Raw genomic sequence first — 71426 nt, 5'->3', positions numbered from 1 at the left:
CTAAAGATTTTGATGTTTGCATTGCTACTATTTCCGACCTTAGAACTAAGAATGATATATTGCATGCTAAGGTTGTAGAATTAAAATCTTGCAAAACCTCTACATCTACCGTTGAGCACACTTCCATTTGTACTAGATGTAGAGATGTTGATGTTAATGCTATTCATGATCACATGGCTTTAATTAAACAACAAAATGATCATATAGCAAAGCTAGATGCTAAAATTGCCGAGCATAACTTAGAGAATGAAAAATTTAAATTTGCTCGTAGTATGCTTTATAATGGGAGACGCCCTGGCATCAAGGATGGCATTGGCTTCCAAAGGGGAGACAATGCCAAACTTAATGCCCCTCCAAAGAAATTGTCCAACTTTGTTAAGGGCAAGGCTCCCATGCCTCAGGATAACGAGGGTTACATTTTATACCATGCAGGTTATCCCGAGAGCAAAATTAGGAGAATTCATTCTAGGAAGTCTCACTCTGGCCCAAATCATGCTTTTATGTATAAGGGTGAGACGTCCAGTTCTAGGCAACCAACTCGTGCTAAGTTGCCTAAAAGGAGAACTCCTAATGCATCAAAAGATCATGACATTTCATTCAAAACTTTTGATGCATCATATGTTTTAACTAACAAATCCGGCAAGGTAGTTGCCAAGTTTGTTGGGGGCAAACACAAGGGCTCCAAGACTTGTGTTTGGGTACCCAAAGTTCTTGTTTCTAATGCCAAAGGACCCAAAACCGTTTGGGTACCTAAAGTCAAGAACTAAATCTGTTTTGTAGGTTTATGCATCCGGGGCTCAAGTTGGATCATCGATAGCGGGTGCACAAACCACATGACTGGGGAGAAGAAAATGTTCTCCTCCTACGAGAAAAACCAAGATCCCCAACGAGCTATCACATTCGGGGATGGAAATCAAGGTTTGGTCAAAGGTTTGGGTAAAATAGCTATATCCCCTGACCATTCCATTTCCAATGTTTTTCTTGTTGATTCATTAGATTACAATTTGCTTTTTGTATCTCAATTATGCAAAATGGGTTACAACTGTCTTTTCACTGATGTAGGTGTCACTGTCTTTAGAAGAAGTGATGATTCAATAGCATTTAAAGGTGTGTTAGAGGGTCAGCTATACTTAGTAGATTTTGATAGAGCGGAACTCGACACATGCTTAATTGCTAAGACTAACATGGGTTGGCTCTGGCACCGCCGACTAGCCCATGTTGGGATGAAGAATCTTCATAAGCTTCTAAAGGGAGAGCACAGTTTAGGACTAACCAATGTTCATTTTGAGAAAGACAGGGTTTGTAGCGCATGCCAAGCAGGAAAGCAAGTTGGTGTCCATCATCCACACAAGAACATCATGACCACCGACAGGCCGCTTGAGCTACTCCACATGGATCTATTCGGCCCGATTGCTTACATAAGCATCGGCGGGAGTAAGTATTGTCTTGTAATAGTGGATGATTATTCTCGCTTCACTTGGGTGTTCTTTTTGCAGGAAAAATCTCAAACCCAAGAAACCTTAAAAGGATTCTTGAGACGGGCTCAAAATGAGTTCGGCTTAAGGATCAAGAAAATAAGAAGCGACAACGGGACGGAGTTCAAGAACTCTCAAATTGAAGGCTTCCTTGAGGAGGAGGGCATCAAGCATGAGTTCTCTTCTCCCTACACGCCACAACAAAATGGTGTAGTGGAGAGGAAGAATCGAACTCTATTGGACATGGCAAGGACCATGCTTGATGAGTACAAGACTTCGGATCGATTTTGGGCCGAGGCGGTCAACACCGCCTGCTACGCCATCAACCGGTTATATCTACACCGAATCCTCAAGAAGACATCGTATGAACTCCTAACCGGTAAAAAGCCCAATATTTCATACTTTAGAGTCTTTGGTAGCAAATGTTTTATTCTTGTTAAAAAAGGTAGAAAATCTAAATTTGCTCCTAAGACTGTAGAAGGCTTTTTACTAGGATATGATTCAAACACAAGGGCATATAGAGTCTTTAACAAGTCCACTGGACAAGTTGAAGTTTCTTATGACGTTGTGTTTGATGAGACTAACGGCTCTCAAGTAGAGCAAGTCGATCTTGATGAGATAGGTAATGAAGAGGCTCCATGCATCGCGCTTAGGAACATGTCCATTGGAGATGTGTGTCCTAAGGAATCCGAAGAGCCTCCAAATGCACAAGATCAACCATCCCCCTCCACGCAAGCATCTCCACCAACTCAAAATGAGGATGAAGCTCAAGTTGATGAAGTAGAAGATCAAGCAAATGAGCCACCTCAAGATGACGGCAATGATCCAGGGGGAGATGCAAATGATCAAGACAAGGAGGATGAAGAGCAAAGGCCGCCACACCCAAGAGTCCACCAAGCAATCCAACGAGATCACCCCGTCGACACCATCCTCGGCGATATTCATAAGGGGGTAACTACTAGATCTCGTGTTGCACATTTCTGTGAGCATTACTCTTTTGTTTCCTCTATTGAGCCACACAGGGTAGAAGAAGCACTTCAAGATTCGGATTGGGTGGTGGCGATGCAAGAGGAGCTCAACAACTTCACTAGGAATGAGGTATGGCATTTGGTTCCACGTCCTAATCAAAATGTTGTAGGAACCAAATGGGTCTTCCGCAACAAGCAAGATGAGCATGGTGTGGTGACAAGGAACAAAGCTCGACTTGTGGCCAAGGGATACTCTCAAGTCGAAGGTTTGGATTTCGGTGAAACCTATGCACCCGTAGCTAGGCTTGAGTCAATTCACATTTTATTGGCCTATGCTACTTACCATGGCTTTAAGCTTTATCAAATGGACGTGAAAAGTGCCTTCCTAAATGGACCAATCAAGGAAGAGGTCTATGTTGAGCAACCTCCCGGCTTTGAAGATAGTGAGTACCCTAACCATGTTTACAAACTCTCTAAGGCGCTTTATGGGCTCAAGCAAGCCCCAAGAGCATGGTATGAATGCCTTAGGGATTTTCTCATCACTAATGAATTCAAAGTCGGAAAGGCAGATCCTACTCTATTCACTAAAACTATTGAAAATGACTTGTTTGTATGCCAAGTTTATGTTGATGATATTATATTTGGGTCTACTAACGAGTCTACATGTGAAGAATTTAGTAGGATCATGACACAAAAGTTCGAGATGTCTATGATGGGGGAGTTGAAGTACTTCTTGGGATTTCAAGTGAAGCAACTCCAAGAGGGCACCTTCATTAACCAAACAAAGTATACTCAAGACATTCTAAACAAGTTTGGGATGAAGGATGCCAAGCCCATCAAGACACCCATGGGAACCAATGGGCATCTCGACCTCGACGAAGGAGGTAAGTCCGTGGATCAAAAGGTATACCGGTCGATGATAGGTTCTTTACTCTATTTATGTGCATCTCGACCGGATATTATGCTTTCCGTATGCATGTGTGCAAGATTCCAAGCCGACCCTAAGGAATCTCACCTTACGGCCGTAAAACGAATCTTGAGATATTTGGCTTACACTCCTAAGTTTGGGCTTTGGTATCCTAGGGGATCCACTTTTGATTTGATTGGTTATTCGGATGCCGATTGGGCGGGGTGTAAAATCAATAGGAAGAGCACATCGGGGACTTGCCAGTTCTTGGGAAGATCCTTGGTGTCTTGGGCTTCAAAGAAGCAAAATTCAGTCGCTCTTTCTACTGTCGAAGCCGAGTACATTGTCGCAGGCCATTGTTGCGCGCAATTGCTTTGGATGAGGCAAACCCTGCGGGACTACGGTTACAAATTAACCAAAGTCCCTTTGCTATGTGATAATGAGAGTGCAATCAAGATGGCGGATAATCCCGTCGAACATAGCCGCACTAAACACATAGCCATTCGGTATCATTTTCTTAGGGATCACCAACAAAAGAGAGATATCGAGATTTCCTACATCAATACTAAATATCAATTAGCCGATATCTTTACCAAGCCTCTTGATGAACAAACTTTTAACAGACTTAGGCATGAGCTAAATATTCTTGATTCTAGGAACTTCTTTTGTTAAATTGCACACATAGCTCTTTTATATACCTTTGATCATGTCTCTTTCATATGCTATGACTAATGTGTTTTCAAGTCTATTTCAAACCAAGTCATAGGTATATTAAAAGGGAATTGGAGTCTTCGGCGAAGACAAAGGCTTCCACTCCGCAACTCATTCTTCGCCATCACTCCGAGCAACTCTCCATCTTTGGGGAAGAAAGCATGAGCACCAAGCAAAAGGACTTCGTCTTTGGTATAATCTTAACTCATTTATTTATGATCAAAGGGGAAGAAAGTGCTTCGAGGGCTCTAATGATTCCGTTTTTGGCGATTTATGCCAAAGGGGGAGAAAGTATGAGCCCAAAGCAAAAGGACCGCACCACCACCAATTTCAAAAATTTTAGTTTTTCAAAGAGTATTTTCAATTGGTATCTTATTATGTTCAAAAGGGGGAGAAAGTAATATTTCAAAAATGATGTATCAAAACCCTCTTGAACACTAAGAGGAGGATCTCATTTAGGGGGAGTTTTGTTTAATCAAAGGAAAAGCATTTGAAACAGGGGGAGAAAATTTCAAATCTTGAAAAATGCTTTGCAAAATCTTATTCATTTACCTTTGACCTTTTGCAAAAGAACTTTGAAAAAGAATTTACAAAAAGTTTGCAAAAACAAAACATGTGGTGCAAGCATGGTCCAAAATGTTAAAAATAAAGAAACGATCCATGCATAACTTGTAAGTATTTATATTGGCTCAATTCCAAGCAACCTTTGCACTTACATTATGCGAACTAGTTCAATTATACACTTCTATATTTGCTTTGGTTTGTGTTGGCATCAATCACCAAAAAGGGGGAGATTGAAAGGGAATTAGGCTTACACCTAGTTCCTAAATAATTTTGGTGGTTGAATTGCCCAACACAAATAATTGGACTAACTAGTTTGCTCTAGTGTATAAGTTATATAGGTGTCAAAGGTTCACAACAAGCCAATTAAAAGACCATAGTTGGGTTCAAAATAGAGAGCTAAATGCATCCCGAAAGGCTCCCTGGTCTGGCGCACCGGACTGTCCGGTGGCGCACCGGACTGTCCGGTGCACCGGGGTACTTCACCCAGAACTCTTCAACCTCGGAATTTTCCTGGAGCCGGCGCGCTATAATTCACCGGACTGTCCGGTGTACACCGGACAGTGTCCGGTGCTCCAAGAGGACGCGGCTCTGGAACTTGGCAGTCTCGGGAAATCTCAGCGGTTGCTCCGCTATAATTCACCGGACATGTCCGGTGTACACCAGACTGTCCGGTGCAACTGCGGGGCAACGGCTACTCCACGCCAACGGTCGCCTGCAACAGCAATTAATGCGCGCCAGAGCGCGCAGGCGTCAGGCACGCCCATACTGGCGCACCGGACACTCTACAGTACATGTCCGGTGCGCCACCGAACATCCAGGCGGGCCCAAAAGTCAGAACTCCAACGGTCGGCATCCAACGGCTTTGGTGACGTGGCTGGCGCACCGGACATGTCCGGTGTGCACCGGACTGTCCGGTGCACCATTCGACAGACAGCCTCCACCAACAGTCATGTTTGGTGGTTGGGGCTATAAATACCCCAACCACCCCATCATTCATTGCATCCAAGTTTTCCAGCTTCCAACCACTATACAAGAGCTAGCATTCATTGCAAAGCACACCAAAAGAGATCAAATCCTCTCCCAACTCCACACAAAGCCTTAGTGACTAGAGAGAGTGATTTGTAGTGTCCATTTGAGCTCTTGCGCTTGGATCGCTTCTTTTCTTTGGCATTCTTTCTTGTGATCAAACACTCACTTGTAATTGAGGCAAGAGACACCAATTGTGTGGTGGTCCTTGCGGGAAGTTTGATTCCCAAGTGATTTGAGAAGAGAAGCTCACTCGGTCCGAGGGACCGTTTGAGAGAGGGAAGGGTTGAAAGAGACCCGGCCTTTGTGGCCTCCTCAACGGGGAGTAGGTTTGCGAGAACCGAACCTCGGTAAAACAAATCCGCGTGTCACACTCTTCATTTACTTGTGATTTGTTTTGCACCCTCTCTCGTGGACTCATTTTTTCTAACGCTAACCCGGCTTGTAGTTGTCTTTATATTTGTAAATTTCAGTTTCGCCCTATTCACCCCCCCTCTAGGCGACTATCAGTGATAATAAGGCATTTTCCAAATAAATCATGAACAACCCCTAATAATGTGATAATGGGCAACCAAAAATTAGCTAAGTCCATGATGAGATAAACTACCAGAGAAAAATGCAAACCCATGAATAAGAAGCAAACTCACACCTATTGCTAGTGATTTATGAGAAAAGCCACTTAATTCAAATAATGCATACCACCCCTTCCCTTAAGCAAAAAGATGCCAAACTTCAGAATGATTGCTCTTGCACAAAACAATAACTAAGAAAAATAAGAACTCTGTTGTTTGATGTTTTTCAAATATAGTGGTAGTAGAAAGCACCTATTTGGTTAGAAACTTGAGAAAACTATAGAAAAATAATTAAAAGGTATTAATGACTAGCAATTTGTATCAAGTCATGTTATAACACCTAAAAGCCAGCAAAAATGAGTTTTAGAGAATTACCCACTGTTAAATAATAGTGGTAGTTCAAAGCACCCCTTCTGCCCTAGAATTTAATAATTTTGTCCAGAGAAAACTATTCACTTTCTGACCCCCCCAAATTTTGAGACAGAGAAACATATACCAGTACCCAGCCACTGTAATTTTTGCAGAATTTTTAGAATTTTATAAAAGCAACTTGTAGTTCAAACCCACTCTAAAACATTAAAAGGAATAAAAGAAAAGGAAAGAAGAAATAAACGTCACCCCAATAAGTCTAACTTGAGAACTTATCAATTCTCCCTAAGACTTAAAAGGAATTCAGTGAAACCCCAAAAATAAACCTACTACTTACCTTAGATAAGTTTAAACCAATTTACCAAGTATACCACCCAAGGGACTTATATAAGCAAAGTTAACCTTGTTTAACTCAAGAAGATCATACACCTGTAAAGTTGTAATTTCTAAAAGCACATATCATATCATGCATATATCTTACGCATTGCATTCATTAGATTGCAATCTTGCCGACGGAGAGTACGTGCTCATCCCCGAACAAGGACCTGTCCAAGAGGAGGACCAGGAGCAGGCTTCAGAGGCTGCTATTGAGGATCTCCCCGCAGCCCCAACAATTCAAGGCAAGCCCCGGTTTTATGCATAATCTGTTATTTATGCTATTTTACTACACTTAATGCCTGTAGGATTGCAATGTGCACTTAAGTGTAGGAGTTGCTTGAAACCTCTAGTTGCATGAACTTAGGATTCCTTTTTGAGATGAATACTAGTATGCTAGGTCGAGTAGCTGCTTGCTAATCAGGATCTCGGTAGAAGTCGAGTGATTTTTCTAGCACTCGCGCGAGGTCAGGAATTGATTATATTCATCTTGATAACGGGATCTATGTTGGTCTATGGATTTAGATCCAGGGAGGATGCCTTGTCCATGAGACGGAAAAAATGAATTAAGGATTAATGTGTGGATACCTGAGTCAAGCTTTTGAACGTACTAAGCACATGCCGGGAAAAATGGTAACCGGTAAACCTAGTACCTGATTGAAGCCGGGCGCGGACTTTATCCCTCATGCGACCTGAGACTGGGTCTCCCATGCTAGCTATGGTGGGTACAAGTGCGGTCACTGCATGGCGGCAGCCGGGGTCAGTGGAGCATTGTATGCCAAGGCGGTGAGGCCTGGACGCGAACGGGGAATCGATGGGGACGGTTGTCATGTGTGGGGTCGGAGTACCCTGACATGTCGTGTGTTTAGGTTTACCTTGCAAGGTTAAAACTCGATTCGAATCGTCTGCTTCTCGCAGCTAATGAGACTGCTTGATTCCTTGTACTGCATCGAGTAAGAAGTGAAATGTGGTTACATGAGATAATTTGTTGATTGCACTAAATGATTGTTACCATGTATGCTTAGAAGGAGCAAATCTAGTTAAGTTAATGATGATAGAATTTGAAAAGCTAAAAATTGATTTTAGAAACAGCTAGTGCTTTTGGCAAACCAAACCCCTCAGCCAAACAGCTGCATAGTCTAGAGGTAGAGGAGTAGACTCCTCACACCGGTTAAGTCTAGCTGAGTATTAGTATACTCAGCCTTGCTTGTGGCACAATTTTTGCAGGTACCATTCAGGAAATGGTTGATGGTGTGACTTGGCCTACCACCCTGCCACCGGGTTGGACGGTCGAGTGGGGTGTTGCTCCGGCAGGAGAGGAGCACGAGGAGTAGTGGGCTAGGCCTTGCCCAATTCCTCGATACCGACGACATCGATTATCCGCTGCACTTTATTTTGTGAACTTTATTTACTACGCAAAAACTCCGATTTATGTAATAACTCAGTACTTAATTTGAGGTTTCCTGTTTTATTGTATTTCTTCTGTGACTCGCTTTCGAGTGAGATTGTGGAATTTGATCCTGGTTAAGTGGCTCTATCAGACTAGATCTGAAGGACTGACGGGTTATTCCGATTTAAGTGTGTTACGACCCCTGAGGCGTGACTTAGGCACTTAAGCTGGAATAATTCGGGTGGTTCTGCCACAGTTACTGTCTTTAGAAGAAGTGATGATTCAATAGCATTTAAGAGAGTGTTAGAGGGTCAGCTATACTTAGTAGATTTTGATAGAGCTGAACTTGACACTTGCTTAATTGCTAATACTAACATGGGCTGGCTCTGGCATTGCCGACTAGCACATGTTTGAATGAAGAATCTTCATAAGCTTCTAAAGGGAGAACACATTTTGGGACTAACAAATGTTCATTTTGAGAAAGACAGAATTTGTAGCGCATGTCAGGCAGGGAAGCAAGTTGGGACTCATCATCCACACAAGAACATTATGACGACTGACAGACCACTTGAGCTCCTACACATGGACCTATTCGGCCCGATAGCTTACATAAGCATCGGCGGGAGTAAGTACTGTCTAGTTATTGTGGATGATTATTCTCGCTTCACTTGGGTGTTCTTTTTGCAGAAAAAATCTCATACCCAAGAGACCTTAAAGGGATTCTTGAGACGGGCTCAAAATGAGTTCGGCTTGAGGATCAAGAAAATTAGAAGCGACAACGGGACGGAGTTCAAGAACTCTCAAATTGAAGGCTTCCTTGAGGAGGAGGGCATCAAGCATGAGTTCTCTTCTCCCTACACGCCACAACAAAATGGTGTAGTGGAGAGGAAGAATCGAACTCTATTGGACATGGCAAGAACCATGCTTGATGAGTACAAGACTTCGGATCGGTTTTGGGCCGAGGCGGTCAACACCGCCTGCTACGCCATCAACCGGTTATATCTACACCGAATCCTCAAGAAGACATCATATGAACTCCTAACTAGTAAAAAGCCCAATATTTCATATTTTAGAGTCTTTGGTAGCAAATGCTTTATTCTTGTTAAAAGAGGTAGAAAATCTAAATTTGCTCCTAATACCGTAGAAGGCTTTTTACTAGGATATGATTCAAACACAAGGGCATATAGAGTCTTTAACAAGTCCTTAGGACTATTTGAAGTTTCTTGTGACGTTGTGTTGATGAGACTAACAGCTCTCAAGTAGAACAAGTTGATCTTGATGAGATAGGTGATGAAGAGGCTCCGTGCGTCGCGCTAAGGAACATGTCTATTGGGGATGTGTGTCCTAAGGAATTCGAAGAGCCTCCAAATGCACAAGATCAACCATCCTCCTCCACGCAAGCATCTCCACCAACTCAAAATGAGAATGAGGTTCAAGTTGATGAAGGAGAAGATCAAAAAGATGAGCCACCTCAAGATGACGGCAATGATCAAGGGGGAGATGCAAATGATCAAGACAAGGAGGATGAAGAATCAAGGCCGCCACACCCAAGAGTCCACCAAGCAATCCAACGAGATCACACCGTCGACACCATCCTCGGCGACATTCATAAGGGGGTAATCACTAGATCTCGTGTTGCACATTTTTGTGAGCATTACTCTTTTGTTTCCTCTATTGAGCCACACAGGGTAGAGGAAGCACTTCAAGATTCGGATTGGGTGGTGGTGATGCAAGAGGAGCTCAACAATTTCACTAGAAACGAGGTATGTCATTTAGTTCCACGTCCTAATCAAAATGTTGTAGGAACCAAGTGGGTCTTCCGCAACAAGCAAGACGAGCATGGTGTGGTGACAAGGAACAAAGCCCGACTTGTGGCCAAGGGGTATTCACAAGTCGAAGGTTTGGATTTCGGTGAAACCTATGCACCCGTAGCTAGGCTTGAGTCAATTCGTATATTACTTGCCTATGCTACTTACCATGGCTTTAAGCTTTACCAAATGGACGTGAAAAGTGCCTTCCTCAATGGACCAATCAAGGAGGAGGTCTATGTTGAGCAACCTCCTGGCTTTGAAGATAGTGAGTACCCTAACTATGTATATAAACTCTCTAAGGCGCTTTATGGGCTCAAGCAAGCCCCAAGAGCATGGTATGAATGCCTTAGAGATTTCCTTATCACTAATGGCTTCAAAGTCGAAAAGGCCGATCCTACTTTATTCACTAAAACTCTTGACAATGATCTGTTTGTATGCCAAATTTATGTTGATGATATTATATTTGGGTCTACTAATGAATCTACATGTGAGGAATTTAGTAGGGTCATGACACAAAAATTCGAGATGTCTATGATGGGGGAGTTGAAGTACTTTTTGGGATTTCAAGTGAAGCAACTCCAAGAGGGCACCTTCATTAGCCAAATAAAGTATATTCAAGATATTCTAAGCAAGTTTGGGATGAAGGATGCCAAACCCATCAAGACACCCATGGGAACCAATGGGCATCTCGACCTCGACACGGGAGGTAAATCCGTTGATCAAAAGGTATACCGGTCGATGATAGGCTCTCTACTCTATTTATGTGCATCTCGACCGGACATAATGCTTTCCGTATGCATGTGTGCAAGATTCCAAGCCGACCCTAAGGAAGCTCACCTTACGGCCGTAAAACGAATCTTGAGATATTTAGTTTATACTCCTAAGTTTGGGCTTTGGTATCCTAGAGGATCCACTTTTGATTTAATTGGTTATTCGGATGCCGTTTGGGCGGGGTATAAAATTAATAGAAAGAGCACATCGGGGACTTGCCAGTTCTTGGGAAGATCCTTGGTGTCCTGGGCTTCAAAGAAGCAAAATTCCGTAGCTCTTTCTACCGCTGAAGCCGAGTATATTGCCGCAGGCCATTGTTGCGCGCAATTACTTTGGATGAGGCAAACCCTTAGGGACTACGGTTACAAATTAACCAAAGTTCCTCTTCTATGTGATAATGAGAGTGCAATCCGCATGGCGGATAATCCCGTTGAGCATAGCCACACTAAACACATAGCCATTTGGTATCATTTTCTAAGGGATCACCAACAAAAGGGAGATATCGAGATTGCATATATTAACACTAAAGATCAATTAGCCGATATCTTTACCAAGCCACTAGATGAACAAACCTTTAACAAACTTAGGCATGAGCTAAATATTCTTGATTCTAGGAATTTCTTTTGATGTTTTACATACATAGCTCATTCATATACCTTTGATTGTGTCTCTTTTATATGCTATGACTAATGTGTTTTCAAGTGAATTTCAAACCAAGTCATAGGTGTATAGAAAGGGAATTGGAGTCTTCGGCGAAGACAAAGGCTTCCACTCCACTCCATAACTCATCCTTCGCCGTCGCTCCAAGAAACTCTCTAACTTTGGTATAATCTTCACTCATATTTTATTCACCAAAGGGGGAGAAAGTAGTTTGAGCAAGGGCTTATATTTCACTCAAAGTATCCGTTTTTGGCGATTCATGCCAAAGGGGGAGAAAGTATTAGCCCAAAGCAAAAGGACCGCACCACCACCTAATTTTAAACTAATGATTTTCAAATTGGTATCTTATTGTGTTCAAAAGGGGGAGAAAGTAGTATTTTCAAAATTGATATCTTAAAACCCTCTTGAACACTAAGAGGAGGATTTTATTAAGGGGGAGTTTTGTTTTAGTCAAAGGAAAAGCATTTCAAACAGGGGGATAAAATTTCAAATCTTGAAAATGCTTCTCAAAATCTTATTCATTTACCTTTGACTATTTGCAAAAGGACTTTGAAAAGGATTTACAAAAGAATTTGCAAAAACAAAACATATGGTGCAAACGTGGTCCAAAATGTTAAAATTATAAAGAAACAATCTATGCATATCTTATGAATTTCTATTGGCTCAATTCAAAGTAATCTTTGCACTTACATTATGCAAACTAGTTCAATTATGCACTTCTATACTTGCTTTGGTTTGTGTTGGCATCAATCACCAAAAAGGGGAAGATTGAAAGGGAATTAGGCTTACACCTATATCCTAATTGATTTTGGTGGTTGAAATGCCCAACACAAATAATTGGACTAACTAGTTTGCTCTAGTCTATAAGTTCTACAGGTGCCAAAGTTTCACAATAAGCCAATAAAAAGACCAAGAAAAGTGTTCAAACAAGAGAGCAAATGATAACCCCAAAGGCACCCTGGTTTGGCGCACCGGACTGTCCGGTGCACCAGGGCACTTCAGCTCGAACTCGCTACCTTCGGGAAAATCAGAGGGCGCTCCGCTATAATTCACCGGACTGTCCGGTGAGTCACCGGATAGTGTCTGGTGCACACCGGACTGTCCGGTGTGCCAGCGGAGCAACGGCTACTTCGCGCGCAACGGTTGTCTGCAACTGCATTCAATGCGCTACAGTGCGCATTAGAGTCAGAGCATGCGCAGTTGGCGCACCGGACAGTCTACAGGATCTGTCCGGTGCACCACCGGACAGCCCAGAGGCCCCACCAGTCAGAGCTCCAACGGTCGAACCTCAATGGTCTGCTGACGTGGCTGGCGCACCGGACAGTGTCCGGTGGCGCACCAGACTGTCCGGTGCGCCATGCGACAGCACATTTCCAACGACCAACTTTTGGTGGTTGGGGCTATAAATACCCCAACCACCCCACATTCATTGGCATCCAAGTTTCTACACTTCTACACCTTACAAGAGCTACAACATTCAATACAAGACACACCAAAGAGATCAAATCCTCTCCCAACTCCACACAAAGCTTTAGTGATTAGAGAGAGTGATTTGTTGTGTTCATTTGAGCTCTTGCGCTTGGATTGCTTCTTTTCTTTCTCATTCTTCTTGCGATCAACTCAATTGTAACCGAGGCAAGAGACACCAATTGTGTGGTGGTCCTTGCGGGAACTTAGTGTTCCGTTTGATTGAGAAGAGAAGCTCACTCGGTCCGTGGGACCGTTTGAGAGAGGGAAAGGGTTGAAAGAGACCCGGTCTTTGTGACCACCTCAACGGGGAGTAGGTTTGCAAGAACCGAACCTCGGTAAAACAAATTATCGTGTCTCGCTCTTTATTCGCTCACGATTTGTTTTGCGCCCTCTCTCTCGAACTCGTTTATATTTCTAATGCTAACCCGACTTGTAGTTGTGCTTAAGTTTATAAATTTCAGATTCGTCCTATTCACCCCCCTCTAGGCGACTTTCAGCCACCTTCGCATGCCTTGTTGACAATAGACTGCAAAAGGTCAGCAGCAAGAACAAAAAGAAGCGGGGACAGAGGGTCGCCTTGTCTGACTCCGCGTCGACAGTGAAATCTTTTCCTAGGGACTCCATTCAAAAGAACTTCAGAAGATCCAGAGCCAAGAATCATAGAGATCCAGTGGATCCATTTATTACTGAACCCCTTGTGCCTCAGGATCTCCAAGAGAGCAGCATGCTCCATTTTATTAAATGTCTTCTCAAAATCAAGCTTTAAAATGACCATTTCTTTTCTGGATTTGTGACAAAGGGAAATATATTCAAAAACCCAAGCTAAGCAATCCTGGATCGATCTATCCTTGATAAAACCATATTGATTTTGATGGACGAGCTTTGTGATCACCAGCTGCAAGCGATTGACTAAGATTTTTGTTAGAACTTTGACACTCGTGTTAAGGAGGGAGATGAGTCTATAGACACCAACTACTAGTAATTTTTATTGTCCACCATCAAGCCATTCCACATTGGTTGGTGTGGAATAATTCCTTTCGCTATGCAGTTTTTTATAGATAATATGACACGTGATGCTACTGTCAAATTTTTTATTATTTCTGCATGTTTGTTTTGATATAGATTTGATTTTAAATTGTCATGATGTCTCTTTTACTTTTGTTTATATGCACTAAATAAAGAGGATTTCGGCGACCAAAAGTGGTCCCATAAAAGGAACTAACAACAGCATAAAGCTTTGGAATTAGGAAAGGGAACTTGTAGAAGGCCACAACAATACAATATTCTTAATCTATCAAGTACCGACAGCTCTGAAGAGAGCAAACAATACCGACAGCTCTGAAGAGAGCAAACAACCGTATATAAAATTCTAGAGACCAAATCAGCACCCATAATCCTCTTTCGTTGCTCGCCAGCCTGCATCCTGAGACACTCCCAAATTCCCAATGTTCCACCGCGCCAGCTCGCGACTTTGATCCCGTTCCAGCCTCCGTTCCGTTCGGGTCCTGCTGGTCCATTACCCTTGTAACTAAAACCCCAAATCTGTCTCAAGTCCGAGCAATTTCAAAGCGTGAAGCTCTGCTCACGTCGTCGCCTCCGCGTCCGCCACCCACTCAACAACGCGGCGGCGAATCGCGGGCGGTTCGCCGCCGACCGCCGCCGCCTTTCCCTCGCCAGCCCCCCGCTCCTGAAGCAATGGTACTGGACCACGCCATCAGGGGCTCGGCGGCCCGCAGGGCTGAGACCCAAACCCTAGCGCCAGTGCTGCTCATGGGCCCGCCGCCTCCACCGCCGATCCCACCGACGACGGGGATGTACCTCCCGGGGCCCCCACCCCCCGGGACGCTCCTGCCGCACCCGATGCACATGGCGCTCCCGCGTGAGGTCATCATTTACATGGACGAGTGTCGGAGCCGCTCCCTCCTCAAGGTGAGCTCCGGAGCTTAAAGCTCGCACACACGGTTGTCCCTTATGGTGTAATTTCGTCTGACTCCGTGGTTGATTTTTGGAACTGACGTTTCACGTGGTCTAGTTCATTTCCGACGCGGGGATTGTGCCTTCGCTAGAGGACGAGCGGAGGAGGGAGCGGGTAGTACGCGAGCTCGGCAAGGTAATGGGGGTTAGGGTTTCGTATTTAAAAGGTTTCTGCTTGCGGTGCCGGTCCAAATTGATGATCTGATCTGGTGGCGACTTTGTTGCAGATAGTAATGGATTGGGCAAAGAGGGTGGCCTACGAGCAGGGCAACTGGCACTGGATCGCTTCAGCCACGGTGTTGACCTTCGGTTCCTATGCCCTGGGGGTAAGGAGGATGCCAAATTTGTCCACAATTTCTTAGAAACCTTTATGGTGATGTAACACCCAGTTTAGTTGTTCATGAAATTGATTTAGAATGGTCTGTAGTGTCTGTGTTGCTTTTACTTCATTTTCTATATGTTGTGTTCTCTTTAAACAAATTAATTGTTGCCGAAATTTATATCACCTCGTCTTTAATTGCCTGGATATTTTTCTGGCGAGGCATTACGTTTATCAGCTAGCCATGCAGTACTGTTATTTGTTACATTATTCATTCTAGTGCAAGTATGTGTTGTGTTGCAGTTGCATATGTAACATGGTCTGTTTAGTAAACAGTGTCTCTTGTTTTGACGAATCTGCCAATTATGATGACTTCGATAGTGTTTCAACAAAGCAATATGAGCAACGTATAGCTGCTCAATCTTTTAGTCATTTGTTTCCTGAGCTCGCTGAGTTAATGTTTCTGTTGGAATGATTTGTCTGATTGTATTGCTCCTGTACGTCAATGTAAGTTTAACGGGTGGTAGGTTAATCAAAACATGTGGTCATAACTTTAAGAAGAGAGTTACTGCTCATATGAGGGAGGTTCTCTCCAGTCAGAAAGAATCACTATTTTGTCCATCTACATGGTCTCTAAAACACTGTCAGCAAAATTGTTTTGTGATATGTATATAAAACATAGCAATGTCAAACATGCTGATAACAAGGTGCTAGGACGTCCATTACGGAGGCTGCCGATCAGGGTTCGAGCCCTACTACACACTTGAAAGAAGTTCTCTCGTTGGCAATCCACATAGTAATTTTGGACGCTGGCCTGGGTTATGGTGTGGCAGTACGGGTGAAGCCAGGGTTTGGGTCTTTTCTTGGGCTTGTGTGGTTGAGAGTCCTTCTAGTGATAATGCCTCAGGGAAGGCTATTCGTTGGGCTCAAGTTTGTTTCTTGATAATTTGATGATTTTTAGACAGTCTACTTGTACTGTTTTCAGAATATCAATGTAAAATGATAGCTGTCATGTGTCTAAAAAGTTTAACAGTGCACATCTAAAAACAACATAATCGTATGACTTTAAGGCATAGTCATTAAGGCGTCGCTAAAGCAGTAAGGCGAGGCTGGAGGGCAAGGCGTCGCCGTCGCCTTACTCGTCGGCATAAGGCCTTTGCCTAGAGCGTTGCCCTTTGGGGCGCAAGGCGTTGGTAAGGCACCGGATCGCAGACGCCTTAGCCTGGGTAGGGTTGGAGAAGAGGTGCAGATGGAGACAAGGACTGTGGGGCGGTAACTTTCCTGATGGCGGTCGCGCGGCCATCCTGCTCCGCCGCCAGTCCTCCCTTCCATGGCGGCTCTGCTCCGCTCTCCCTCCGCAGCGTTGCGGCTCCACCCTCCCTCCGCGGCGGCGCGAGCGTGCGTCCTCCTGGGTGGCGCGAGCGCGTGTCCTCCTGGGCGGCGGGCTGCGTGCAACTGTGTGCGGCTGTTAGGAATTAGGGTATAGTAGAAGTGGTGACTTGCCCGTGCCCGGTGGTCTACATGGGCTGGATGGGCCTTCAACTTATTTTCCTTTTCTTTTCTTTTCAATTTTAAAATAATAAGGAACAGAGAAGGTGATGTACTGAGGGACAGATTAGGAAAGGTGTGGAAAGTTATCAACAAATTATATACTATTTGATCTAAGTGATATACTAATTATTTTATTTTATTATATAATTAAGGCGTCGCCTCGCCGCTTTACCGCTTAAAAGGTAAAAAGGGGGTCGGGCGCCTTATGTCGCCTTACCGCCTTAATAACTATGCTTTAAGGAGCATGGGAGAATTTTTTAATTGAAGTCTGCTTCTATGGTTAATAGCATGCATGAGCTTGTATAGTCTATGTGCTCTTAAAGCCTTAACAGAAGTTTAATCCAGCAGATACTGAGGGAGTTAGAAAGAGCTTCTAAACATGAATTTGTATTGCTAAGTGCTAACTATATGCATGTTTTGATTAGCTTTTGATAGTTTAATTGCATGTAAAGCAGCTGGCTATGTAAGAATTATAATCTGAGTTTGCTTGTTTATATTTTGTATGATATTGCCTCTGTAGTTGCACCTTTGAATACTGTGATTTATCTTTTTATGACAAACCTCGACTAAAAGTTTTCTACTTTGAAGGCGTATGGACCTGAATCTGATATTGATGTCCTCTGTATTGGTCCTTGTATTGCATCGCTGCAAGTAAGTGTGAATTTTGTATTTTGTTTTTGCTGAAGTTTTTAAAAATTTACTCATAATGTGTTCATGTATTGACTGCAGCACCATTTTTTTGTTGTCCTGCGACAAATGCTCGAAGGGAGGCCAGAAGTATCAGAATTGCATTCAATTGAAGGAGCTAAGGTTCCATTGATGCGTTTTAAATTCAATGGGATTTTAGTTGACTTTCCTTATGTTCAACTCCCAGTGATCAATGCTGCAGAGGTAAGCATCCGGTCTTGAATTAGTGTTTGTTTACTACATATATAATAAACATGTTATATTTGTTGATTCATGGAATTTGTATTTCTACTCTCAGAATATCTTTTTTTGTCTGTACACCCTGTAACACTGTTTCATCTTGGTCATGCTGTACCTTGATAAGCTATTGCTTTCTAGTTCCTACAACTTTTGGTAGCATTCAGTGAGTGCCTAATTCTTAAGACCGAGAAATTTCAGTTCACCACCTTAATAAAATTGTACATTAGTACATTTATTTCAGCATGTTTGGGTCTTTCAAGTGATTGAGCAAAGCATGGTAACATCTGTGAGAAACTGTCTTTTATGTCCTTATGCATATACTACATGATAACTCTGCCCTCCCTTGTCCATCATGTGTTTTTTACCATTAGTTTGAATTTGTTTAACTCTTGTTTAGCTTGTATAATAGAGATGCTGTACATGATATCTTCTGCTTATTTTAAGTTCTCTTGGGCTGTACACTGTGCAGGCTATGCATGCATTTGATCCCCATGTTCTAGAAAATGTGGATGGGCCAAGTTGGAGATGTCTATCTGGAGTCCGTGCTAATAGACAAATCATTCAATTAGTTCCCAATATGAAGGTCCAACAACCACCTCACTAGATTTATTCATGTACTGCTATCTTCATTTTTTTTGTTTTACTCTTGTCTTTTTTGTATTTGAGTTTTGAAACCTAATGTTGTCTCCCATTGTATCACTTTTGTTCGTTATGTACATTTTATATTTCTCAGTTTGGTCCTGGTTAATGTGTTTTGTCATGTCAAATCATATGTCCTTTTTTGTTAGCACTGTTGAAGTCTGCTGCACTTTTTATGACTTCAAACCTTTCTTGCTACTGCTCTTCCTATTCTAATTTTCTCTTTTTTATGGAGTATGAATGCAGAAATTTCAATATTTGTTGCGGTGCCTCAAACTATGGGCAAGAAAAAGAGGACTTCATTGCCATGTAAGTGATTTCTCTACAGTTGAACATAATGTTGTCCTTTATTTTCTATAACTATGCTGTTAATGATTGCTTAATGGTATTTCAGCTACTTGGCTTCTTCGCTGGAATTCATTTGGCTATCCTTGCTGCATATGTTTGCCGCAGACATCCGAATGCTAGTATAAATACTCTGTTGTCTTTGTTCTTCGACATTTTTGTTCACTGGCCTTGGCCTCTTCCAGTGAGTTTGCTTGATCCGCCTGTTCCTTGTCGGGGTCCTGATGGGTGCTCCCTCATGCCCATAATGTTGCCATGTATTCCACCAGAATTTTGCTCCTCTAGTACAACAGAAAGTACTTTCAGCAAAATCAAAGAAGAACTTTGGCGTGGCTATGCTCTAAGCAAGGTATAGCTATTCTTGCTATGTCTCTACTATCACACCATGACACCATGCTGGAATTTATTATACAAATTGCTAGATGCGTATGTTGCAGAGCAGAGAGACATGAGCTGTCTTCAATACCTTCCTCCTATTCTCTTTTGCTGAATTGTCGCGTTGCATATTTGTCAATTGATATTGCAAGTTATTTCCTTTCCAAACAAGGCACTATAACCTTTCACCATTTATAACTACTCAGAAAACACTCCCTGCACCCACTATGGGACGCACCCAACTCCAACCCACCAAATTAACTATCTGGATCAGTTGCCGTGTTTATGGTTTAAATTTTTACTTGCTGGTAGTTTTCTAAATATGTTATGTGGTAAAGCCAGGTTAACCTCTCTAAAATGCTAAATATCAACAGTTCCATTTCACCCACCTCTATTATTGGTGCAACCGTGCAATGTAGGATTAAGGCTTGCACGTGTCCCTAAGTGCCAGGTTGATAATATTTCATCTGCTTCTTCCACAGGATACCAGAAGTACTGATTTTAACTGGAGTTGGCTCTTTGCACCTTTTCCATATGGTGCAAGATACAAATGCTTTCTCCGCATAGTTCTCTCTGCTCCGATGGGAGAAGAATTGCGTGACTGGGTTGGATGGGTGAAATCACGATTCCGCAACCTTCTTCTCAAGGTCATTTCATCTTTTCTTTGGGCATGCATGCTTTTCTTTTCCACATTTCTGGGTTGTGTTGATGTTGATCTTGAACTCTCCAATGATGTTCTGCAGCTGGAGAGTCTTGGTGTTTACTGTGACCCTGATCCCTCAGAACAAGTTGATCATACCATCACTGATCCAAATGTTGTATTCTTCTGGGGTCTCATCTATAGAAGGAATATTCAAATATGTATAAGTTCTCTCAAAGAAGATTTCATGAAAAGTGTCTGCAATAACATCTATGGAAAGGAAAAATGTGCCCATTCAGACATCACAATGTCCATTGTTGGGCCTCCCCAGCTGCCAAAAAGTGTCTTTGATCTCTCAGTTTACTCTGAAAAGCTGCCACAACATATGATGGGGCACCAACTAATGAAGCAGAACTACAATGCAGTCAGTTAGGCTCAGCTGTCATATTGCGTGCGAGCTTCATATGTCAATATCACAACAGCAAGAAGCTGCTGTTGAAGTCGTTTTCAACATCAGATTTGAATTTTTTTTTACTGCCCTTTTTAGATGTAGGGGCTTGTTCATGCCTCGGGAACAAGGAATATGGGAGATTTTTTCCTTGTGAAGCTGGATGTCGATAGCTGGATCTCTTCAAGCATCCAGCAAAATGAGATGGAAGCATCTCTTGAAGCATTCAAGCGACTTATTCCTGTTATGAGGTGTGTGTGCAGGTACATGCATATTCATGTACACATCATAGCAATTGGTATACAAGTGAGGAGGAGGTACGGTATAGCTGTATGTAAACTGTAGATGTAATGTTTGTACTCAGCAGCAGAAATGTGTAAATTGCTTCCTGTTAGCGCTGCTTCTGGGCACAGATGCTGAGGTTGATATGGAGGCCATGAATGGAAGCTATATATTCCAGGCCAGTATGCAAATGCAAGTGTTTTGGATCGATTCGACCCACTTTTGTTTTTTAGGCTGTAAAAAAACTGTGTCCTAGAATCCAAGGATTCTTATGGTAATGAGTATGACTTTGTGGAAGAAAAACGTTTACTCATGCGAAGCTTTTGATGTAATTGTGGTGAATATTCTTTCCGATCTCGCTTACAAAAACTTTGAGGGTGCAAGATTAGAATTCAGCCCTTTCGGTTTGTGGCTGAATCAACTTCGCCATAGTTTGGGCCTTTGTGGCTCATTTGGATAGATAGCAGAATTCTGTTAATGCAAATAGTTTGGGGCTCATGCATTACAGTACACTCCTTTTTTCTTTGTAAAGATCCGCATCGGCTTGTATTTACAACAATTGTTGGACAAAGGACAATCATAGACTAAACTGTAGGCAATTCAATTTTGGCACGGAAAGTTTATGCTCAGATGAAGAAGACCTGTTTCTGTATGCAGCAATTCTTACTACGCCACCTTGTTTCAGTATAAAAAGGCAGAAACTGAAAATTTCTATACGTTGTATTGTATTATATTTACTTTTAAACTTTTTTTGTTTGGTTTGTGAGGAGTAATTGGTTAATTCATCGCCGTCTCTTTTCTCATTACTTAATAATTAGTATAATAATTTAAGATTAAGTTATTTCACTAAATTTAAGAAATGGACTTATTAGGGTTTTTTTTAATGTAATAACGGGAGCTCTGCCTCGATTTGATCCAATTTTAAGAAAAATTGGACCCAAAATCTACACATGGTGCACAAGAAACCAAGACAACAACAACCCCCACACAAAATCATCCTGAGTCACTGTTGCTAAGCTCAACACAAGAGACGAGCAGTTTCGACTCCCCAAGATGAATAGCACATGACCAAAGTAAAAACGACGACTACAAACATCGATATAGAAGAAGGAAGACATTGATACGCTGTCCGCTGTCGTGCCAAGCCTTGAGACATCCTCTCGAGATAGCTCCGATTTTTCACCAATGATACTTCCAAATCTTGATCCTCTACCCCGCCCTCGTCATTCGCCAAACCATCACAGCAAACCAGCCAACAAGAGGGGGAGGGTTTGCCCCACGGCGTCGTTGCCGAGCCATATCATTTGACGTAGCAGCTTTAACTTTATGATGCAAACTCCCATCTCCACACGTAAACCGGACACCGAAAAATAAAAGTAACCACCAAAGACGATGACGTGTCCAAGACGAACTTCAAAAGCGATGTTTTTAGAAAAGGAGTGACGTCGGAGACGCTAGCGTCGTCCGTGGGAAATTGACTTATTAGATATGGGATATATGAAGTGCATGGTGTCCATAATTGACAATATAACTATTAGGACTGTTATTTCAATCCTAAGAGAATGTAAGGACAGACTTAAACTAGGCTAAGACGAAAATCAATCAATCAATATTTCAAACGAAGATTAAAGAGCAACATTTCAAGATCCTAGAAGACATGATTGTTTTTTTTTAAAAAAAAGACAAGTCGAGGCTAGACCGAAGTCGTGGACAGCGCTCGGTCCTCGGTTCACAAGTCACGCCGCATTGAGACGTCAGACGTGAGAATTGAGGCCTATCGCTGAGCGTGAGACCACGAGTCCACTCGATTGCCCCACTGACCACCGAGGACCCTGCCTCGTCGACAGGTGCGGCGCTGCGTCCCACGGACTCACGGAGCAACAATGGGAAGGGGAAGCGACTAGCGAGCGAATCGACTCAAATCCATCTCGCAGTACTAGCAGCGTATTGTAGGCTACAACTACAAGTAGCCGCTAGCACGTCGTAGTACGATCTGGCAACTCAGTCACGTCCGTGCGGCATCGCAGCCTGCCGTGCGAACGGCACGTCACTCGCTGTTCGGCGGACGCGGCTGCGGTTGCACTGCCTCCGGCTATGGCCGGCCGGTTGCCCCTGCACACCAACGACATCGACGACTGGCCGTCTGACACCGAGGGGACGAGACGAGGCGAGGCGGCAGCCGGGCAGGGGCATCATCACGCCTACCGGGTACCGCTTCCTTCCCGGCCCGCGGGGCGATGTCACTTCACTGGTTATACTGTTCTCAACTCCGACCAAAAAAGAAAACAAGTGTCGTTCTGCTTTTAAAACAGTTAAACTTTGTAAACTTCAACTAAATATAAATATGACAAAACATTATTACCTATAGTATATAATTAGGCCCTCTTTGGTTGGGCTCCACCTATGTTGGCTCCGATTGTGGCTCCAGAAATGGGCTTCACTGCTCCAGCAGTGGTTGCTTCTCTAAAATATTTGGCAAAACAGCTCTCTCTACAACTTCTTTTTATTCATTGGTTGGAGTCACAATAGGTTGGAGGAGCCGAAGAAGCTACGTTTTTGTGGCTCCTTGCTTCAATCTCAGCCCCCTCCTCTTTTTAAGGAGAAGCTTTTTAAGAAGCATCTCGTTTGGTTGAAAATTAGGAGAAGCCGATGAAGGAGCTACTTAAGGAGCCAAAACAAAGGGGCCTTAGTAATGTTAGATAATTTATTAAGTTTATTTTTGTAATAATTTATCTAGAGATATAAATACCACTAATATTTTTTTATAAATATAGTCAAACTCTAAAATTTTAATCAACACAAATACGATAGTGATATTTATTTTAGAATCAAAGAAGTATATTATTACTTATTAAATTTCTCTTTAGTCTATAAAATATTTGAATAAATCAATTCTTTGAGTTGTCTTAAATCAAACTTTTTAAGTTTCATCGAATTTACTAAAAAACACCATGACTTATGATATTAAATTAATACTATTAGATATATTGCAAACTATATTATAATATACTCATTTGGTTCATAAATATTTATGTTTTCTTAATATATTTACTAGTCAGTTGTCAGTGCTTTGCTGTAGTTTTTATATATCATATAAATAGAAATTAAAATATTTATTTGAATATAATTATTATTTATTTATAAACACTTAGGTACGTGTGTTTTGTTGGTTAGCCCCGAATTTCTGGAGCAAGAGGTGTGGGGTTAAGTGTTCACTTTGCACTATTTTTATATAATTATTGTTTATTTCTAAACACTATGTTACATGTGGTCTAGTGGTAGTTGCGTGGGCGGGATCGGGTGTTGGACAGACGCAGTAGCTACTTGCGCGAGCACTGGAGGTCCATAGGGCAGTAGCTGAGAGAGCGTTGCGCGGGCGCTGGACATGGGGCCCATAGTGCACGCGCCGAGGTGGGACGCGTGGAGCGGGCTAGAGTGTCAGTGCGGAAGGTGAAGCCGTGATAGCACCAAGTGCCCACATTAGATTCTTAATAGAGTAGTATGGATTTAAATATAAAAGTTTGCCTTACGATAATTTTAAAATTTGACTTATTTAGAGACAGAGTGGTTCCTAGAATAAATGTTTTTATCATCCCATCCCTCACAAAGCTAGTAATTGAAAGCACCTAGAGGGGGTGAATAGGTGATCCTACAAACTTAGCTTTCAACAACACGAACTTGGTTTATAAAATGTGTTAGTGAAAACTAAAACCAAGTTAGGATGAGAAAAAAGAATAAAATAGAACTCTTCACTTGATTGCTCCTTTAAGATGAGTATTAAACTTATGGGCAATATTGCAAGTGAGTATGAGAACCTAAGAAGACAGAATCATTCGGAATCAATCTAATAAAGAATCAACTCTCGAAATTAGAGAAAAAAAATTATAGAATGGAGCTATGTCAAACAGAACCTAAGCATCCGTCTGCCGGCTCTGCTATAGTGTCGTCGTAGTCGTGAAGCCAATAATATGAGGACATATAGATGGAAGCTCAATATGAAAATATGTAAAAGTACTCGCATTCATTGTCAATAATAAAGAAATTGAAGCCAATCTAAAGAAGATATATGCCACCATGAGGATAGATCTGTCAACCTCACATAAACAAGTACAAAAGCTAATTATATACCGACAACTCTAAGTAGATTTAAATCCCATATAGCATCTTCAATAGACTAGTCAAATGACTCATAAAGCCATTTTTTTACTATTCAATAACAAATTATTTGTGCATCAAAGTCGCTAAGCTATCAGATTCTTTAAATTGGTAGCCAAACTAGAGTGAGATGTTAATAATGAAGAGTCACTTGGAGATGCTCTAAGTAGTTAACGTTAGAGACGAAAACATGAAAATGAGACGGGAAACTCCATACCGTTCCGTTTCGAATATCGTTTTTTCTCGATCATTTTCGAATTGTTCAAAAACTGACCAGAAACGGTATGAAAAGGATTTAGCTAGTTTCCGACCATTTTTTATATTTTTTTCGAGTCGTGATAATACAACTTTTACCGTTTTTATATAATATGATATACATCTAGCGTATAATTTATTCAAGTTATAGGCTTTTGTCGTGTTCAAATGAATGAATAAGAGAAAAACAAAAGTTATAATTACTCTAAATAATATGAATGATGAAGAAGAGTTGTTTGTGTATTTTATTATCTTAAAAATTAGGTAATACATCACTTTATTATGTATCAGTTGTCGGGGACCATAATTAGGGGTACCCTCAAGGCTCCTAATTCTCAGCTGGTAACCCCCATCAGCACAAAGCTGCAAAGGCCTGATGGGTGCGACTAAGTCAGGGATCGGTCCATTCGAGGGACTCGATCACGCCTCGCCCGAGCCTAGCCTCGGACAAGGGCAGCCGACCCCGGAGGATCTTCGTCTCGCCCGAGGCCCCCCTCCAGTGACGAACATATTTCCGGCTCGCCCGAGGCCTTGTCTTCGCCAAGAAGCAACCCTGACCAAATCGCCGCGCCAACCGACCAAATCGCAGGAGCATTTAATGCAAAGGTGGCCTGACACCTTTATCCTGACGCGCGCCCTTCAGTCGGCAGAGCCGAAGTGACCACAGTCACTTCGCTGCTCCACTGATCGGCCTGACAGAAGGATAGCGCCGCCTGCGCCGTACCGACTGCAGTGCCACTTGACAGAGTGAGGCTGACAGGCAGTCAGGCCCGGCCTCAGGCACCATAGGAAGCTCCGCTTCGCCCGACCCAGGGCTCGGACTCGGGCTAAGCCCCGGAAGACGGCGAACTCCGCTCCGCCCGACCCAGGGCTCGGACTCGGGCTAAGCCCCGGAAGACGGCGAACTCCGCTTCGCCCGACCCAGGGCTCGGACTCGGGCTAAGCCCCGGAAGACGGCGAACTCCGCTCCGCCCGACCCAGGGCTCGGACTCGGGCTAAGCCCCGGAAGACGGCGAACTCCGCTCCGCCCGACCCAGGGCTCGGACTTGGGCTCAGCCCCTGAAGACGGCGAACTCCGCTCCGCCCGACCCAGGGCTCGGACTTGGGCTCAGCCCCAGAAGACGATGAACTCCGCTTCGCCCGACCCCAGGGCTCGGACTCAGCCCTGGCCTCAGCCGACAGCCTCCGCCTCGCCCGACCCAGAGGCTCGGACTCGACCACGGCCACGGAAGACAGACTCGACCTCGACTTCGGAGGAACCTCCACATCGCCCAACCTAGGGCGCGGGCCGGCCACGTCAACAGGAGGCGCCATCATTACCCTACCCCAAGCTGACTCAGGCTACGGGGAACAAGACCAGCGTCCCATCTGGCTCGCTCCGCCAGATAGGCAATGATGGCGCCCCACACACTCCCTGACGACGGCAGCTCTCCGTCCCCTTACGGAAGCAAGAGGACGTCAGCAAGGACTCGACAGCCCCGACAGTTGTCCTTCCGTCAGGCTCCGGCGCTCCTCCGACGACCACGACATCACACGAACCGGGTGCCAAAACCTCTCCGGCTGCCACGATGGCATGTACTTAGGGCGCTAGCTCCCCTCCGCTAGACACGTAGCACTCTGCTATACCCCCCATTGTACACATGGATCCTCTCCTTACGCCTATAAAAGGAAGGACCAGGGCCCTCTTACAGAGGGTTGGCCGCGCGGGGACGAGGACGAGACAGGCGCTCGCGTGAGGCCGCTCGCTCCCTCTCCCGCGTGGACGCTTGTAACCCCCTACTGCAAGCGCACCCGACTTGGGCGCGGGACGAACACGAAGGCCGCGGGATTTCCACCTCTCTCACGCCCGCCTCCGGCGACCTCACTTCCCCCCTTCGCGCTCGGCCTCGCGCCGACCCATCTAGGCTGGGGCACGCGGCGACATTTTACTCGTCGGCCCAGGGACCCCCCGGTCTCGAAACGCCGACAGTTGGCGCGCCAGGTAGGGGCCTGCTGCGTGTTGACGAACAGCTTCCCGTCAAGCTCCAGATGGGCAGTCTCCAGCAACCTCTCCGGCCCGGGACGGTGCTCCGTTTCGGGAGTCTTGAGTTCATGTCCCTCGACGGCAGCTACGACATGATACTCCTTCCACCGTCGTGCGACAGCGACAATGGCGGCCGACAGCCCGCCCGCCGGCGGTGGAATCGACGACGTCTTCCCCGCGTGGTGGAAGAACAACATTCGAGCTCACCCCGTCCTCTCCCCCGCCGACGGAGGAGGGGGCGGGGCAACCAAGGCCAAGAAGGAGGCAGCGCCTCGTCGGCTGTCGAGCGAGTCGACGGCGCCAGCGCCCCAACGGGGGGCGCGTCGGGCATCGACCTCGCGTTTGAGACGAAGACGAGCGCCGTCTCCCCGCGACACGCCAGTTCCGAGCAAACGGACGACGCCAGCACGCTCGCGAAAGGCTTGCTGGACGTCACCCTCGTACCTGAGACGACGGTGCAGTCAGTCCCCGACATGACTTCATCACCGCCCGTCGACCGAGAGGTACCGACCGATTCCCATCTCACGCCTTTCGGATTCAGCCTCGACCCGCCAAACGGCTTCGCTTTGGCGGACGCTCTCGCAGGGGCGAGTCCAAACCCTCTGGGGTATCGTATGCGGTCACCCTGGGACCAGCTGACGGACGTCTCGACCTACGGGCCCTCGGGGTCCGAGGAAGATGACGAGCCCGACTTCTGTTAGGATTTCTCTGGACTTGGCGACCCTAGTGCCATGTGGGACTTCATGACCGCATGCGACTACTGCCTTTCCGACTGTTCCGACGGTAGCCGCAGCCTCGGCGACGAGGACTGCGGCCCAAGCCGCGAATGTTTCCACGTCGATCTAGGGGGTCCCTCCGAAGGCAACCATCTCGGTATGCCGGAGGACGGTGATCTCCCTAGGTCGGTGCCTCGCGTTGACATCCCACAGGAGCTAGGTGTGGTCCCCGTTCAGGCGGGGGGCCATGACCCACAGCTCGAGCAAATCCGCGGGGTGCAGGCCAGACTCGACGAGGGAGCAGGAGCGCTTGAGCCGATCCGCCGGGACGTCGGGCAGGAATGGGCGGGCCAACCTCCGGCCGGAGAAATGCGTCATCTACCCAGGGCTTCCAGCACCGCATCACCGACGATGTCAGGGTCAGGCCGCCACCCGCATCTAGTGGGGTCGGCCAGAACCTTGCTGCAGCAGCAATGCTTCTCCGTGCGATGCCAGAGCCATCAACCGCCGAGGGGCGGCGAATCCAGGGAGAGCTCAAGAATCTCCTGGAAGGCACTGCGGTCCGACGGGCTGAGAGCTCCGCCTCCCGAAGGCAGGGGTACCCCTCGGAACATCATGTCGCGACTTCCCGATTCATGCAGGAAGCCTCGGTCCACACCGGACGCAAACGCAACACAGCGCCTGCGGCCCCAGGTCGCCTCGGCAATGAGCTCCATCACCGCGACCGTCGGTACCACCTCGACGAGAGGGTGCACCGAGGCTACCACCCCAGGCGCGGAGGACGCTACGACAGTGGGGAGGATCAGAGTCCCTCGCCCGAACCACCCGGTCCGCAGGCTTTCAGCCGGACCATACGATGGGCGCCGTTCCCGACCAGGTTCCGACCCCCGACTACTATCACAAAGTACTCGGGGGAGACGAGACCGGAGCTGTGGCTCGCGGACTACCGGCTGGCCTGCCAACTGGGTGGAACGGACGATGATAACCTCATCATCTGCAACCTCCCCCTGTTCCTCTCCGACACCGCTCGTGCCCGGTTGGAGCACCTGCCTCTGGGGCAGATCTCCAACTGGGACGACCTGGTCCAAGCCTTCGCCGGCAATTTCCAGGGCACGTACGTGCGCCCTGGGAATTCCTGGGACCTCCGAAGCTGCCGACAGCAGCCGGGAGAGTCTCTCCGGGACTACATCCGGCGATTCTCGAAGCAGCGCACCGAGCTGCCCAACATCACCGACTCGGATGTCATCGGCGCGTCCCTCGCCGGCACCACCTGCCGCGACCTGGTGAGCAAGCTGGGTCGCAAAACCCCCACCAGGGCGAGCGAGCTGATGGACATCGCCACCAAGTTCGCCTCTGGCCAGGAGGCGGTCGAGGCTATCTTCCGGAAGGACAAGCAGCCCCAGGGCCGCCCACCGGAAGATGCCCCCGAGGTGTCAACTCAGCGCGACGCCAAGAAGAAGGGCAAGAAGAAGTCGCAAGCGAAACACGACGCCGCCGACGCGGACCTTGTCGCCGCCGCCGAGTACAAGAACCCTCGGAAACCCCCCGGAGGTGCCAACCTCTTCGACAAGATGCTCAAGGAGCCGTGCCCCTATCACCAGGGGCCCGTTAAGCACACCCTTGAGGAGTGCGTCATGCTTCGGCGCCACTTCCACAGGGCCGAGCCACCCACGGAGGGTGGCAGGGCCCGCGACGATGACAAGAGGGAAGATCACCAGGCAGGAGAGTTCCCCGAGGTCCGCGACTGCTTCATGATCTATGGTGGGCAAGCGGCGAACGCCTCGACTCGACACCGTAAGCAAGAGCGTCGGAAGGTCTGTTCGGTGAAGGTGGCGGCGCCAGTCTACCTAGACTGGTCCGACAAGCCCATCACCTTCGACCAAGCCGACCACCCCGACCACGTGCCGAGCCTGGAAAAATACCCGCTCGTTGTCGACCCCGTCGTCGGCGACGTCAGGCTCACCAAGGTCCTCATGGACGGAGGCAGTAGCCTCAACATCATCTACGCCGAGACCCTCGGGCTCCTGCGTGTCGATCTGTCCTCGGTCCGGGCAGGCGCTGCGCCTTTCCATGGGATCATCCCCGGGAAGCGCGTCCAGCCCCTCGGGCAACTCGACCTTCCCGTCTGCTTCGGAATGCCCTCCAACTTCCGAAGGGAGACCCTGATGTTCGAGGTGGTCGGGTTCCGAGGAACCTACCACGCGGTACTAGGAAGGCCATGCTACGCGAAGTTAATGGCCGTCCCCAACTACACCTACCTCAAGCTCAAGATGATGGGCCCCAACGGGTCATCACCGTTGGCCCCACGTACAAACACGCGTTCGAATGCGACGTGGAGTGCGTGGAGTACGCCGAGGCCCTCGCCGAGTCCGAGGCCCTCATCGCCGACCTGGAGAGCCTCTCTAAGGAGGTGCCAGACGTGAAGCGTCATGCCGGCAACTTCGAGCCAGCGGAGACGGTTAAGTCCGTCCCCCTCGACCCCAACAGCGACGCCTCCAAGCAAGTATGGATCGGCTCTGAGCTCGATCCCAAATAGGAAGCAGTGCTCGTCGACTTCCTCCGCGCGAACGCCGACGTCTTCGCGTGGAGTCCCTCGGACATGCCCGGCATACCGAGGGATGTCGCCGAGCACTCGCTGGATATCCGAGCCGGAGCCCGACCCGTCAAGCAGCCTCTGCGCCGATTCGACGAGGAAAAGCGCAGAGCCATAGGCGAGGAGATCCACAAGCTAATGGCGGCAGGGTTCATCAAAGAGGTATTCCATCCCGAATGGCTTGCCAACCCTGTGCTTGTGAGAAAGAAAGGAGGGAAATGGTGGATGTGTGTAGACTACACTGGTCTAAACAAAGCATGTCCGAAGGTTCCCTACCCTCTGCCTCGCATCGATCAAATCGTGGATTCCATTGCTGGGTGCGAAACCCTGTCTTTCCTCGATGCCTACTCAGGGTATCACCAAATCAGGATGAAAGAGTCCGACCAGCTCGTGACTTCTTTCATCACACCCTTCGGCATGTACTGCTATGTCACCATGTCGTTCGGCTTGAGGAATGCGGGCGCGACGTACCAGCGGTGCATGAACCATGTGTTCGGCGAACACATTGGCCGGACGGTCGAGGCCTACGTCGATGACATCGTAGTCAAGACGAGGAAAGCCTCCGACCTCCTTTCCGACCTTGAAGTGACATTCTGATGTCTCAAGGCGAAAGGCGTGAAGCTCAATCCCGAAAAGTGTGTCTTCGGGGTACCCCGAGGCATGCTCTTGGGGTTCATCGTCTCCGAACGGGGCATCGAAGCCAACCCGGAGAAGATCGCAGCCATCACTAGCATGGGGCCCATCAAGGACTTGAAGGGCGTACAGAGGGTCATGGGATGTCTCGCGGCTCTGAGCCGCTTCATCTCACGCCTCGGCGAAAGAGGTCTGCCTCTGTACCGCCTCTTAAGGAAGGCCGAGTGCTTCACTTGGACCCCCGAGGCCGAGGAAGCCCTCGGGAACCTGAAGGCGCTCCTCACGAATGCGCCTATCTTGGTGCCCCCAACTGCCAGAGAAGCCCTCTTGATCTACGTCGCCGCGACCACCCAGGTGGTTAGCGCCGCGATTGTGGTTGAGAGGCAAGAAGAGGGGCATGCATTGCCCGTTTAGAGGCCAGTCTACTTCGTCAGCGAGGTACTGTCCGAAACCAAGATCCGCTACCCACAAGTTCAGAAGCTGTTGTACGCGGTGATCCTGACGCGGCGGAAGCTGCGACACTACTTCGAGTCCCATCCGGTAACTGTGGTGTCATCCTTCCCCCTGGGGGAGATCATCCAGTGCCGAGAGGCCTCGGGTAGAATCGCAAAGTGGGCGGTGGAAATCATGGGCGAAGCAATCTCGTTCGCCCCTCGGAAGGCCATCAAGTCCTAGGTCCTGGCGGACTTCGTGGCTGAATGGGTCGACACCCAACTCCCAACAGCTCCGATCCAATCGGAGCTCTGGACCATGTTCTTCGACGGGTCGTTGATGAAGACAGGAGCCGGCGCAGGCCTACTCTTCATCTCGCCCCTCGGGAAGCACCTACGCTACGTGCTGCACCTCCATTTTCCGGCGTCCAACAATGTGGCTGAGTACGAGGCTCTAGTCAACGGGTTGCGGATCGCCATCGAGCTAGGGGTCCGACGCCTCGACGCTCGCGGTGACTCGCAGCTCGTCATCGACCAAGTCATGAAGAACTCCCACTGCCGCGACCCGAAGATGGAGGCCTACTGCGATGAGGTTCGGCGCCTGGAAGACAAGTTCTACGGGCTCGAGCTCAACCACATCGCCCGGCGCTACAACGAGACTGCAGACGAGCTGGCTAAAATAGCCTCGGGGCGAACAACGGTTCCCCAGGACGTCTTCTCCCGAGACCTGCATCAACCCTCCATCAAGATCAACGACACGCCCGAGCCCGAGGCACCCTCGGCCCAGCCCGAGGTATCCTTGGCTCAGTCCGAGGCATCCTCGGCACGGCCCGAGGCACCCTCGGTTCAGCCCGAGGCACCCTCGGCCCCCGAGGGTGAGGCACTGCGCGTCGAGGAGGAGCGAAGCGGGGTCACGCCTAATCAAAATTGGCAGACCCCGTACCTGAAATATCTCCACCGAGGAGAGCTACCCCTCGACCGAGCCGAGGCTCGGCGGTTGGCGCGACGCGCCAAGTCGTTCGTCTTGCTGGGAGATGGGAAGGAGCTCTACCACCGCAGCCCCTCAGGCATCCTCCAGCGATGCATCTCCATCGCCGAAGGTCAGGAACTCCTACGAGAGATACACTCGGGGGCTTGCGGCCATCACGCAGCGCCTCGAGCCCTTGTCGGAAACGCTTTCTAGCAAGGTTTCTACTGGCCGACGGCGGTGGCCGACGCCACTAGAATTGTCCGCACCTGCGAAGGGTGTCAGTTCTACGCAAGGCAGACCCACCTGCCTGCTCAGGCTCTGCAGACCATACCCATCACCTAGCCTTTTGCCGTGTGGGGTCTGGACCTCGTTGGCCCCTTGCAGAAGGCACCCGGGGGCTACACGCACCTGTTGGTCGCCATCGACAAATTCTCCAAGTGGATCGAGGTCCGACCCCTAAACAGCATCAGGTCCGAGCAGGCGGTGGCGTTCTTCACCAACATCATCCATCATTTTGGGGTCCCGAACTCCATCATCACCGACAACGGCACCTAGTTCACCGGCAGAAAGTTCCTGGACTTCTGCGAGGATCACCACATCCGAGTGGACTGGGCCGCCGTGGCTCACCCCATGACGAATGGGCAAGTAGAGCGTGCCAACGACATGATTCTACAAGGACTCAAGCCTCAGATCTACAACGACCTCAACAAGTTCGGCAAGCGATGGATGAAGGAACTCCCCTCGGTGGTCTGGAGCCTGAGGACAACGCCGAGCCGAGCCACGGGCTTCACGCCGTTCTTTCTAGTCTATGGGGCCGAGGCCATCTTGCCCACTGACTTAGAATACGGTTCCCCGAGGACGAAGGCCTACGCCGACCAAAGCAACCAAGCTAGTCGAGAAGACTCGCTGGACCAGCTGGAAGAGGCTCGGGACAAGGCCCTACTACACTCGGCACCGTACCAGCAGTCCCTACGACGCTACCACGCCCGAGGGGTCCGGTCCCGAGACCTCCAGGTGGGGGACCTGGTGCTTCGGATGTGACAGGACACCCGAGGGTGGCACAAGCTCATGCCTCCCTGGGAAGGGCCGTTCGTCATCGCCAAAGTTCTGAAGCCCGGAACGTACAAGCTGGCCAGCAGCCAAGGTGAGGTCTACAGCAACGCTTGGAACATCCAACAGCTACGTCGCTTCTATCCTTAAGATGTTTTCAAGTTGTTCATATACCTCGCTCCTACGTAAAGTTTAGTCGTCAAGGAAGGGTCAGCCTTGCCTCGGCAAAGCCCGACCCTCCCTCGGGGGCTAAAAGGGGGGGAACCCCCTCTGCGTTGAATTTTTTCCTCGAAAAAAGATCCTTTCTGCCAGAATGTCTTTCGTGCTTTTCGACTACTTCGAAAGTGGATCCTGAAAACGACGGAGTACACGTAAGCAGCCAAGGCTGACCGAGCCGAGGGACTCCTACGCCTCCGGGATACGGATACCTCACTCATCGCCTTCTGCGATAAGTAACTCATGCTCGGATAAGTGATTCCGCGGACTGAACAAGTCTTCACGTTCGAAAGCTCCTCTGCCGAAGCGGTTCTTCGGGCCTTCTCGACTGCGTCGGTGACAGAACCCCATGGACAGGCAAGAGCGCTCGTAAGCGGCAAGGCCGACCGAGCCGAGGGATTCCTACGCCTCCGGGATACGGATACCTCACTCATCACCTTCCGTGAAAAGCAACTCTCGCTCGCACAGACAATTCTGTTATCGACGAAAAAGTCCAGATACTCGAAACAAGAGGAAAAGAAGCGCAACTTTACAACACGGCGAGGGTGTGTTTGGGCCTCAGCGGCCGCAGAAAACACACACTACAAGATAATCCGATCCTGCAGGCTCGGATCTGGACAGTTGAAGGGAGCCGCAGCACCCTCGGCGTCAACAACACCTTCGACGAGGTCCGACCTAGCCTCGGACGGCGACGCGGTCCGAGGATCTCCACTCTGAAGGACGACTTCATCATCACGCCCGGGCCATCGCCGCCCGGGTCTCCTCCGAAAGTCCAGCCCGAGCGGGCGGCTCGGCTGGTCACCCCGAGGCCTCTGCTAGCTGTCCTCCGAGGACATCAGCCCGACCCGAGGCCTCGGCAGATCAATTCTGGCGTCGGTCCCGCTAACGGACGACCCGGCCAGGCTCCGGCCGACCAAGTCTTCTTTTTCGAGCCAACTCTGCCTCTGTCCGTGCTGACACCGCTACCCCTGGCCTCGGCTCATCGAAGAGCGGCCGAGGGGTTCCTTTAACTAGGCAAGAGAAGCCTCGGACAACAAGGCTGACCGAGCCGAGGGACTCCTACGCCTCCGGGATACAGATACCTCACTCGTCACCTTTACACGGGGCGACTCACGCTTAGTGAAGCGGTTCAGACAACCAACATGCGAGTCTTAGTGCTCGAAAATGAGGAAAAAACACGGCTCCGTGCCAAAAATACATACGTGTTCAGGCCTCGACAGCCACAATGAACAAAAAGACCGGCATTCAAGGTGCCATTGCAAACAGAACTCCGGTTCCGTCCCCGCGGGTATGAACAACCTCCACACCGGGGAGCCTGCGGGGCGACGAGTTCCGGGTGACTCGCCAGCGACCTCTGCAGCAGCAGCCATGGTCCCAGGACGGACGCAGACACCGGAAGGCTCTCGTTCGCGTTCCCGCTCAAGGGACGCGAACCAGCCATCAAAGCAAAAGAGCGGGCCGCTCCAAAGCGCACCGGCAGGTCCTCGCTCCCGTCCTCGCCACGAAAGCGAGGAAGAGGGCGGAATGTTGCATCCTAGCTGGGCAGCAACAGTTCGCCCTCCCCGGCATGGCTGGAGGATGCCTCCTCCGCAGAGCCGGAGGATGGTTTCCACCACCAGAAGCTGGAAGAAGAGGTGGCCAGCCGGCACGCGAGGGAGGTAGAGCCCCGGCTCGCCTCGCTCTCCGCCCCAGCAAGGATGATGAACATCCTTGAAGCTGAGGGCGGGGCCAAGATCACAGCCCGGCTTGCCTCTCCCCATCCAGGGGCTGGTGGTCACCGTCTTGGGTGACCGCCGGCAGAGGGGTGCAACCGGGCTGCATGATGAAAATCCTTGAAGCCGAACGATGGCTGAAAGGTACCAACTCCCACGGAGTTGCGTTCCCCCAACGACAAGGCGGAAGGGCTGCAGGCATCCTCCATCCGGGGGCTTGGAAGGTGGAAAGACACGATGCATAAGGGAGCACGAAGACATGGTCGCCTTTCAAGGGGGTCACCCACCTTTTAAAGGCGACTCTCCCTACTTGCGTCCCCAGCCGTCGTGGGCTGAGTCTTCTCCAACACGCTCCAAGGTCCTCCCCCCTACGGCGCGGGGGCTGGGTCCCACACGTCACGCAAGCCGGCCCAGAGCAGAAGAAGCCAAACCGCCGCGCGCGGTGCATGCAACCGCCCAGCGGTTACAAGCGGCCCTCCACTTTTGCCCAGACCAGCGGGCGGAAGGGCGAGCACCCATGCAGGCGGCATGCAACCGCGCCAAGTGGGCGCACTTCTCCGACTTCCAACACGCCCAGCATGGAGGCCCAGGCCCACGCGTCATGCAACCGGCGCGCCAGATGCTGCGTGCGAGCAACTGCACCGCCACCTGCGCCACTGCCACGCCTCCTCGACTGCGGAACCAGTACCGCGACTCAAGGCAACCCTACGCACGACCCAGCAGCGCCAGCCTGGCGCGACGGTCAATGCGGCCAAAATGGGCCGGCAGTAATGGCGGTGGCAAGCGGGCAGGAGCAGCGGTCACGTCATCAGCCAGGCTTACGTCCCATCCGGGGGCAGCGAGAGAACCCTCTCTCACGGCGTGAAGACGACACGCCCGTGTTCCGTTCCTCGAACGGCTCGCGCACGCGCAACGGCCGCCCCGCGAACCGCACGCCCCGTCGCATTAACTCCGCGGCGGGAAAGGCGGCGCCTCTGGCAGGGGAAGCGAGCGACGTTTCGCCTTCACCATAATGACCGCGTCAAAAAAGGTACGCCACGTCGTTCAATTTCGTACCCTTTTCCTTTTCCTCTTTCTCTCTCTTACAACAGGGACCGGGAAAGGGGGATACCCCGAAAAGGATCCTTCCCCGTGAAGGAACCAGGCTCCGAGCCTCCCTACTGATCAGAGGTTCGAAGGCTGGCCCCTCGGAGGGGTTCAACAGCCGCCTCAGAGCGCGTGGGCTCCATGCCCACTACTGGTCAGAGGTTCGAAGGCCGGCCCCTCGGAAGGGTTCAACGACCGCCTCAGGCTACTCGGGCTCCGCGCCCACTACTGATCAGGGGTTCGAAGGCTGGCCCTCGAAGGGTTCACAGCCGCCTCAGACATAGAGCGAGGGATGACCATGGGTACGTTCGATACATAACCAAGGCTCGGGCTGCACTCCCGAGGTACCCTAGGACATTTCCGAGACCAGCGAGAACGATCTTGTAACGGAATCCCATCAGAGGGAGGCATCGAGCCCTCGGACCCCGTCGACAGGGGACCGGGTCCGGCAGATCACCCGCAAGTACTTTTGGGCGCGCCTCTGGGCCTCTAGCCGACCCCTAGCGAATGGGGCACGGACGTCCGCTCGGATTACCCGCCAGCAGCTCACCGGAGACACCATGTTCGACGCCCACCGAGGGCAACATGGCGCTTTCCCCCCTCCTCCTTGCGGAAAGGCGACGCAGGGGCGTATGTAAAAAAGTCGAGTCTGTCCCTGATCGTCCACTCGCCCTGTGCAGAGGCTCGGGGGCTGCTCTCGCAAACCCGGCTCCGGCCAAACCGTTGACAGCGTCAACATACCAGCCCGAGAACTTGGAACCCGACCGTGCACCCGGGCTACGGCCAGCTCGCATGAGGGAACGTCCAGACCAGCCAAAGCATTACGCGAGGCATTAAGACCTCGGAGGAGTCAAACCACTCCTCCGAGGCCTCGGGGGCTACACCCGGCGGGTGCGCTCGCGCGCACCCACTAGAACAAAACGCAATCGAGAAAGGCTGATCCCCTTGCAAAAAAGTGCGACAAAAGCCTCCAAGCGAGTGCTAACACTCCCTTTGAGGCTCGGGGGCTACTGTCGGGGACCATAATTAGGGGTACCCTCAAGGCTCCTAATTCTCAGCTGGTAATCCCCATCAGCACAAAGCTGCAAAGGCCTGATGGGTGCGACTAAGTCAGGGATCGGTCCATTCGAGGGACTCGATCACGTCTCGCCCGAGCCTAGCCTCGGACAAGGGCAGCCGACCCCGGAGGATCTCCGTCTCGCCCGAGGCCCCCCTCCAGCGACGAACATATTTCCGGCTCGCCCTAGGCCTTGTCTTCGCCAAGAAGCAACCATGACCAAATCGCCGCGCCAACCGACCAAATCGCAGGAGCATTTAATGCAAAGGTGGCCTGACACCTTTATTCTGACGCGCGCCCTTCAGTCGGCAGAGCCGAAGTGACCGCAGTCACTTCGCCGCTCCACTGACCGGCCTGACAGAAGGACAGCGCCGCCTGCGCCGTACCGACTGCAGTGCCACTTGACAGAGTGAGGCTGACAAGCAGTCAGGCCCGGCCTCAGGCACCATAGGAAGCTCCGCTTCGCCCAACCCAGGGCTCGGACTCGGGCTAAGCCCTGGAAGACGGCGAACTCCGCTTCGCCCGACCTAGGGCTCGGACTCGGGCTAAGCCCCGGAAGATGGCGAACTCCGCTTCGCCCGACCCAGGGCTCGGACTCGGGCTAAGCCCCGGAAGACGGCGAACTCCGCTCCGCCCGACCCAGGGCTCGAACTCGGGCTAAGCCCCGGAAGACGGCGAACTCCGCTCCGCCCGACCCAGGGCTCGGACTTGGGCTCAGCCCCTGAAGACGTCGAACTCCGCTCCGCCCGACCCAGGGCTCGGACTTGGGCTCAACCCCAGAAGACGACGAACTCTGCTCCGCCCGACCGAGGGCTCGGACTTGGGCTCAGCCCCAGAAGACGACGAACTCCGCTTCGCCCGACCCCAGGGCTCGGACTCAGCCCTGGCCTCAGCCGACAGCCTCCGCCTCGCCCGACCCAGAGGCTCGGACTCGACCACGACCACGGAAGATAGACTCGACCTCGACTTCGGAGGAACCTCCACATCGCCCAACCTAGGGCGCGGGCCGACCACGTCAACAGGAGGCGCCATCATTACCCTACCCCAAGCTGACTCAGGCTACGGGGAACAAGACCGGCGTCCCATCTGGCTCGCTCCGCTAGATAGGCAATGATGGCGCCCGCACACTCCCTGACGACGGCAGCTCTCCGCCCCCTTACGGAAGCAAGAAGACGTCAGCAAGGACTCGACAGCCCCGACAGTTGTCCTTCCGTTAGGCTCCGGCGCTCCTCCGACGGCCACGACATCACACGAACCGGGTGCCAAAACCTCTCCGGCTGCCACGATGGCATGTACTTAGGGCGCTAGCTCCCCTCCGCTAGACACGTAGCACTCTGCTATACCCCCCATTGTACACCTGGATCCTCTCCTTACGCCTATAAAAGGAAGGACCAGGGCCCTCTTACAGAGGGTTGACCGCGCGGGGACAAGGATGAGACAGGCGCTCGCGTGAGGCCGCTCGCTCCCTCTTCCGCGTGGACGCTTGTAACCCCCTACTGCAAGTGCACCCGACCTGGGCGCGGGACGAACATGAAGGCCGCGGGATTTTCACCTCTCTCACGCCCGCCTCCGGCGACCTCACTTCCCCCCTTCGCGCTCGGCCTCGCGCCGACCCATCTGGGCTGGGGCACGCGACGACATTTCACTCGTCGACCCAGGGACCCCCCGGTCTCGAAACACCGACATCAGTGGAAACTATAAAATATTTATTATTCTGACTAGAGATTATCGTTTTCGACCGTTTTCGAATAACGGACAATTTCGATCTCATATTCCGATTGTTGGTTTTTTGTTTTCGTTTTTGTTCCGATCAAAAATATATAAAACAAAAAATAATCTAGTTTTTTCGATCGTTTTTAACACTAGTTAACGTGATTTGATGTAGATGTCGTTTTTGGAAGTGTCATGAGTTCAAGTTGCTCAAAGGATCAAGCTTTTGTCGTGGCCGGAGCAAGGACATGGCCCTGGGCCAATGGGCTCTGAGAGCGATGGTCCTTAGTAGCTGAGGCCCTATAAAAATATATATGTCGAGATGTTTGAACGCGCTTTAGCAGCAATCAGCAATCAGGCAGATTGTTTGTTTGACTTTAATTTATAACGGTTTTTACTATTTACATAGTGTTGTGTTTCTATAGATCACATCTGCAGGTAGGGATGATAATGGATTATAATTCAAATATTTCTTCGAAAAATGTTAGGACCTTAAATAAAACTTACTTTAAAAATGAATAAAAATATGACTCGATTTTAAGCCGATCCGATTCTTAAATCTTATAGTCTAAAATTTAGAGTTTATTGTTAACTCTAGTTGCAGGAGTCCGAACAACTGGCTTTAATATGTAGCACCAACATGTAGAAGCATTACTCTTTCGTGGACACCATCAGACTTATACTAAATATTAGTTTTAGACTTCTAATTGCAAAAGAAAAAAATAATATAAAAACACATGTTTCAATCCCATGAGTCACACGCCGGTGAAATATGACATCCACATCTACGTGACACTATCCGAGTGCCAGCTCAAAGACACTACGTTGCATCCACACCCGAATCAACAAGCGTGGTTGTCGTCTTTCTCCATGTGAGTACCGTAAACACTAAACACTATAGAGGAGAAGCCGGAGTCTAGTTCGCTACTGGCTAATATTCATGGGTCATGTCCAATATTCTTGGATGACCGTGGTGATAAATAACAGCTGTAGGGATAAATATCCTATAATAATGCAATAACCTTTACTGGTAGGAAGCTGCAGTGAGTTAATATGTATAGTACGCAAAAAGCCATCGGGTCTTAGCTGTATGTTTGATGTCAGCTAACTTACTCCGTTCTAATTAACTGACCCCCTCCATTCGAAAATAAAAAGGTATTTCAATTTGTTAAAAGTCAAAGCATCTTGAATTTGACTAAAATTATAAAAACATAAAGATCTATAAATAAAACAAGTTACTAAAAATGTAGCTAATAAATAATATAATAATACTTATTGTTTTGTTAAATTTGATATGTTTTGACGGTCTAAAAATCTAGATATCTTACAATCTAGGACAAAGAGATTAGAACCAAGCTAGATATTCTCTCACGTGCTTTGCTAAAAGGTCTGACCAAGAAGAACGTTAGACTTAACCAACGAGAATAATGTTTGCATCTAAAAAAATAGACACCTGAAATATAGAAAAAAAGTACTTAACCAATAAAGCAAAACGAATATGGCTCTGGTGTACATTGAGTACTCCATGTTTTGCGAGACTAAGGGCCTGTTTGGTTTGATGACTAATTTGCCACACTTTGCCTAACTTTTTTGCCTAAAGTTAGTTATTCAATTCGAATGACTAACCTTAGGCAAAGTGTGGCAGGTTTAGCCACGAACCAAACAGCCCCTAAAATTTTTCGCAACAGCTTCCTTCGATTTTGAATTGTGAGTCTGTGACACACGCGCGCCTACCTTCTGAGTCTGACCATCTTTTTTAAACCGAAACCGCCGTAGCTGTTCGCCGCATTGCGAAGCCGCAGCCAAAACAGCACAGCACAGCAGTGCGGAAGACCCGGCCCCAGCGCTGGCGGAGACCACCCCCAGGCACAGCTTCGATAATTTTTGTCTGATTCCGGCGTTCCGCTTCCGCAGACGGCAGACATGAAGACCGGAGAAGAAGCGCGCCCGAAGCGCCTGACCTCCTGCCCCATCATTTTCATCCCACGCCTATAAGTATCCGGTCCTCCGTCCTCCCCTCCACCTCCTTTCCCCCGCCTCTCCGCCGCTTCTTCCGCGCGCGCCGCGCCGCGCCGCCCTCTTCCCCCGGCTCCTCGTGTTTGTTTCTCTTCTCTTCTTATCCGCCGAAGCCCGAAGGAGAAAAACACCCACCAGAAACCCAGGACGAGGAAGAGTCTGCGGCCGATCGTGGATGTCGCCACCGACGAACGGCGCCATCTCGCTCGCCTACGCGCCGTCCATGATGCTGGGGGCGGGCGCCCTGACGAACCCGCCGCTCCTCCCCTTCGACGGCTTCACGGATGAGGACTTCCTCGCCTCCGCCGACGCCGCTCTCCTTGGCGAGGCTGGTACCGACCAGACCCTCCTCCTGCTGCCCTCGTGCCCCGGGGCGAACTGCTGCGGCGGCAGTAGCTCCGACCAGGGTCTCGGAGCCCTAGCGTGTGAGGTCACAACCGCCGGATCCTTCTCGCTCTTGGGCCAGCCTGCGCCTGGGCAGGTTTCGTGGGAGGTGACGACTGCCGTCGCTGCGGACCGCAACACCTTCTCGCGCGCACGCGACCCTGCGCCCTCACCACCACCGTCCCCGGCGCTGCCGCTCGTGCAAACCACCTCCCAGTCCCAGAGGACCTCCATCTACCGCGGGGTGACCAGGTACCAGCATGCGTGCGCATGAGCGCATCGGTAGCAGGTGGACTAGCTAGTAGATGTTCTTAGTTAGAGTAAGCGTGGTTAGGAAGTGTAATTAACGGCTGTCACGTGATTAACACTGCTCCACACGTGTGGGTCAGGCACAGGTGGACGGGGCGGTACGAGGCGCACCTGTGGGACAACACGTGCCGTAAGGAAGGCCAGAAGCGCAAGGGGCGCCAAGGTAATTAACCCCGCCGTCAACCAATCCTGATTCCTGTATCTAATAATCCTCTCTGAATAGTATTTAATATTTATTATAAAGCAGCTTAAGGGCCTTTTTGTTTACCCCCAGATTATATAATCTAGATTAAATAATCCTAAGAGGCAAACAAACAGTCTAGCTTATTTGCCCAGATTATATAATCTAACCCCTCGGATTATGATAATCCATAAGCAAGTGAGGAGATACTTATTTCAGATTATTTTTTTCCACTTTCTCACTACCTTTTCAAGTTTCCTAGTAATTACCCACCATTGCCATTATAATCTACCGAATCGTTTTTGCGTCTATCGGATCGGAGAAGCCCGCCGCCCAACAGAAACACGCCAAATAATCTGAGTAAACAAACATGACTACTCAGATTATATAATCCAAATTATATAATCCAGATTATATAATCCTACAAAAATAATCCAGATTATATAATTCATTGGGGTAAACAAATATACCCTAAGAAGCGGGTTCAGTGAAATGTGTGCCGGGCCGGGACGGGACGGGCGGGATCTCTCTTGTTGCATCTTTTCTGTACGGGGACAAAGAGGGTCTTGATGGGGGGATCCCGTTTTTGATGGGACGCCGCCGTCTCAGGAAAGGACGTAGCGACCAGCATCCCTTGCAACCGCAAAGCTATGATGACCACAGGAGACCATACCACTCGCGCACAGTCCCCGGATTCTCTGCGGAACCGGGGCCTTCCCTTTTGAGGCTTTTGACCGTGCAGTGCAGGCGTCAGGCACGTAGACCGGTAGACGGTAGAGGGTAGACATGCCTCTTTTGCTTCTCTTGTTCGGGTTAAATCAGTTTTGTTGCGGGGTTTATAGTGAGTCTATCTGAAATGTTGGGCAGTAATCTCCTCGGCCTGGCGTCGGAATCAGCCTGCCGCGGGCGATCGAGCACGTACATGGCAGTTCAACTTGCCAGGGTTCTATAGACTCCAGGCTTTACACTTTACTCGATTTTGGTGCATGCATATTTCTTCGACGCCAAGGGTGCGTTTGATAGTGCCCAAAGTTACCTGTGTCAATGCATGGGCCGGCCAAACTTTGGCGTCTATTTTGGCTGACCAAGAATTAGCCAACTTTGGCAGGCCAAAATAACTAGAAAGCTAGGCACGTGACTTTACCAGGCCAATATTTGGAACCCATCCAAACATGTAAGTTACCAACGGTCAACATCTTTTTTTTGTTTTGAAGGTCAAAGGTAGCAATCCAAACATACCCCAAGTTTCTCGTTCTGTTTTGGCTGGACCGGCCGTACGTGGACAGTGTTTTGCATTTTTAAAATGGATTGCCTGGGCACTTTTGTAATGCTAGCTGGAGTGCTAATACCCCAAGTTTCTCACCTGCAGCGACGTGTTTTCCAGTTGACGTTCACGGAAGTCTTGTGTCTTTTGGATAGACTGATAGTGATAGGCACGCATAACAGTAAACATATTCTGTGCTCCGTGCTCATATGATCACTTTAAATCTAGTGTATACGTGAGTAATCTAGCTCTGATATCATCTCAGCCTTGATAGCACAGAGAGTAAATGAACACGGAATAAGATCCCGCATAACTACCTAGCCACAGACACTGCTGCTCCTGGCGAGTGGCGAACAAGGTTTCCCATCTTTTCGAGCTGCCATACATGGATTTTTTTTAAAAAAAATTGTATCGAAATTGAAGTTGGAAGTGTATACTGTCCCAGTCGCACAAAGAGTGTTCTTTCGACTTTTGAGAAGTCGAATATTTAATATTAACAAAATATATACAAGTAATTATTAATATTTGTAAATAATACTTCATCCATCCTAAAATAGGTTTGTTTAGCACTTAGTTTTTATGTTTATATTCAAATAGATGATGACGAATTTACAAATATATATCAAACATATGCATTAAGTATACATTAAGTCTAGTCAACAGAGAGAGTAAGTATTATTATAATATTTGCTAAATATTTTTTCATAATAAACATTTTTTAGATACAAAGGTTGATAATACGTTTTCTATAAATCTAGTCAAACTAAACAAAGTTTGACCTGAACATAACCCTAAGTGACACTTTTTTGGTGTAACGCTAGCTAGAGCACCAACAGCTTAGCAATGCTTGCAGTGACATGTTTTTATTTCATTTCTTTTCTTGTATCCCTGTTCATCTTCACCATTTGCACTTGTTGGATGATAGGCATTCAATGATGCAGATGTGCCTTGCTAGAACATCATGTACTAGTGCTATAACTGACTGCAGCAAAATTAGTGCTATAACTTCACAATGAATTGCTGCACCTGGTTGCTGAATTATTGTTGCAGCTGTTGTGTATGACAAGATGACAAGTAGAAGGTGAAGAATATTAAAAATTTTGTTGTTAAACTTCTGTGGGCTTACTACAAATGTTACACATGTTAGAAATAAGATACAAATTGTAAAGTACTCACACCGTTCTAAATTACAGTCAATATAGCTTTTCCCTCAGTCAACATATGTAAATTTGACCAATATTTTGAGAAAATACATTAATATTTATCATGCCAAATAAATGTTTTCTAAAAAAATCATAGTGGATTCAACGAAACTAATGCAATGTTGTAGGTGTTGGTGCATTATTCTATAAAACTTGGTCAAATTAAAGAAATTTGACTTAAGAGCTAGGACAAAAGATAAGGCGACCTATAAATTGGAATAGAGGCGAGTAGTTCATAGTATTCAACTTTGCAAAATGTGTATTTTCTGTTCTCTTTTCGTTCTAATTAACTAACTGTGGTTTCTCACGTCTACTCTTTTTGTATCCATTATCCTGCTGACTATATGCGGATGTTCTGCAGTCTATTTGGGTACGAGCAGTTATCTCATATCTTTTGTTTTTCAAGTCTTTTAGCATATTGTTAAGTAGAAGCTTAAAATACCTTTGGTTCAGGTGGCTACGACAAAGAAGATAAGGCTGCAAGGGCATATGACATTGCCGCTCTGAAGTATTGGGGTGATAATGCTACTACTAACTTCCCTGTAAGTGTTTTAAGTCTTCTCGTTTCTGAATATTGAACACATCAGTTTTTCCAGTGTCACTTAAGGTGAGCTGCGTATCAATAAACCACAAAGCAAGCATCGCAGTTCAGTTTGGATATTTCACATAATAAGGCATCCGGGTGCTATGTCAGAATATACAGGCCTGCATTGAACATCATCACACTTCACCTTTTCTTTTGCATAAAAAGAGCATACAATTTCTTGTTTCAACCTGCAGGTCATAAATTTCTTGTTTCCACTCTGAAAATCAACTCAGTAGCAACATCATGATTATATACCATCTAATTTACCAAAATCAGATTTAAACACCAATCCTTGAGTGTGAGGGTCTGTTTTAGCAACATTATGATTAACACGTTGAATTATGCCTGGAGAATGGCGGCTAGGCACCTAGTTGCCGCCTTAGCTGCCATTTAGTAGGGTCTGTTTTTTTCCTTTTCTGATAGGGTTGGGCTTCTGTCATTGCTCCTGTCTCTGTAATGCCTTAAAACTTCTTGTTATTCTTCTTATCAATAAAATCTGGCAGATCTCCTGCCTTTTGTTCAAAAAAAAAATGCTGGCTGTGAACTGGGCATATACACGTCATATGTTCATTTTCCATAATATAGCACAAACAGAACTTTATAGGTGTACTCACATCTTTGCTCATGACATATTGACTGAAAAATGGAGCATCTCTTTCCAGAGAGAGAACTACATCAGAGAGATACAGGATATGCAGAACATGAACAGGCGTGATGTTGTAGCATCACTGAGGAGGTATTTTTTATAACTTCATACTTCTGCAGCTACACGTCCATGGCTGCTTCCATGCATGCTTACAAATTCAACGTGTCAATCTTCAGGAAGAGCAGTGGCTTTTCTAGAGGAGCATCAATCTACAGAGGAGTAACAAAGTAAGTTTCAGTTACAGTAGGCCATCATGATCGATATCTTTTTTGGCAGTCATTTTCACTTGATTTGTTGTCAGGCACCACCAACATGGACGCTGGCAGGCAAGAATCGGCCGTGTTGCAGGGAACAAGGATCTGTATCTTGGAACTTTCGGTAAGGGCCTGTAATTTTGATTTCTCCTCATACTAAAGATCCTGAATGAATTTAGGCTGTTCTTTTTTAAACCGGAGCGTGGCATGGAAGTGGACTTGTGTACAGGAGAACTATGGTCATATTCTTAGTTTCCTTAAAAATAAATAGCGCATGTTTCATTATGCAAATGCAATGGTTATTTTTATGAGTGATTTGGTCTCACTCATGACTCATCTGCACTAATAACATAAACCCTGCTCCTTGCAGCAACCGAGCAAGAGGCTGCAGAGGCGTACGACATCGCGGCACTGAAGTTCAGGGGCGAGAATGCCGTGACCAACTTCGAGCCCAGCCGGTACAACCTGCTAGCGATCGCTCAACGAGACATCCCCATCCTGGGGAGGAAGCTGATTCAGAAGCCAGCTCCGGAGGCAGAAGACCAGGCCGCTCTGAGCGCTCGTTCGTTCTCCCAGTCCCAGCAGTCGAGCAACAGCTTGCCACCGTATTTCCTCACCAACCTCCTGCAGCCGCTGCCGTCGCAGCACTCACTAGCTCAGGCTCTGCCGAGCTACAACAACTTGGGGTTCGGGGAGCCCAGCTTGTACTGGCCCTGCCCCTGCGGTGACCCGGGGGAGCAGAAGGTGCAGCTTGGCAGCAAGCTGGAAATCGTGGACGGTCTCGTGCAGCTGGCCAACTCTGCTGCGAACTGACAGTGCTATCTGAAATGCTGGTTGTTTTGCTTGTGTGGCTCGGGGTCGGGGGTACGTTCATGGAACTGATAGCCTGAGCCCTGAAGATAGCGGGGTATAACATACATTGTGCCGTTTGTTTGTCGTATTTTGGTGTATCGTATTTTGGTGTACAAAGGCATCCAAGAGTCTAGTCAAGCTAACTAGATGATATTATCGGGTGTATGATCTCTCTACCGGAATGGCTTAAGGCATTCACCACAGACGAAGTGCTACATTGTTAATGAGAAACAACACTGGATGTGTGGTTAGTCTCTCCCGTAATGAGCATTCACCTCCGTTTAGATTTTAAATTGTGAGATGTTTTAGTTTTCTTAGATACGTAACTATAAAACATTTTGTTTTTTTAATTGTAAGACATTATGTTTTTTTTAAATATGTTACTCTTTAACGGCTTTAAAGCATTTGCCTCCTTTTAGATTTTAAATTATGAGCATTTGGCTTTTTTTTCCTTTTAGGTTTTAAATTATGAGACATTTTTTTACTTTCGATACGTTACTATAAGATATTTTGATTGTTTAATATGTTACTTTTACCTTTTATTTTTTTTATATAAGTATATATCTAGTGAAGTCTATGTATTCAGCAAAGCTGAAATGCCTAGAACGAAGTAAGATTGTTAATCGATGGATTCTTATCGAACACGAAGCATTATAGGCACATTGTTTTGATGTTCCGCTATCAGTGACCGAGGGGTATCGATGCAGATAATACTCGTAGTCGTAGTGGCAAGCGCACGTTTGCGCGACAGGTCGAAATACTATGCACATCGTCTGCATCGCAATTCGCAAGAAGATGAGATAGCGCCTGGTCTGTTCCCTTGATACCGTCAGTATTCCATTTGCCACCGAAGAACGCAGCTACAGGCTGCGGGACTAGCAAGTAGCAACCCGGTTCAGATCACAGCCGGCGTAACCCGTATACTGGGCGCTAATCATGGACAACGATTTTGTGGTGCGCCAGTTTATGCTACCCACCCACGGCTCTCACGGCCGTTGCACCACGGCCTGATTCACAAGCCAGCACCAGACAATGAACTCCAGCTAGCATCAAATATTTCGTCAACATCGATTATAACGTCAAAACAAACGATGTTCAGGGCATCGAGTATTTCATGGGCAACAAGTTTACTGTGCCGAATCACTAAGTTCAAATTCACACTTTGATGGTACTCACCAGAAATTTATTCTGCTCAGAGCAAGCGCATTGCTGGCAAATGACACAAGAAACCAGTCCCTACCCACCGCGGCAAAATGTGAAATGACGTTAGCCAGGAACAGCCATCCTTACGCCTTCACTTGAGGAGGAGCATCGCCTTGAAGAGCAGGATCAGATTTGACAGCATCTAGTGCCTTGAAGAACTCCTCAGGAAGAGCAACAGGCCGGTGCTGAGGAACATGCTTAGGAATTGGGGTGTCGTCTTCAATCACCTCACATTCGTAGTCATCGGGAACACCCCATGGATCCCATTCTGCCATTCACTCAGACACAGAATCACATTAAAACAAACTGAAAGCTTTGCATCAGCTATCAAATACACGCAGATATATATGCTGGAATTGAAAGCCTAGGACGTCAGTTTGCAGACAAGCAGCACCGCATTATAACATGACACATGTTGATAATCGAAATGAATAGATGAGAAGTAAACCGGTGTAAGTGTTGGCCACCCAGCGTAATAGTAAAAATAACTTGCAAGTAATAAGTTGAAGGTATCCTCAAACCCATGCACTCTCAACATAATTTCTGAAACTAAAAAGTCTGTTCGATTATCGCACTGATAGAAACTCTGCAGCTACATGTACATGGCAAAGCATATAATATATGAACATAATTACCAGCTTGATTTGCATTCTTGCTAATGCTAAAAAATTAAAGGCAGAACAAGAAATAAGATTAAAGGGCACGCAAAATATCTGGGATTTATTTCAGTTATACTCTGCGAACTCAGAGACACAGACTAACTAAACCCATTACAATTTTTTTCTCAAAAGATAAGAACATGGCAGACTGTCACCTTCATCAGAACTAACACAAAATAAGAAGTTAAATGTTGCACAATAAATGTAGTGGTATAGTACAAAGGATATAGTGTGATATATCAGATGATAAGGCATCGGTTTAATTCTCTGATTTAGTGCTCCTAATGGGAGGAAACAAGCAGTATAGGTGGCCATTTACACATGCAACATGGACAGTAGGAGTGTAGGACCAGAAGCACACAAGAATTAAACACTCCAGTCACCAGTAGTATTTTCAAGTGCTGATCACTGACCAGTCCACAAAAGCTTACCCTCATTTTGCTAGAGTCACAGATTAAATGAGAAATATTAAGGAGAGTTCTAGGGATAATAAGGTAACCTCACGCGAGTCTTCCATCTATCTACAATTACAACGACTGCAAAAAAAAATCTACCACCAACAATTATCAAAGTATCAAACTATAGGATTTGTTCTAGAAGAGCTAACCTATTAGGTCTATTGTATTATCAATGTCCCCAAATCAGTGAAGCCACCTATTACATAAACTTACACATCAATTGACCTAACAACGGGGGTGATCAGAAAACCATAAAAATGATTAGAATAACATACCAATCATTTTAGCGATGAGCTTGAGCTCGTCCTCGGCCTCCTCGATGAGCTCCTCGACCTGCCCGCATCCGATTCGGTCCTCGATGCGCTTCCAGTCCTCCTCCTCCTGGCAGATCTGGAGGCGGTGACCGGTGAAGGATTCAACGGCCTTGCGGTAACCCTCGTCTTCGGGGACGGCCTTGATCTCTTTGAGCGTGCGCTCGTAGAGCCCTACCAGAACCTCTCGCGCGTTAGGCACCACCTCAAGGCCCACGATCCCCGTCGTCTCCTTCACGGCGCGCGCCGCCCTCAGGGCCGCCAGGCCGCCCCCGCCGGTCAGGATCCTCCGCAGGAACATCTTACCTTCGTCGCGCTGAGGGGTGGGGGACCAGACTCGAGGGCTGCTGGATTGGGGAGAGTTGGTGTGGTTATGTGGGCTGGACTAGCGGTTGAGTGGGCTTTCATTCTATTTCTTCGTTCAGGTGACGTGGGCTTTCTTTCTTCAGGGCATGTTTATTTCCACTAGAGATTGTGAAAAACAGAATGTGGATTGTAAAACCTCTATTTTGAAATTCTTTGTTGACGAAAAAAATTGAAGAGTGAAACTGGATTTTTAGGTTGCACATAAGATTTAAAAAGATAATTAGAAGGTACAAAGATACATGGAATGATTTTACTCAAACGATCTTTAAATATTGTTATAGATAATAGAGTGGATTTAGGTTTGTTTTCTTCCAGGATTATATAATCTAACTTATGGATTATATAAGCACATGATGATCTACTTATAGATTATTATAATCTAGGTATCTATATTATATAGTCCACCTAATAATATGTGTTGTTTGTTTGTCACTTAAGTTATTTAAGCTGAATTATATAATTTAGAGGGTAAATAAATAAGGCCTTAGAATCTTAGATATATATTCTAATACTTTAGACGGTAAAAACTATTATTGGTCGGCATCATGAAGTGTATGATGACGGGATTGTTATCATTCACTATGCAATGTCTGGAGTATGGCAGGATTGTTATCATTCGCTATGCAATGTCTGGAGTATTCCCGTACTTGACTATTTATATGTGGTTATTTTATTCACTTTAGAGATTGCGAAAAGAAGATTGTGGATCGTAAAAAATTTGGATTGTAAGAGCAACTCGAGTTTTAGGAATAACAATCATGTAAATAGAACTGAAGTAACATTAAGAACAAACAATTTAGGAATAACAATCATGTAAATAGGTAGCATCTTTTCTGATTCACAAGAAAGTTATCAGATAGATCAGATTCGTCTTCTTAAGATGGGTGAGGTAGCATTTCAAATTTATCAGATGACCACCTTACAAACAAACAATAGAATTAAACAAAATAAAAGACAGTGTTTCATAAGACAAACTATGAAAGTATTACTTCTCTTTTACCATTCGTTTTAGAATTTGAATCACCAAAGAAAAAGGGCTCAGGTTAACCTTCGCACCAATCATAACAGATCTAGCAACTCCATATATCAGCGATGATCGAACTACTCTTGAAGTGACCATAAAGGATGAGCAGGCGAGGATAGAGGCCCTGGGATGCAGGGTCATCCAATGGAACGCCTATCGGGTCTCCGGCGTATTTGCTATGTCAAGATTGATTGGTATGTATATTGGTTCCTCAACTAGATTTTGGTTGAATGACTCTTTTTTCTGAGGGAATTCATAGTTATAGTAACATGAAAATGCTTATTTTGTTGCTATATGGCGTGCTCTCTAGATTCATGAACATAGATGCAATATTACAACTGTTATGAAATGGAGAATTAAATATGTCCCTTGTAATTTTGATCTCGGCACTTTGAGGTGCTGCCAAGTGTCCCTTGTAGTATCTTTTTTCTTTGAGCAACTGTATCTCTTGATCGACATTATGGTAGAGGGAAAATGTTTTTATTCCTAGGTGCAGGCTAATAACAAAATGTTCTTACTGCTTTCGAGGGGTGGCTGATGTACAATTGTGCCAAACTGGAGTATTATAGGGTTTTAGGGTCCGATGCCCGGGGACGTCTTAGGCGAGGCGCGGATCCGATGCCCGGAGACGTCTTAGGCGAGGCGCGGATCCGATGCCCGGAGACGTCTTAGGCGAGCGGGGCTGTCATAGTGAAGACATGCACCGTGGAGGATTTGGCGGCGGTGACGGTCACTGTGGTGTAGGCACGCTCTGGCGGGTGGGTAGGCGCTGAGGCTTGCGAGCTCGTCCATGGAGGATTTGGCGGTGGCAGAACCATCGTCGTTGGCGGCCTCGTCGCAGAGAAGGTTTGACGGGGCCGAGGCCAGGGCTGGGGAGGAAGACACGAGTGAGTGCGGGTGTGTTTCTGCGTGAGAGTGCGTGCGTTGAGATGATCCATTAAAGACTGGTCGTCCGATGTGTTTCAGCAAAAGAGACGTGGGGGACGTGTGTGTGTGACAGCGTGTGCGTTGAGGATGATCCAAAAAAGGTGGTCGTCCGGTGCGTTTCAGTAAGACTGAGTAGACAAAAGAAACGATTTGGAACGTTGGTATTTGACAGTGGGATTTGTTTGGAGTTAATAGGCTGGGTGTATTTAGCAGGGGCATGAGTGCTTGTGATGTTTTGTGTGGTGTACTTAGCTTAGTTTTAACTGATTTCATATAGAAGGTGCATGCAAAAGACAAGAATAATGGTATATTAGGTATAATCTGGTTAAAGTGATATGATTTTATGCTTAACCATATGTAGGTGATTGCCGAGCATCGTCTGTGGAGGAAGTAGCTTACATAAAGAAAATGTTTGTTAAGATGTGAACAAGAACACTAACATTCGAGGATTTCAAGGCCGGCTTCCACAAACTAGAAATCAAATACACGTACATTAACATTTTATCGAATAATTGTATATTGTTGCATAGTCTATCTTTAAGTTGGTTGCTACGTAAACTTTTAATTATATTTTTCGACGTGTTTTTATCATAGCTCGACTGACTCAGAGCTTGTGCTAATTTTGAATCCGCAACTGCCCTCAGCGATGTGGCCGACGACAGCGGAGCAGTGTGGCTGTGTGCGATGCTTCCCTAGCCGGAGCGCAGGGTGGAGCAGCGCTCCCCCGCGACGTTCACCCGCTACGGCTGACTTGGTCGGCGAAGGCGGCTGAGCAGAGGGCGACGGCGAGACTAGCGTGCGAGTCATTGTTCTTGACCAATTATATATATATATATATATATATATATATATATATATATATATATATATATATATATATGTGCACATGGTGCTAATTAACTGGGTACGGGTAGTATAAAAACACACGGAATATATGTAATAATGTAGTATGAAGCAAGAATTTCATGTTGGAACACAAGTACGGATAAATGAAACAACATATCCCATAAATCTTGAATGAACATAATTTTTGAAGCAAGAAATTGATCAAACAATTCGTATGAATAAATTGTTTTATAATTTATATATACTGGTACTAGTATATGTTCCTGTCGACGGACAAATCCTAAATCATGCATGGACACATGATCGAAGAGCAGACTTCATCTCGATCGCGTATAAGCGCAGGCGCGCGCGCGCGAACTCGTCATTCATCGGAGAGCTTGTCGAGCAGCATCCGCATGACCTGGACCTGCGCCTGCAAGTCCTCGATGTAGGTCGCCGTGTCCTGGAACAGCTCGCCGAGCCCGCATGGCTCACGGCACGCTGGCACCAGCCTCCGAAGCTCCCTCACCTGCTTCAGCAGTCTAGGGTCCTCCACCATGTCCCTCTCGCCGATCGCCGGTGGTGGCGGCGCCAGCGGCCGTGTGGCCTTACTCCTATCTCCTCTCATCCTCTCGATCGTCGTCCACCACCTGCCGATCGACAGCGGCGGCCGGAAGGGAGCTGGTGGTCGTCGAGGCAGAGGGGGAGAGCGCTCTTCTTCGACGACGACGACGGAACAAGCTAGAGGCACGTCGCGTCACCACCCGGGCAAAGGCAATGAGTGCGCGCGCATATATAGGCGCAATCTTTGCTGTTTACACCATGGAATGGATGGATGATGGATCGGATAGGGGAGATATGATGATCGCGAGAACATGGGCGCGCACAACGCCCAATCATGTGTGCCGGGCCGCCGGCCGGCCGGTGCGGCGGCCTTCCAGATGCGCATGTCCGAGCCGTCACCGTGAACCACCCACAAAAAGGCTTATTATTCTAATGGCGCCGTTGCTTCGGTTGGCGGGGGACACGGCCGGCGCAGACGCAGCGCGGGTGATTCTATATTGCCGCCCGCCGCGCCGACGCACTGCGCACAACGAACCGGCGGTGCGCGCGCGCGCGGCTTCGCGGAAAGCCTTGCGCACGTCGTCGTGCCGGTGCCGATCGATCGATCGACCAAGCAGATGCATGGGCATGCATGCAAGTTGGTAGCTAGTAGGCGTGTAGGCCGGCGTTTATCGATCGGCTAGGCTAGCTGATCCTGATCCATGAATACGCATACGCGTCCTAGCTAGAAGCTCATACGTGCTTTTGGTGGCTAGTAGGATTGATAGATCAATCAGGCATTCAGGCTACTAGCTAGAGCGCTGCTGAACAGAACAGGGTAGCTAGGCCGGCGAGCGTGCGTGGGTGTGTGGTCTGTTTCGGCGCTGGCGTGTTGCAGCGGGAGCGAGCACATGGAACCACATGCACGATGCCGCCATTGCCATCCAACGAACCGGAACGCCAGCTGCACCCGTCGCTATTATATCCGCCGGCCGATCCCCTCTGTTCGCTCTGATCTCTCTGTGTGTGTGTGCGTGGTGCATATGAAGGCGTGCATGCATGCTATTGGATGCATGCATGTCGATCCTATAGCTTCCACGCCCTTTTGTCACTGCAACACTCTGGATTATTCTCTCGTCCGCTTGCAGCTTTCCGTGCCCGTACTCATCAGCAATCTGCATATTTTTTAGCACGTTAGAGCATCTCCAAGAGAAACTCCATTTTCGACTCTCTATATGACACTCTATTTATCTCTTCATAAAGATTACATTGTATATGTAGCATCTCACTCCAACAGACTTTTTATTTAGTTTGGCTAGTCAGCGCACTAGTACAGAGAAGTTCTATAGTGGCGGTTGTAAACCTATTTATAGTGGCGTTTTTCGTAACCGCCAGTGCTAGGGGCCAGTAGAAATCATCATTTTTACAGGCGGGTAACTGAGGACCGCCAGTGAAAATCGATTTTCACTGGCGGTCGGCGTAATAAAACCGCCGCCAGTGCAAATCGTTTCCAGGAAACATAAAACATATTTTAAAAATAGTTAAAAAATTTATTTTTATTAGGGGGGCCCACCCCACCCCACCCGCCATTTTTCGCGCGCTACGCGGTTGTTAGTATTCGAACTGTCGACCTCACCCTCGCGCGTACCTCCACTACCACTCCGTCTATGACATGTCTTGTGTCTAGTTTGTAGTTGTTTTCTCCACATATTACAACCATTTGAGTGTAAATTGCTTATTTGAGACCCTAAACGAATTCAAATAAAAACGTTGTCAACTACAAAGATAAATAACTTTTGAAGTTCTACAACTTTTATTTTGACACTTTTTTCATCCGAGGTAGTTTGCAAAATTTGAATTTTAAATTTGACATACTTAGATTCAATTTTTGAGAACCGAAATGAGTTCAAATAAAAAAGTTGTCAACTACAAAGTTTCATAACTTTTAGAGATCTACAACTTTTATTTTGGTGGTTTTGTCATACGAGGCCGTTTGAAAAACTCGAAAAATTAAGGATAAAAATGATTTCTAGTGGCGGTTCCTTAAGAAAACCGCTACTAGAAATCGTATTTCTAGTGGCGGTTCCTTAAGAAAACCGCCACTACAAATCATGGATTTCTACTGGCGGTTTTCTTAAGGAACCGCCAGTAGAAATACGATTTCTAGTGGCGGTTTTCTTAAGGAACCGCCACTAGAAATAACACAGTCGGTGGATAACCGAATCCGTCTGTAAAAATATATCGTCCCCGCAGGCTTTGAGCCTTTTTCTACTAGTGGCGGCTAGCCAAATTTGGCTAGAAAGGGAGCCAATTTGAAGAGCCAGATAGCTTGGCAAGTTGGATGGTTAATCTGTTGGAGAGTTATTTTGTATTGAGTAGTCAAAATTTAGCTTGCTGAGCCATTTGACTAATCTCTTGGAGATGCTCTTAGGAAGGCTTGGGCAAGAGACTCCTATATAATCACTAGCTAATTGATCAGCCCTTCTTTCTTGCACCGTCATTCCAGCTCAATGCGCATGTGCAGCGTAGTGCATTTAATTTTCAGCTAGGTCTAGGTCCCTTGGTGGCTCCCCTTCGCACAGCAGAGAGATGTGTGCGTTGTTGGTTCGCCGGCGAAAACTTTGGCCGCGCATATTATTGGATGCATCGATGACATGCACGTTCGTGCAGTGCTAACCATCGGTCGTCAATGCAAGTGCAGCGAGTCTAGATTAAGGACGCTGTGCATGATTAACGTTATTTCCCGATCACTTTATATACATTGACTACGTATATATTAGCATGTGTTAAATTAATTAGCTGCGTTGCGTTCATACTTCATACACAGATGTCAATGTTGGAACACTTGGTACTGTCCTGTTGTTTATTCCCATACCGCACACATATCCCTCTCTGAAGTTTCCATTATATGGTGACTGAGGCATTGTCGACAGTCCTACTCTCGGTAAATATCATCGATACCGAGAGTAGGACTTTGACGAGTGCGGGACTCGGCAAAGACTGCTTTGTCGAGTGCCCGATAAAAAGCACTCGGCAAAGCGCCAATCACTCGGTAAAGAGTCTGATTCCGGTAGTGCCCCAAATACAGAGCTTTTACATTGATATAGCAGGATGATGCGAAGGATCTCAGCACCAACAGGTTAAATAATAAGCTGCATAATGCGTAAAACATTTTTTTAACGACGTCTTTTCTAATGAGATATATTGTACTTGCGCTGTGAAGATTCCCAAAATACGCCAATGCTGAATACATGCATGTTACTCAGTGTGATTATACATATATATTATAACATTGGAGAGTGAGAGAGATGCATCATGCATGCATATGGAGTCTGTGCTTCCCTGGAAGAAACCGTGATCAACTGGCTATCATTATATAAGCTCGGCCAATGACGCCTGTACACGCGCGTACGTACGTAGTAGCTTGTCAATACCAGCTGTGTAAACAACTATATAAAATATATGCATATATGTATATGTATATGTATATATAAGTACCTAGATTCTCACCACTATCGCTGCTAGCTAGCTGCTAGTAGGATAAGAATGTGCATGCATGCGGTTCATCTTCCTTCTCTCTCATGCATATATATAGTTTAATTGGAGTTCAGTTAGGGGGAATATAATCAAACAAACAATTGTAGCTTTAACTTTGATCATGTCCCCACGTGCTCGCATACATCCATGGCTTGGGCTAGCTAGCTACTCTCCTAGCTGCGAACCACAAAGTGCCGAAGTGACTCTTGAGTGGCCCGCACGTATGGTGTCCTCCAGCACCACACCGCACTGCGTTGTTTAAGAGACAGGAGACAGATGAGCATTAGGCCGGCCTAAGCCTAACCATCATTAGCCTTCAATCAATTTTTGGCCCTAATCGAACAAGAATATATATCCTCGCTAATATTAGTACGCCTTTTTCTGTTAATTTAAGAACACCTGCTGAAAAGTTACATTTTTATCCTCTAAGTCTCTAATCAAGATGACATCCGGGCAGTCTCGCTCCAGCTGCTGATTAATTGCAAGAGAGGTTCCTGAATAGAAGGGGCCCCTACTGTGATTTTTTTTATACTAAGATGTTTGGATATATAGATATATCGAGAATTATGTTACAACTTGCGTGCCGTTTGGTTCGGCAACGGTAGTAGTAATGGGAATGGAACTTATTGCACCTGCTATCTTTTAATGTGAATGGTTATCGGTCTATGTTTGGTTGCAGCGTGGGATCCAAAAAGAAGGATCGGAGTTGGCTGACAGTCAAAAAGCAGTAATGATTTTGAATTGGCTGGGTATTGTATCCCACTGCAATCCTTTACGGTATAGTCTAACCAAACATAAAACAATGGTAATAGATTACTCTGTTAACTTATTACAGCACTAAATCAACGAACCAAAAAGCACCTTGATAGGAAGGTATAGACAAAGGGTGGGGGAGTGAATCTAAGCCAATAACTAAATGTGAGTATGTTGCAACCATTCTGGTACTGCAGTGTCATATTTTTCTCTTCCTCTATGGATAACCAATTTTTTTTTTTTGCTGAAGTCATTTTTACAGTATTGTACTGTTGGATCCAAGTTTTCAAAGATCCATCTATTTCTACTTTTTCAGATGCTTCTGTCATTAGGATGATCACTTCCATAAAGAAAGGTACATTTAGTCGTTGCTTTAGGTGTTCCTGGATAGCTCATTGATATTGTCCTTGTATTTCTTTTACTTGCCTTTTTTACCTTCTCCTTTCTACTCTGATTTTTTTAATCTTTCATTGATTTTAAGTTTTCCAACTCCTCCCTACTCAATGAAAAAGCACATCCCGTCCTGCTAAAAAAATGAAAAGTTACATTTCATGCATGCTTTCATGGTGTTGGGGTCTTATTCTCCGCCGAAGGTCCTCAAGACAAAGATATAACTAGCAAAGTGATGTTGAGGATCATCCCTGCCGAAGGTTCTCGAGACGCAGGACGATAGCCGAAGGTTCCACCGAAGGACGATAGCTTCGGCTTAAGGTGACAACGTAGGCCAAAGTATGATGGCCGAGCCAAAAAAGGAAAGGCTAGTTAATCCATGATGGTTTATGTTATGATTATATGTACAAATTAGGGTTACGAATATAATTTTACCCAAGTTGTATCCTGTGACTATAAATAGGTAAATAGTACCATCGTACTGTTCACGCGGAAATTGTAATCGCTCTTGCGTCATCGACTTCGAACAAGCTGAAGGTATTAATATAATTTATATCCCATTAATACTCATTTGTTAATCACAAAATAAATATATGAATCGATATATGGATGGATAATACTTATCATTTCTATGAATTATTATTCTTGCGAACGATGAAGGTGCGTCCTTCGTGACCTTCTGTTGGGGACTTGTTCTCAAATGCTATGAGTCAAGAACAAGGCAACACAAAGTATTAAATGTTAATGTCCTTCGTTCTTCGAAGCATTATTTCCCTTAGGATATAACGATCTTCGGACAAAGGTCATGAAGGACGTACCTTCATCATCATGATATAAGAAGATGAAAGGCGAAACATATGAAATATGAAAGATAACATGAACAAACATATAATATCATTCACATGTCTTCATTATATAAACTTGGATATTTAAATACGATATTTAATTACATTTATACCTTCGGCTTGACAGAAGGCGAAAATTCGAGTGTTGTGTCCGAGCGAATACAAGATAGCGTGAACAGTACAGGGGTACTGTTCATCTATTTATAGGCATAGGACACAGCCTATGAGAAATTACATTCATATCCTTTACAAAGGTTTACAATCATAATACAAGTTATCACGGGCCGATTGGTCATTTCATCTTTAAGTCGGTGCATTTGAAAATGTACTCCGAAGCTCTTTGATTGATAGCTTCGGCTTTGTGCTAGTCTTCCGTAGGTGTTTCTTCTTATGGGACCTTTGGCGACGAAGCAGACCCCCAACAGTAGCCCCTTCACGGTGCCAGATCGTTTTTCGTAACGAGCTCGACCCGTGAAAACTCTCTCAGGCTTCGAAATGCCGAAGGTCCAAAAAACACCATCCCTTAGCTCGTTGCCGAGAAACGATTTAAATATTCCGAGTGAAGGGTGGTCCCACCATACAACGGGTACACGCGATTTGGTGATTCAGCTTCTTGGGCGCTATGGTCCATCGTTCAGTGAGTGCGGGTGACTGTTCAGCGGGTGCGAGCGACTTGACGATTCACCTTCCCACCTGCAGCACTATATAAACAGACAGGTAGTTGTGAAGTTACCACAGCATTTACTGCTATTGCACTGTTGTGCTGCCAAAAAATTTGACTACCGCCGAAGCTTGTTCATCGTATTCCCAATCAAAGGATCACTTTGCTCTAGCTTCGTGACAAGAGGGAGCTTCGTAAAAAATAATCAACTTCGTCAAAACGCAAGAAATTCAACATCAAATGGCCAGGGTGCGCTCAACAGCTAGGGTTACACACGACGGAGAGGAAACCGAAGCTACTGAAACTGCTCCGATTTCCGAAGTTATGAGGTGGTCGGGACTAGTTGTGACGGAGGGTGCTTCTGACGAAGGCGCCCCTGCTACTGAAACCGAGCAGGCTGATATTGAAGAGGGCGATACTGGTGAAGAAGAGATTGATTATAACACCGCTATGCCATCGAAGCCTAGCCATTTGGATTTTAGGAAGTCAATTGTGTCTGAAGCTGATATGGCTATGATGTCGAAGTTAGGCTACTTCAGCGAAGCCGATAAGGGGTTGATTCGTTTTAGCGGGGAAGAGACTATCCCGAAACCAGAAAATGATGAAGTGGTGGTTTTTAAGAGCTTCTTCAAAGCAGGGTTGAGATTTCCTCTGCACAGGATGATTGCAGATGTCTTGGAAAATTTTGAGATTTACCTTCATCAGCTGACCCCTAACGCCATTGTTAGGCTCAACGTATATATCTGGGCTCTTAGAAGTCAAGGGGTGGAGCCTCTCACCGAAGCCTTCTACCGAGTACTTGAACTTCATTATCAGACGAAGGCTAGGGAAGACGGACTGCATGAGAACTTCGGCTGCTATAATTTTGCTTATCGCAAAGACATGAAGACACCAGTGGTCAGCTATCGCTCTAAATGGCCGATGGGTTGGAAATCTGAATGGTTTTATGTCAAGATTGATGAGAAAAAGGAGAAGCTAGTACAGAGCCCGCTGGGGTTAACCTTCGGGCTGACTAGGCCTCAGTGCAACATGGCCCAGATGTTGTGTATGAGTTTAGAGTTGTGTCTGAAAATATTGGAACTAGAGATTTAGTCCAGGAATACTTAGCCAACAGAGTATTCCCGACGCTAAGGGAATGGAGTATGCCGAAGCTTGAAGGAAGGAAGAAGAAGAATGAACTCGTTCGGCTGCCCTATCATTTCAAATTCAAGAAACACTTCAAAGAACCCTGCCAAGAATGGTTGGATACAATTGAAGTTATGTGCAACGAGATTTTGGGCAATTATACGAGAAAAGAAGATCAGTTGATGACTGCAGCCTTTGGCGCCCGACCGAAGCGAAGATTGAATCGGGTAATGGATGCCCTGAATTTTGAATATCCTGACTATGAGCGATTGAACAAGGGCGTCGAAGGGCAAAAAAGAAAAAGAGTTGTCAGTGTTGTGGGCAGACATGCCGCTAGAATGGTAAAAGAAGATGAAGAAAACCTGAAGAAGAGAAAACTGAGCCCTGAGCCAAAGGTAGTTGCTCCGAAGAAAAGGAAAGCTGCGGCTCCGAAGCAGAAGGCGACTGATATAGAAGAAGAAACTCCTTCAACACCTTATGTTGCCGATGTGGAAGAAATTCTAAAGGTAATGAATGAATCCTTGCCTATCAAGATAAGTCCACTAGGCCACATCTGATGAAGCTTTTACAGAAGAAGAAGGAGCCCTCGGCAACGAAGAAGTCTGCTGAGCCGAAAAAACGAAGAATTATTACTATGACTGAAGCCATTGAAGAAACACCACTGCCAGCTTCAGCGTCAAAGACACCAGCTATCGAAAGTGCTACAGCTGCTGAAGTTGCACCTACTGAAGTTGTATCTGCCGAAGGTGCAACGGCCGAAGGTGCAAATTTAGAGAGCACACTCTCTAATATTGATAAAATACTTCTGGACATGGCCGCAGAAGAAGCTGCTACAGCCGCCGAAGAGACCATGGCCATAGTGCCTGGGAAAGAGGAGATAGCCGAAGATACTTCAGAAGAAGAGAACTTCAACTTTCAAAACTTAATTGGGCAAGAATTGTCAAAGGCTGAGAAAGAAGAGTTAAGAGACTATGCCATATCCTGCGGGTATCAGCCAGGGGCGATGCTCTTCGGCGGTATTGACGATGAAAGCTTAGGTTGTCTCCGAGACCGGACTGGAGCGAAGGTTGTCGGTACTCTGTCGAAGAGCATTGGTTTCCCGAAGCTTGAGACCGATATCAGCCGCTATCGACGACAGCATATCGTCGGTAGTTTATTCTATTCTAACTTCAAGGTAAAAACTTTTCTTCGACTTTTATTGTTTTTAACAACGAAGGTGTTTGCTGACGAAGCTTGCTTCTACACAGAGTATGCTGTTAAGCAAAGCTTTGAGGATGCAACAGGACCTTGAAGACAAAAAACATGAGATCATAATTGAAGGTTTAGAAGGCAAAATAAAAGATCAAGCAACTACTCTTGAAAAGAAAGATTTCGAACTTCAGACAATGGAAGGCTTACTGGCAGAAGCTGAAGCCAAAATTGCAAAGTTGGATAAGGAGCTTCTCTCAAAATCAGAAAGCTTTGAACAAGAAAAGCAAAAAATTGATACGAAGTTTGAGACTGAGGTCGAAAAAGTTCAAATTTGCAAAAATCATTGAAAGAACTTCAAGATAAGTGTCTAGAGTTCAGCCACCGATGCGTGCAGCGGCTAAAGCAGGTCTTCAACTCGGTTGGAACCAGCTCTGAAAAATTCAGTCCTTCGGTTGAAGACCTGTCAGGGACCTTCGAGCATATTGAGGGCGAAGTTGATGCTCTTGATGAAGTTATAGCCGGACACGGTGATTTCTGTGCCCTGCTAGCTTCTCGGGGCACAGCTGTTGCCTTCATGAAGTCTGGTTGCACACATGGGAAGATTGTTAATAGACCAAACTTTAGTTTATCACCAGCAGATCTGATTGATATCCCCAGCCTAGCTCGAAGCATAGGAAACAGATTTATAAAGCAAATATGGACGAAGGGTGGGCAAAGCCTAGCTGGTGACGAAGCTCGAAGTCACCTCAAGCTGGTAATGAAATCATACCTTGTGCTTACCTTTTCCTTGAAACTTGAATTTTCCTTATAATGCTTCGATATGTACAGGATGATGAAGCCGAAGAACACAGAGCCGAAGCTTAGCAGACAATCCGAAGCTCAATAGATGGTGATGAAGCTCGAATACCTAGCTGTGGAAAAATTCTAAGAAAACTCTTGTATTAACCTTTATAAAGAATATTGTAACTTAAGAATCAGATTCTACTCTGTAAATTTGTCCATACCTTGTAATATATTTTTACCTTTCCATCGATGTATGAAATGCTTTGATGTGGTCGAAACCTATATTTTTTCAGCCAAAGGCGAAAAACACCTTCCCTTCTTTTTGTACACAACGAAGCATGAATCTTCTTTAAAGGTGTATGCTTAGAGCCGAAGCAACTGTTTGTATCTGTATGATATGATAATGATGATGATCCTATGTATGTCTAAATGAATGTTTATGAATGCAATGTATGATGTAATGTATTGTGCAAATGAATGCCCAAACACACACATTCGAAGCTTCATCCACAACCTTCATTCCCTTAGGAATAACTGAAACCTCTTTGCCGTTTATTTTTCGGCTGCACCGCTTATTTTTCGGTGTAAGTTCTGCATCCTCTTAGGAACGTCTTTTGAACTTCTTCGCCTTATATTTCGGTGGTATTCGCGTTGACTTTTCGCGCTTCGCCTTATATTTCGGCGGTATTCGCGTTGACTTTTCGCGCTTCGCCTTATATTTCGGCGGTATTTGGCTCTGCATTCCCTTAGGAACGACTTTTGAGCAGAAAACTTACGCTGCGCTCCCTTAGGAACGGCTTTTTGTAGCTTCGTCATGCTCTGCATCCCCTTAGGGACGACTTTCGAGCTTCTCCCTGTTTTTTATTTTTCTCTGCACTCGATGGTGCATGCTCAGATTTTACATTTACATATTTTGGGGATATTGCTCTCATGGAGCTGAATAAGAAAAGAAAAAATTACAAACTATGGCCCCGTTAAAAACCTTTCTCCCCCTTTGGAAAGGAAAAGGGTGCCATAGAAAAATGAAAAAGATTACATCAATCTATACATAATACCATCGAAGCTCATCCGCGTTCCAAGATCTAGGAATGTCATTGCCATCCATATCCTTTAATCTGTAAGAACCGGGCCTTGACGAAGATACTACCAAAAAATGTCCTTCCCACTTCAGCTGTAGTTTGCCTACTGTGTCCGGATTAGCCACTCTCTGAAGCACCAAATGCCCTGGCTTGATATTTTTCAGTCGGACTTTTCTGTCGCGCCATTTTATTGTTTCGGCTTGATATTTATTTATATTCTCCACAGCCTGAAGTCTGACCCCGTCTATAGTGTCTTTTGCCACATGATAATCAGCTTCGTCTTCAATCGAAGCTGTTGTTCTTATTGACCCCGCTTTAACTTCTTCTGGGGTTATAGCTTCGTCACCAAACAATAACTTGAATGGCGTAAAACCTGTTGATCTTGATACAGTTCTATTGTGGCTCCACACCACTTTAATTAATTCTTCTAGCCACTTTCCTCTGGGTTGATTAAAAATTAACTTCATTATTCCTGTCATTATAATACCATTTGCTCTTTCGACAAGTCCATTTGACTCTGGATGTCTGACTGACGCAAAGTGAATCTTCGTGCCGATTTGATTACAGAATTCCTTGAAAGCTTTGGCATCAAACTGTGTTCCGTTATCCACAGTTTATAGCCTTTGGTACGCCAAAGCGACAAGCAATGTTTTGCCAAAAGAATTTCTGGACTGTGACCGAAGTTATTGTGGCCAAAGGCTTCGCTTCAATCCACTTGGAAAATATTCTACAGCAACCACAACATATCTTAAATTGCATTGTGCTGGTGGAAGTGGACCTAACAAATCCAAGCCCCATCTTTGCAATGGCCAGGTTGGTTGTATTAGTTGGGTTAGCGATGAAGGTTGTTTCTGGTCTCTTGCATATTTTTGACAATTTTCGCACTTTTGGACCAGATCCGTTGCATCTGAAGCTGCCTTCGGCCAATAAAATCCTTGTCTTAAGACCTTCCCCAGCAAAGGCCTAGATCCAATGTGGGATCCACACAAGCCTGCATGTATTTCCTTCATTAGCTCTATACCTTTGGTTCTGGATAGACACTTGAGAAGTGGAGAGCAGACTCCATGTTTGTATAACTCCCCTTCTATTATTACATATGGTCTTGTTCTTGCCTCCATTCTCTTATTATAAGCTTCGTCATCTGAAAGACAGTTACCTTGGAGAAAAGATATAATCTCAGTCCTCCAATCTTCACTATGAATAGGAGATATATTGAGCACTGCTCTTTCAAGAAGTTCTACTGAAGGTGCTCTTATTGTCTCAAAGAATACTTTCGAAGGTAGAGGCAGCCTCTGTGCCGCTGACTTGGCTAGCAGATCAGCGTGCTCGTTTTCTCCTCGTGGAATATTCTTGACAGAAAACCCTTCGAAAGAAGCTTCAAGCCTTCGAACTGTGTCTAGGTATTTCTCAAACTTTGGGTCATTTGCCCTGCAACTCTTATCAACATGACCAGAAATAACTTGGGAATCAGTTTTAAGGACCGCCCTTCTTATCCCCATTGCCTTTAACTTCCGAAGCCCCAAAAGCAAAGCTTCGTATTCAGCAATATTATTTGTGCAGCTGAAATCAAGCTTTATTGCATAGCATGTTCTGACTTTGGAAGGTGCGACTAAGACAGCAGCCGCACCTGCCCCGAAGGTTCCCCAGGAACCGTCGCAGAACACTATCCAAGCTTCGGCATCTTTATTTGCTTCTTCTTCCTGAGCCACTGGCGTCCAGTCAGCGATGAAGTCTGCTAACGCCTGGGACTGAATTGAGGATCTATGCACATAATCAATGCTAAATTCGTTGAGTTCCGCAGCCCACTTTCCAATCCTTCCAGTAGCTTCTCTGTTTCTCATGATATCCTTCAGAGGCTGTGATGAAGGAACAATTATATGGAATGCTTGAAAATAATGTCGAAGCTTCCTGGAGGCCATTAAGACAGCATACAACACCTTCTCCAATTCTGTATAATTTTTCTTTGATAAGCTTAGAACTTCGGAGACAAAGTATACTGGGGCTTGCTTTTTTATTTGTCCTTCCAATTTCTCCTGCACAAGCGCCGCACTTACTGCAGAGTGCGAAGCTGCCACATACAATAGCAACGGAGCCCCTGGCGTGGGTGGAGTTAATGTTGTTATATCAATCAAGTATTGCTTCAGCTCTTCGAAGGCTTTCTGCTGAGCTGGGCCCCATTGAAAGACTTCGGCTGATTTTAGTATTTCAAAGAATGGCAAGTTTCTTTCTGCTGATCTAGATATAAATCTATTCAATGAAGCCAGTCTTCCTGCCAACCGTTGGGCCCCCTTCTTTGTGCTTGGCGGTTCCATTCGAAGGATGGCTTCGATCTTGCTTGGGTTAGCTTCAATCCCCTTCGTTGAAACCAGACAGCCAAGGAACTTACCCTTCTTCACTCCAAAGACACACTTTTCAGGATTTAATTTCACGCCAGCTTGTCTGAAATTAGCAAATGTTTCTTGCAGATCAATGATATGATTTTCTTGCTTCGTGCTTTTTACTATGATATCATCAACATATGTTAGCACATTTCTGCCTATCTGGGAATGAAGGACCTTGGCTGTCATCCTGCTGAAACTGCCTCCAGCATTTTTGAGCCCCTCAGGCATCCGAAGATAGCAATAGGTTCCACTGGGAGTTATGAAGCTAGTCTTCGACTCATCCTCCTTCTTCATCCATATTTGATGATATCCTGAGTAGCAATCCAGAAGACTCATAAGTTCTGACGAAGCTGCTGCATCCACAAGAGAGTCTATCCTTGGTAATGGAAATTCGTCCTTCGGACAAGCCTTGTTGAGATCTGTGAAATCAATACACATTCTCCATTTGCCATTGGCCTTCTTCACCATAACAGTATTGGCTAGCCACTCTGAATATTTTACTTCTCTGATGACACCAGCACTGAGAAGTCTTTTTACTTCATTTCGAGCACCTTCGACTTTATCATAAGACATTTTCTGAAGCCTTTGCTTTCTGGGCCTAAAGGATGGATCGACATTGAGTGAATGTTCAATGACATCCCTGTTGACACCACAGAGATCATTGGTCGACCATGCGAAAACATCTTTGTTGTTGAATAAAAACCTTATCAAAGTTTTTTCCTGCTCTTCAGATAATTGAGACCCCAGCAGTACCTTCTGCTCTGCTATGTCTTCACATAGAAGCATGGGCTTCGACTGATCAGCTGAAGCAGCCTTCTCTCTTCAGTACTTGTACTGCTCACAAGCTTCAGCTCCATCTATATTGTGGATGGCTTTTGAGTCTGTCCAATTTCCCTCAGCCTTTCCGGCAGCTTCCTGACTTCCATAAATTGCAATAGGCCCTTGTTCCAAAGGTATCTTCATGCATATGTTTGCTGGATGAAGAATTGCTTCGAAAGCATTAAGTGTCCCACGACCAATGATTGCATTGTAGGGGTATTCCATGTCAACAATATCGAACACAACCTGTTCAGTCCTTGTGTTGTGGACAAATCCGAAGGTCACTAGCATCGTGATCTTGCCAAGTGCTACGATCTGCCTTCCTCCGAAGCCACAAAGAGGGTGTGTAGCATCATGAATCTTGTCCTCTGGCTCTTGCATCTGTCTGAAGGCTTTAGCAAATATGATATCTGCTGCACTGTCTGTATCAACGAGAACATTGTGGACCAGAAATCCCTTAATGACACAAGATATAACCATAGCATCATTGTGAGGGTAATCCTTGAGCTGAAGGTCCTCCTAGGAGAAGGTGATTGGGATGTGGGACCATTTTGACTTGATGAAGGGTCCCTGCACCCCAACATGCTGCACCCTTGTCTGGGCCTCCTTCTTCTATTTCTTGTTGGTCGGTTCTGAACATGACCCGCCTGTTATCGGGAGCACCAGCTTCGTAGCCGAAGCAGCTTCAGCTTGGGTTTTGGACGAAGCCATCAGCTCAAAAGTGGAAGTGAGTTCACCGGAGGTGGGCGCCAATGTTGGGGACTTGTTCTCAAATGCTATGAGTCAAGAACAAGGCAACACAAAGTATTAAATGTTAATGTCCTTCGTCCTTCGAAGCATTATTTCCCTTAGGATATAACGATCTTCGGACGAAGGTCATGAAAGACGTACCTTCATCATCATGATATAAGAAGATGAAAGGCGAAACATATGAAATATGAAAGATAACATGAACAAACATATAATATCATTCACATGTCTTCATTATATAAACTTGGATATTTAAATACGATATTTAATTACATTTATACCTTCGGCTTGACAGAAGGCAAAAATCCGAGTGTTGTGTCCGAGCGAATACAAGATAGTGTGAACAGTACAGGGGTACTGTTCATCTATTTATAGGCACAGGACACAGCCTGTGAGAAATTACATTCATATCCTTTACAAAGGTTTACAATCATAATACAAGTTATCACGGGTCGATTGGTCATTTCATCTTTAAGTCGGTGCATTTGGAAATGTACTCCAAAGCTCTTTGATTGATAGCTTCGGCTTTGTGCTAGTCTTTCGAAGGTGTTTCTTCTTATGGGACCTTCGGCGACGAAGCAGACCCCCAACACCTTCGTCTGAAGATCATTATATCCGAAAGGAGATAATGCCTCTAAGGATAAAGGTCCTTAACCTTTAACAATTGTGTTTCCTTGTTCATGATTCACAACACTTAAGAACAAGTAACCAACACATGGACAGAGCAACTTTCATCATAAATGTTTGTGCATAAATGATCTTTTTGTGTCTAGCACTTTACACATATGGTTAATCAAAACACTGGGTCACACTGTTCTGCAAGATAGATTGTATTGTTTGTAGAGTGGAATTTGAATACGAGGATATATATGTTGTCAGAGATAGTACTACACCTAGGTTGGACGACATTAGTTTGTTGACTTGTGGCGGTCGTGGTTGTCATGCATGACGTGGCTCATGAGGTGAGCATAGTAAAGGGTTGTAGCTGAGTATATCGACCAGTCGACAACTACAGGTCCTACGAAGGGTTCAGATAAGAGCTCGAGCCACCTGTTAGGCACAATTCAGAATACAGATGCATCCGTCGGGTAGGGAACTGACACCATCTGTTGACTGGCTTCACCCTGGGAAAGCTTTGATAACCTCTACCTTTCCACATTAAGATTCCTAGTAGATGTAGTTGAAAATAGGAGTTGTGTGCTTGTCCGTCGTCGACAAACAAGTACCATTCGGATCGACAAAACAAGTACAATTTGGATCTTTGTGTTGGTGCCAATCTTGTCAGTGGCAATCACTGTGGGTGTACCGCTAGCTGGCGGTGTCCTTTGTGGCGGCGCGAACGGCCGTGGCCCTGGGCCGGATGGTCCGCAACCTGGGTGCAGGAGCGGCACCTTCCTTGTGTCGCACTGGACGGTCTGCACTCTGGTCCGGATGGTCCGCGATGGCGCAGGGTCATCTTCCTCCTTGCTGGAATCTAGATCTCACCCCCTCGGAGAGAGATCTTAGGGTGCTTCGGGTCGACAGGTCACCCGGGGCGTCCCCAAACGATGTAGTCGCCTAGGAATTAAGAGACAATCAAGGTAGAGTATCTGGAACAGATAATTAGATCTTGCCCTCCGGGAGGAGTAATATCCTACGGTCGTATTAGGGTCGGCAGGACACCTAAGATAGATCTAGACGACATAGAGTCGAATAGGCGGTGAAGATTGATATGCGGAAAGATATAACTAGAACTACGCTACATCTACTAATAGGGCAGAAATAATAAATAAATTAATTGGTTCGATTGGAATGTGTTCGGGGGTTCTCAACCCGTTGTACCCTTCATATATATAGGGTGGTCTAGATCCGTTCCTAGGCGATAGCTAATAAATCATATGCGATTAGATGGATAACCACGCACGAGATAAGGATAATCGCCCGAGTTAACAAATACAAGATAATCTTTGTATTTGTTTGCTAATAAATGTTGTATGTTGCCACCTTTTTATTAGAGGTTTACACATTTTAATCACAGTTTTTGTTTTTAAATCATGATTTAGCTTTGCGATTCTGAAGCCAAGAAAAGGAAGCATCATTCCATCATGGTCATCTACTAACTTACAAAGCAATAGTGTGTGTTGCTTTTCTTTTCTTGCTACAAAACTGGACTAGAACTGATGGAATATATCACCATCTAGCAATTGGTAATAGCGATTACATGTGGGTCCAACATTCATATGTCTTCAAATAGTTGAGCACTTGAGACCTTATTATCTGCAACTGCAGCTACTAGAATATAAAGCAACATTTGAATTGTTAGAGTGTTATGGTAATTTAAGTTGAGATTACATAGGTGAATTCCAGAGTAATGACCTATTTAAAAAGTAGTATTTTGTTGGTCTGGAAACCTTCTTTTTTGAACTAGGCTTCTCAAGCATGGATGGAGTGGGTAATGAAGAAGCGGAAAGCTTTTGACCAACGTGGTGACATGATTGTGGTTGCTTGGGCTGAGCAGTAGCAACGTGAAATGACACTACGAGCACGATGTCTCTCCCTCTCAAAGGTGAGCCTATGCATTACATTGTTCCACTTCTCTCTCTAATGAAAGACAGAGATACTAACACTTTCCTTTCAGAACCAAAATAGCATTACACTGTGCGGTCCAACATCTTTGCTTATTAGTTATCTTCATGCTCTGTATTTTTCACTGAATCTAACTTTCAAAATACTAGATCTAGGTTGATCCTGAGGAAGAAAAGAAGCTATTTGCCAAGGAAAAGAAGGCATCCATGGAATTCTACTACACAACTCTGAAGATGCATACCCTTGTGTTACGGAAGAGGGATATTATGTGCAAGAAGTCAGAGGACGAGAAGGATATTATTTTGATTAATAGTGACATTGAGCTAAATTCTGGTTGTTTGAAATGGCAGACTTCGATATTTGTTATGATTGTTAAGTTTTTGTCACACCCCGATTTAAAGGATAAATACGAGTGCGTCTCATATGTACGCCAAGGAAGAACAACACACATAATAACATAGTATATAGAGATAAATGTCATAAATAACATAAATGTACTTATTACATAGCGGAAGTCTTACAAAATAAATGATAAATATAAAACGAACTAACTATTATTTCCCTGGAGCCACAAAGTTGACTGGGAGACGCCATCTAGATCAAGTCGAACTCCTCGTTATGTGCCTCCTCTTCGACCACCTGCTCTTCACCTGTGTGGGGGGGGTTATATCACAATAGTGAGCTCACAAAAGACCATAACTCAACAAGTTGTGGGGAATAATGTGCACGAACTCGCCAAAGGTGGGAGTTCATGTGAAGTGTAAGGCTGATCAACAAAATAAAGGTTGAAGTTGAGCATCACTTTTATAAGTTTGTCAAATTTTTATTAGCAGTCACTAAGTGTAAGTAAATATCAAACCATAGTAATAATAAACAAAAGTAATAATAAATAATCCCAATGCAATGCAAATGACAAATTGAGTTTAATTCCATAAATTAATCATGTGAGGGTCCGAGCTGCTCATTACCGTGAGCACGGCTAGTATATCAGTTTTACACTCTGCGGAGGTTGCACATCTTTACCCACAAGTCATGTTACCTATTTTCCAACGGGTCATGAATCACATACACCAAGGAAGCGAGGCAGGGTAACACTATGAGGCCTTTACAAAGTTTCACTAGCTTCAGAAAGTCCGCTACAGTTTCTAAGAATCTCCAATGCATGAACCCCTCGGCTGACCGCCATCGCAGCAAAATCAACCCAAGGGCCTCCCCACACTAACCACTCCCCTACTGCCCTTGTCCCTATCGGGTAAGGTAGTCCTCCACTAGCTTTCCTAGTTAGTCAGCCAAGGGATTCCCATACCACCCTTGTGGTAGCACTGTTTTCTCGGGTGGTCGCTCCATGTTCTAATTAACAT

General features: G+C 46.5%; 3 protein-coding genes across 4 annotated transcripts; 2 read left to right on the top strand and 1 right to left on the bottom strand.

Moving 5' to 3' along the window:
• Positions 1-14233: 14233 nt before the first annotated feature.
• On the top strand, positions 14234-20888 carry LOC100285931 (Nuclear poly(A) polymerase 3). Of its 2 annotated transcripts, NM_001158820.2 has the most exons (10): positions 14460-14998; positions 15102-15179; positions 15271-15369; positions 17502-17564; positions 17643-17804; positions 18310-18423; positions 18726-18788; positions 18874-19173; positions 19682-19846; positions 19943-20864. In NM_001158820.2, exons 1-10 carry the CDS (start codon positions 14765-14767, stop codon positions 20270-20272), a joined length of 1608 nt encoding a protein of 535 aa, NP_001152292.1. In that variant the 5' UTR covers positions 14460-14764; the 3' UTR covers positions 20273-20864. The 2 variants fall into 2 exon arrangements, with proteins under 2 accessions (XP_008680771.1, NP_001152292.1); XM_008682549.4 differs by lacking the exon at positions 18310-18423 and having other exon boundaries at positions 14234-14998; positions 19943-20888.
• A 20324-nt stretch (positions 20889-41212) lies between these two features.
• LOC100384463 (uncharacterized) lies at positions 41213-47129 on the top strand. The gene is made up of 8 exons (NM_001176995.1): positions 41213-41828; positions 41966-42048; positions 44894-44902; positions 44986-45074; positions 45781-45854; positions 45941-45991; positions 46066-46142; positions 46389-47129. The coding sequence occupies exons 1-8, from the start codon at positions 41368-41370 to the stop codon at positions 46829-46831; spliced, it is 1287 nt and encodes a 428-aa protein (NP_001170466.1). The 5' UTR covers positions 41213-41367; the 3' UTR covers positions 46832-47129.
• Positions 47130-47914: 785 nt separating this feature from the next.
• LOC100285005 (NADH-ubiquinone oxidoreductase 13 kDa-B subunit) lies at positions 47915-49843 on the bottom strand. Its single transcript, NM_001157900.2, has 2 exons — positions 49466-49843; positions 47915-48341 (listed from the first exon to the last, which is right to left on the bottom strand). Exons 1-2 carry the CDS (start codon positions 49800-49802, stop codon positions 48157-48159), a joined length of 522 nt encoding a protein of 173 aa, NP_001151372.2. The 5' UTR covers positions 49803-49843; the 3' UTR covers positions 47915-48156.
• Positions 49844-71426: the final 21583 nt, after the last annotated feature.

The sequence above is a fragment of the Zea mays genome, chromosome 1 (genome assembly GCF_902167145.1).
Source record: "Zea mays cultivar B73 chromosome 1, Zm-B73-REFERENCE-NAM-5.0, whole genome shotgun sequence".
Classification (NCBI taxonomy): domain Eukaryota; kingdom Viridiplantae; phylum Streptophyta; class Magnoliopsida; order Poales; family Poaceae; genus Zea; species Zea mays.
This window is presented reverse-complemented; position numbering and strand designations above follow the sequence as displayed.

Coding starts and splice junctions, on each gene's coding strand:
- LOC100285931 (NM_001158820.2), top strand. CDS start 14,765: ATGGTACTGGACCACGCCATCAGGGGCTCGGCGGCCCGCAGGGCTGAG. Junction 18,424..18,725: donor AATTAGTTCCCAATATGAAG/GTCCAACAACCA, acceptor GTATGAATGCAG/AAATTTCAATATTTGTTGCG. Junction 19,174..19,681: donor GTGGCTATGCTCTAAGCAAG/GTATAGCTATTC, acceptor CTTCTTCCACAG/GATACCAGAAGTACTGATTT.
- LOC100384463 (NM_001176995.1), top strand. CDS start 41,368: ATGTCGCCACCGACGAACGGCGCCATCTCGCTCGCCTACGCGCCGTCC. Junction 45,075..45,780: donor ATGCTACTACTAACTTCCCT/GTAAGTGTTTTA, acceptor ATCTCTTTCCAG/AGAGAGAACTACATCAGAGA. Junction 45,992..46,065: donor ATCTACAGAGGAGTAACAAA/GTAAGTTTCAGT, acceptor ATTTGTTGTCAG/GCACCACCAACATGGACGCT.
- LOC100285005 (NM_001157900.2), bottom strand. CDS start 49,802: ATGTTCCTGCGGAGGATCCTGACCGGCGGGGGCGGCCTGGCGGCCCTG. Junction 48,342..49,465: donor GCTCATCGCTAAAATGATTG/GTATGTTATTCT, acceptor AGTGAATGGCAG/AATGGGATCCATGGGGTGTT.